This window comes from Arachis stenosperma, chromosome 9 (assembly GCF_014773155.1).
Source record: "Arachis stenosperma cultivar V10309 chromosome 9, arast.V10309.gnm1.PFL2, whole genome shotgun sequence".
Lineage (NCBI taxonomy): Eukaryota > Viridiplantae > Streptophyta > Magnoliopsida > Fabales > Fabaceae > Arachis > Arachis stenosperma.
In genome coordinates this window covers 35,979,959-36,052,047 of record NC_080385.1, presented here as the reverse complement: position 1 = coordinate 36,052,047, position 72,089 = coordinate 35,979,959, and the positions used below count along the sequence as shown (strand labels likewise).

The 72,089-nt window shown below is 39.2% G+C and overlaps 2 protein-coding genes and 1 non-coding gene across 7 annotated transcripts in view; 2 read left to right on the top strand and 1 right to left on the bottom strand.

The window, feature by feature from the left end:
- Window positions 1-23, bottom strand: part of LOC130952784 (small nucleolar RNA R71) — a 108-nt gene extending 85 nt beyond the window's left edge. Inside the window, exon 1 of the small nucleolar RNA XR_009074960.1 lies at window positions 1-23. This exon is cut by the window's left edge and continues 85 nt beyond it. This is a non-coding gene — a small nucleolar RNA (small nucleolar RNA R71).
- A 48,873-nt stretch (window positions 24-48,896) lies between these two features.
- LOC130951503 (uncharacterized) lies at window positions 48,897-55,171 on the top strand. 5 transcript variants are annotated; one of them, XM_057880167.1, is made up of 7 exons: window positions 48,897-49,295; window positions 49,822-49,932; window positions 50,808-51,263; window positions 52,365-52,675; window positions 52,770-52,823; window positions 53,333-53,808; window positions 54,693-55,171. In XM_057880167.1, exons 3-7 carry the CDS (start codon window positions 50,968-50,970, stop codon window positions 55,044-55,046), a joined length of 1,491 nt encoding a protein of 496 aa, XP_057736150.1. In that variant the 5' UTR covers window positions 48,897-49,295; window positions 49,822-49,932; window positions 50,808-50,967; the 3' UTR covers window positions 55,047-55,171. The 5 variants fall into 5 exon arrangements, with proteins under 5 accessions (XP_057736150.1, XP_057736151.1, XP_057736149.1 ...); XM_057880168.1 differs by having other exon boundaries at window positions 49,817-49,932; XM_057880166.1 differs by having other exon boundaries at window positions 49,771-49,932.
- A 737-nt stretch (window positions 55,172-55,908) lies between these two features.
- On the top strand, window positions 55,909-56,915 carry LOC130949388 (glycine-rich cell wall structural protein-like). The gene is made up of 3 exons (XM_057878125.1): window positions 55,909-55,953; window positions 56,119-56,515; window positions 56,827-56,915. Exons 1-3 carry the CDS (start codon window positions 55,909-55,911, stop codon window positions 56,913-56,915), a joined length of 531 nt encoding a protein of 176 aa, XP_057734108.1.
- Window positions 56,916-72,089: the final 15,174 nt, after the last annotated feature.

The following is a 72,089-nucleotide window of genomic DNA, read 5'->3' as shown; positions in this document are numbered from 1 at the left end:
AAAAGTGTCCTTCTGACATGCTTTCAGAATTGACCATCCTGGATATATTCTATGATAGTCTGTCTAAATTGTCTAAGATGTCATTGGACCATTCTGCAGGTGGATCTATTCACCTGAAGAGAACGCCTGCAGAAGCTCAGGAACTCATTGACATGGTTGCAAATAACTAGTTCATGTACACCTCTGAAAGGAATCTTGTGAGTAATGGGACGCCTCAGAGGAAGAAAGTTCTTGAAATTAATGCTCTGAATGCCATATTGGATCAGAACAAAATGTTGACTCAATAAGTCAATTTAATTTCTCAGAGTCTGAATGGATTGCAAAATACATCCAACAGTACAAAAGAAACATCTTTTGAAGAAGAAGCTTATGATCCTGAGAACCCTGCAATGGCAGAGGTGAATTACATGGGTGAAGCCTATGGAAACACCTATAATCCCTCATAGAGAAATCATCCAAATTTCTCATGGAAGGATCAACAAAAGCCTCAACAAGGCTTTAACAATAATGGTGGAAGAAACAGGTTTAGCAATGGCAAGTCTTTTCCATCATCCTCTCAGCAACAGACAGAGAATTCTGAGCAGAGGCCTTCTAGCTTAGCAAACATAGTCTCTGATCTATCTAAGGCCACTCTAAGTTTCATGAATGAAACAAGGTCCTCCATTAGAAATTTGGAGGCACAAGTAGGCCAGCTGAGTAAAAGAGTCACTAAAACTCCTCCTAGTACTCTCCCAAGCAATACAAAAGAGAATCCAAAAAGAGAGTGCAAGGTCATAACCTTACTTGGTGTGGCCGAACCTAGAGAGGAGGAAAGAGGACGTGAATCCCAGTGAGGAAGACCTCATGGGACGTCCTCTGGACAAAAAGGAGTTCCCATTTGAGGAACCTAAGGAATCTGAGGCTCATCTAGAGACCATAGAGATTCCATTGAACCTACTTCTGCCATTCATGAGCTTTGATGACTATTCCTCCTCTGAAAAGGATGAAAATATTACTGAAGAGTAAGTTGCTAAGTACCTTGGAGCAATCATGAAGCTGAATGCCAAGTTATTTGGTAATGAGACTTGGGTGGAGGAATCCCCCTTGCTCACCAATGAACTGAATGACTTGGTTAGGCAGACATTACCTCAAAAGAAACAGGATCCTGGTAAATTCTTAATTTCCTGTACCATAGGCACTATGACCTTTAAGAATGCTCTGTGTGACCTGGGATCAGGCATAAACTTAATGCCACTCTCTGTAATAGAGAAATTGGGAATTTTTGAGGTACAAGTTGCCAAATTCTCATTAGAGATGGTAGACAAATCCATGAAAAAGGCTTATAGACAGGTAGAGGACGTGCTAGTAAAGGTCAAAGACCTTTACATCCCTGTTGATTTCATAATCCTGGACACTGGGAAGGATGAGGATGAATCCATCATCCTTGAAAGACCCTTCCTAGCCACAGCAAAAGCTGTGATTGATGTGGACAGAAGAGAATTGATCCTTCAATTGAATGAGGACTACCTTGTGTTTAAAACTCAAGAATCTCCCTCTGTAACCATGGAGAGGAAGCAAGGAAAGCTTCTCTCAATGCAGAGTCAAACAAAGCCCCCACAGTCAAACTCTAAGTTTGGTGTTGGGAGGCCTCAACAATGCTCTGAACATCTGTGAAGCTCCATGAGAGCTCACTGTCAAGCTATTAACATTAAAGAAGCGCTTATTGGGAGGCAACCCAATTTTATTTATCTATGTTATTTTCTTTTTTTAGGTTGATGATCATATGGAGTCAGAAAAACAACTGCAAAAAAATTAAAGAAAAATAAAAAATAGCATAAAAAATAGCACACCCTGGAGGAGAAACTTACTGGCATTTAAGGGTAGCAGAATGGGCATTTAACGCCCAGTCTGGCACCATTCTGGGCGTTAAACACCAGAAAGAAGCAACAAACTGGCATTAAATGCCAGAAACAGGTTGCAGCTTGGCGTTTAACGCCAGGAGAGGAATAAAAGCTGGTGTTTAACGCCAAAAAGAAGCAGCAGTCTGGCGTTAAATGCCAGGATTTCACAATAAGGAAGTTTTGCACGCCTAAAAGGAGCAGGGATGAGAAATCCTTAACCCCTCAGGATCTGTGGATCCCACAGGATCCCCACCTACACCACCTCTCTCTCTCCCCCTCACACATCTCTATAACACTCCACCCAAAACACCACTCACCAATCACATCCTATCCTCTTCCCTATATTCTCTTCACCAATTACCTCCATATCTCTTCTCTAAAAACCCCACCTACCTCACTTTTAAATTCAAACACTTTTCCCTCCCAAACCCACCCAATTCTATTCGGCCATTCTCCCTCTCTTTCCCTATAAATACCCCTCTTTACGCCTTCATTTTTACACATTACCACCAATACTTCTACCCCTTGGCCGAACCACATACCACCCTCCATCTCCTCTATTTTCTTCTTCTTCCCCTTCTTTCTTTCTTTTTTTGCTCGAGGATGAGCAAACCTTTTAAGTTTGGTGTGGTAAAAGCATTGCCTTTTTTTGTTTTTCCATAACCATTTATGGCACCTAAGGCCGGAGAAACCTTTAGAAAGAGGAAAGGGAAGGCAAAAGCTTCCACCTCCGAGTCATGGAAGATGGAGAGATTCATCTCAAAGGTCCATCAAGACCACTTCTATGAAGTCATGGCCAAGAAAAAAGTGATCCCTGAGGTTCCTTTCATGCTCAAGAAGAATGAGTATCCGGAGATCCGACATGAGATCCGAAAAAGAGGTTGGAAAGTTCTCACCAACCCCATTCAATAAGTCAGAATCTTAATGGTTCAAGAGTTCTATGCTAATGCATGGATCACTAGGAACCATGATCAAAGTATGAACCCGAACCCAAAGAATTGGCTTACAATGGTTCGGGGGAAATACTTAGATTTCAGTCTAGAAAATGTAAGGTTGGCATTCCACTTGCCAATGATGCAAGAAAACACACGCCCTTACACTAAAAGGGTCAACTTTGATCAAAGGTTGGACCAAGTCCTCATGGACATATGTGTAGAAGGAGCTCAATGGAAAAGAGACTCAAGAGGCAATCCGGTTTAATTGAGAAGACCGGACCTTAAGCCTATGACTAGAGGATGGTTGGAGTTCATCCAACGCTCCATCATTCCTACTAGCAACCGATCTGAAGTGACTGTGGATCGGGCCATCATGATCCATAGTATCATGATTGGAGAGAAAGTGGAAGTTCATGAGATCATACCTCTAGAACTCTACAAGGTGGCTGACAAGTCATCCACCTTGACAAGGTTAGCCTTCCCTCATCTCATTTGTCACCTATGCAATTTGGCTGGGATTGACATAGAAGGAGACATCCTCATTGAAGAGGACAAGCCCATCACTAAGAAAAGGATGGAGCAAACAAGAGAGCTCACTCATGGACCTCAACAAGAGCATGAGAAAATTCCTCATGAAATTCCTGAGATGCCTCAAGGGATGTATTATCCTCCACACAACTATTGGGAGCAACTCAACACCTCTTTGGAAGGCTTGAGTTACAATATGGACCAACTAAGGGTGGAGCACCAAGAGCATTCTATTATTCTCCATGAGATTAGAGAAGATCAAAGAGCTATGAGGGAGGAGCAACAAAGGCAAGGAAGAGACATAGAGGAGCTTAGGCGTTCCATTGGATTTTCAAGAGGAAGAACTAGCTGCCATCACTAAGGTGGACTCGTTCTTTAATTTCCTTGTTCTTATTTTTTCTGTTTTTCGATTTTTATGCTTCATGTGCTATCTATGTTTGTGTCTTCATTACGTGATCATTAGTGTCTAGTTTCTATGTCTTAAAGCTATGAATAATTCCATGAATCCTTCACCTCTCTTAAATGAAAAATGTGCCTAATTACAAAAGAACAAAAAGTACTTAGATTTCAAATTTTATCTTGAAATTAGTTTAATTATTTTGATGTGGTGGCAATACTTTTTGTTTTCTGAATGAATGCTTGAACAGTGCATATTTTTTATAGTGAAGTTTATGAATGTTAAAATTGTTGGCTCTTGAAAGAATGATGAACAAAGAAAAATGTTATTGATGATCTGAAAAATCATGAAATTGATTCTTGAAGCAAGAAAAAGCAGTGAAAAAGAAAAAAAGTAGCGAAAAAAATTTGGCAAAAAAAAAGAAAAAAGGAAAAAGAAAAAGCAAGCAAAAAAAGCCAATAGCCCTTTAAACCAAAAGGCAAGGGTAAAGAGGATCCAAGGCTTTGAGCATTAATGGATAGAAGGGCCCAAGGAAATAAAATCCAGGCCTAAGCGGCTAAATCAAGCTGTCCCTAACCATGTGCTTATGTCATGAAGGTCCAAGTGAAAAGCTTGAGATTGAGTGGTTAAAGTCGTGATCCAGAGCAAAAAGAGTGTGCTTAAGAACTCTGGACACCTCTAACTAGGGACTCTAGCAAAGCTGAGTCACAATCTGAAAAGGTTCACCTAGTTATGTGTCTGTGGCATTTATGTATCTGATGGTAATACTGAAAAACAAAGTGTTTAGGGCCACAGCTGATAAACCACTATTTTATGGTTTACAATGTGTTTAATTGTGTGGTTTTATCATGGTCTTTACCCACTTATTCATATAATTAGCATGCATTTATATTTCCTTCCTAAAATTATTACATGATTGAAAACTTACTTCCTGGAGACCTTTAATTAGGTATTTTAATCCCCCTTTATTCCATTCGATGCCGTGATCTGTATGTTAAGTGTTTCAGGCTTTATAGGGCATGAATGAGTGGGAGATTGGGAAGGAAGCTTGCAAAAACGGAAGGAATACAAGAAATTGAGAAGATGACTAGCGAAAAGTGACGCGTACGCGTCAGGGACGCGACCACACGGAAGAGAAGAATTCGCAGTGACGCGGCCGCATGAGTTACGCGAACACGCGGATTGGAAAAGCAGAAGCGACGCGGAGGCATGGACGACGCGCCCGCATGGAAAAGCAAAATGCCGAAGGACGCGTCCGTGTGAATGACGCGTCCCCGTGACGTGCGCGATCTGCAGAATTTCAGAAGTCGCTGGCAGAGTTTCTAGGCCAGATTTCAACCCAGTTTTCGGCCCGGAATTACAGACTAGAGTCAGGAAACATGCAAAAACGGGGGACAATAATTCACTCTGCACAATTTTTAGATTTAGATCTGGATTTACTCCTCCCTAGGTTTTTCAATCACTTGACATTTTATAATTAGAATTTTTGGAAGACTTTGCTTTTTTAGCTTTTGAGAAGAGGCCACCTCCGGTACTAGTCATTATATTTCGCTATTTGCTTTTTACTTATTCTTTCATGTTCTTAATTCCCCTAGAGTTGACATTGGCTTATTTTTACAAGTTATTAATATAGACTATTTTTATTTTTAATTAATCCTTTTTATTATTATTTATCATGTCTCTTTTTAATTCCTTTTCCTATGTTATGAGTTCTACGTTTACAATGAGCAAGTAGTTCCCTTACTTGATGGGGAGTTGATTGAAAGGAACCCTTGAGTTGGGGTATTTAAAGGAGAAATTGTAATTGGGCTCATTGTTGGAATGCCCTCTAGCCACTGACACAAATCCTTTTCAATGAGCGGATTGGGACTTGTGAATAGAAATAGCAATCCAACTTGTTTGACTCTCCCTTACCTAGTAAGGGGTAACTAAACATAGCAATCTTCAATTATCAATTAATCTTGAAAGTACTTCAACAAGAATAGGGCTTCCAACTAATCTACTCCCAGTCAAGGCTTTTATTTAGAATTAATTAAATTCTCTATTTTAGTTTCCTGTTATTCAACTCAACCATTTTTGAAAACACCTGATTGATAAAATAGCACATCTCTCTGCAACTCGTTGAGAGACGACCTGGGACTCATACTCCCAGTATTTTAATTTAAATTTTGTGACAACCCTTCTAAATTGATAAGCGGATTTTCGGTTGGTTAAGGACTGTACTTGCAACGCATTTCTATTAATAATTTCTTAACCCGCCAATTTCTACCACGTCAATTTTTGGCGCCGTTGCCGGGACGTTGCAACAGTGTGCTAATTTATTGATTGGTATTTATTTTAATTGCAATTTTTCTTTTCATTCTGTCACTATAAACTGTACGTTTCTTTCGTTAAATGATGCGTTCACTTCCTGATCCAAGCTTGCCAGTATTTGACCCTGAGATTGAAAGAACTCTTTCACGTATAAGGCAAGCTCGGCATCGGCGACTCCTCTTTGAGGATGAACCTGAACCGTCATCTAAAGAAGAAACAAGCTCCCTCTCTACTGATCCAGTTCATTTACGTGCAGGTGACATGGCAGCACCCAGAAGAGTCACTATCCAGGAGGAAGGAGCCCCTGATTTTACGCTCTAACCATTCCAGGCACACCACCCAACAGTAGCTGTAGATTTTGAAATAAAGTCTTCACTACTTAACTTGATGCCCAAGTTTCACGGCTTACCTGCTCAAGAGCCTATCAAGCATCTTAGGGATTTCCAGACTGCTTGTTCTACTGTTAAGCGTGATGGCACTGATGAAATCTCCATTCTGTTGAAAGCCTTCCCGTTTTCTCTGGAGGGAAAGGCAAGAGAGTGGTACTACACTCAACCCAGAGCAACTGTTTCCAATTGGGATACACTTAGGAGAGAGTTTCTGGATAAATTCTTTCCAGCTGATAAGCTAAGGAAGGACATGTCTATGATCGTTCAGGATGAATCTGAGACCCTCTATGAATACTTGGAACGCTTCAATAATCTTCGAGAAGTATGCCTCCGTCATATGATTGACAAGATAGTGTTGCTCGGCTACTTTACATAGGGTTTGAAATCTCAAGATAGGACCACATTGAAAGGTACTAGCAATGGTTCTATGAAAAAGTACAAGACAACGGAAGAAGCATGGCAATTGATCAGCGACTTAGCTGACTCTACTAGGAATCACAGGCAGAGACAAAGTCAGTCAAGAGCTGTTGTAGAGGTATCCACTAGTAAAGAGACTGCTGCTATAGCTCAGAGCTTATGTGAAATGACCAACTTGCTGAAGCAGATGCAACTGAATCAACAACAGCCTCAGCAAGTTCAGCCTTCTCCACCACAGTACAGCCAGCAGTTAGTTCCACAAAGAGTATGCGGAATCTGTGCAGATTACAGTCACTATACCGATGAGTGTCCGCAACTCCAACCAGAAGACAACACTGTAGCAGCCACTCATAACTTTCATGACAGCCCCAATCAAGGGTACAATCAAGGTGGCAACTATAACCAAGGATGGCAGAATAATTCTAACCAGGGTTGGAGGGACAATTATAACAGAAGAGGCAGAGATAACAATGGAAATCAGAGGTGGAATAGCAATAACAACTTCAGGCAGCAGAATCAGAATCAGGCCTATAGAGCACCTCATTTAAGACAGCCTCAAGCATCTCAGCAGACCTCTCAGATCACTTACCCCTCTTCATCTTCTAATGATGAGTTACTACAATCTATTGATCGGAGACAACAGGCCATGGAAAACAACTTTACTTCTACTCTGAATGGTTTGAATTCTACTTTGCAAGCCCTTGTCTCACAGATTGGATCAATGAATAACTCCAACAACCAGTCCTCAAGCTCTGGTGGACTCCCCTCTTAACCATTACCCAACCCAAAGGGTGGTATTAATGCCATCACCCTAAGGTCCGGAACCACACCACAAGAGAGGAATCAGGAAGAGCCAAATCCACCTGAACACACCTCAGCTGAAGAGGTAGTGGAAATAGAAGATGTTGAAGAAGAAAAGAGCATACAGGACATGGCTGAAGATGAAGACGCCAAATCACAGAAAGAAGCACCAAAGGGCGCAGACACTATAGAGGACGCCGTTCCCATTCCATTTCCACAACTTGCAAGGAAGCCCAGGAAGCAGTTGGAACCTGATCCCAAAATGGTAGAAATTTTCAAAAAGGTTGAGGTAACTGTTCCCCTTTTTGATGTCATTCAACAAGTACCTAAATATGAAAAGTTTCTAAAAGATTTGTGCATACATAAAGACAAAATTAATGAATTAGAAACTATTCCTTTAGGAAGTTCTATATCTGCTTTAATGGGAAATATACCTCAAAAATGTAGTGATCCAGGTCCATGCATGGTTAACTGTACCATTGGAGTGTGATATTTTCTGACTGCATGTGAGATTTAGGAGCATGTGTTAGTATAATGCCTTTATCTGTATATGATGTTTTGAGGCTCCCTCCCTTAAAAAGGTCGGCAGCTCGTTTTGTGTTAGCAGATAAAAGTGTTATTACAGTGGCTGGAGTTGCTGAAGATGTATTGGTGGGCATTAAAGGTCTCACTTTCCCCATTGATTTTTACATCCTAGATATGCCCCAACATGACTCAGAGAAGCCATCATCAATCCTACTCGGAAGACCTTTCTTGAAGACCTCGAAGTTCAAATTAGATGCTTTTTCAGGAACATACTCTTTTGAAATAGACGACCGAGTAGTAAGCTTCAATCTGAATGGAGTTATGAAGTACCCTCCAGAAGATCACTCTATCCTCCGGTGTGACATCATAGATGAAACCGTAGCTGAAGTTCACCTAGAGGAGTTTGAAGAGAAGTACATAGGACAAGGTCCAAGTGTGGGGACATTCCCAGAGGACAATGAAAGTACTCTACCACTACCACCATCTCCAGATAATTCAGAGTCTGACCATGAACAGAAGTCAGAGTTGAAACCTCTCCCTCCACACCTCAAATATGCTTACCTCGAGGACAAACAAAAGTTTCCAGTTATCATTGCACGGGACCTCACTCCTGAACAGGAAGAGCAGTTACTTAGTGTGCTGAGGAAGTACAAGAAAGCAATTGGGTGGAGTTTAGCAGACATAGTAGGCATCAATCCTCAAGTCTGTGAGCACAGAATCTTTTTAGAAGAAGGAGCAAGACCCGTTCGTCAACCACAGAGAAGACTAAACCCCACTATCATAGAGGTTGTCAAGAAGGAAGTGACCAGACTACTAGAAACAGATATTATCTACCCCATTTCAGACAGTGAATGGGTGAGCCCAGTACAAGTGGTGCCCAAGAAGTCGGGAGTCACTACAGTAAAGAATGAGCATGGAGAGCTCATAGCTACCAGAGTTCAAAACGCCTGGAGGGTCTGCATTGATTATAGGCGTCTCAATCAAGCCAATCGTAAGGATCACTATCCTCTTCCATTCATTGATCAAATGCTGGATCGCCTGTCAGGTAAATCACATTATTGCTTTTTAGATGGTTATACAAGATATTTCCAGATTCATATAGCTCCTAAGGATCAAGAAAATACTACTTTTACCTGTCCCTTTTGGGACCTATGCTTACAAGAGAATGCCCTTTGGCTTGTGCAATGCACCAGCTACTTTCCAAAGGTGCATGATGAGTCTTTTCTCTGATCTTATTGAGGACTGTATGGAAGTTTTTATGGATGATTTCAGCATTTATGGTGATTCTTTTAGTCTTTGCTTGGATAGTCTATCTAGAGTATTAGATAGATGTGTCAGTACAAATCTTTGTATTAAATTTTGAAAAATGTCATTTTATGGTTAAAGAAGGTATTGTACTAGGACATGTTGTGTCTAATACTGGCATTTCTGTAGATCCAGCAAAGGTGGATGTTATTTCTGGTTTACCTTACCCCTCTTCTGTGAGGGAAGTCCGTTCGTTCCTTGGACATGCAGGTTTTTACCAAAGATTCATTAAGGACTTTAGTAAGGTAGCACTTCCCCTATCCAAGTTACTGCAGAAGGATATTGAGTTCGAGTTCAGTGGGGATTGCAAACAAGCGTTTGATAAGCTGAAAACCGCCCTGACTCAAGCTCCAATTGTGAGAGGACCGGACTGGAGCCAGCCATTTGAAATCATGTGCGATGCTTCCAACCATGCAGTGGGAGCAGCGCTGGCTCAGCGTGAAGGTAAGGACCCTTTTGTTATTGCTTATACGTCTAAAACTTTAGATGCTGCTCAGTCTAACTACACTACTACTGAAAAAGAGCTTCTTGCTATTATTTTTGCTCTGGATAAATTCCGAGCCTATTTACTTGGTACTAAGGTAGTAGTGTATTCAGACCACGCAGCTCTAAAGTATCTATTAGCTAAAAAGGAATCCAAACCAAGGCTTATACGTTGGATACTGCTGCTACAAGAATTTGATTTAGAAATAAAGGATAGGAGTGGTACCCAGAATCTAGTGGCAGACCACTTAAGTTGCCTTGAACACATTAAGGATGACTCCACTCCTATAGCTGATAATTTTCCATTTGATAACCTACAAGCAGTGTCTGAGGTAATCCCTTGGTATGCACATGTAGCTAATTATCTAGTTAACCGTACTTTTCCTCCACACTTTACTAAACACCAAAGAGACAAGCTGAAAAGCGAGTCTAAATATTATATATGGGATGACCCATATTTGTGGAGATGTGGCGCTGATCAGGTAATTAGAAGGTGTGTGCCTCAATCAGAATTCCAGTCCATTTTAGAGGCCTGTCACTCATCTGAGAGTGGAGGACATTTTGGCCCACAAAGAACAGCTAGAAAAATCTTAGATTGTGGATTCTAGTGGCCCACCCTTTTTAAAGACGTTACTGAATTTTGTAAATCTTGTCCCCCATGCCAAAGGTTCGGTAATATATCCCAGAGGGATGAAATGCCTCAACAAACTATGCTTTTCTGTGAAATTTTTTATGTTTGGGGCATTGACTTCATGGGTCCATTTCCTAATTCTAATGGCCACCTCTATATATTGTTAGCTGTAGACTATGTTTCTAAATGGGTGGAAGCAATTCTTACCCGTACTGATGATGCTAACACTGTTGTTTCCTTTGTTAGAAACCACATTATTTGTCGCTTTGGATCACCACGAGCAATCGTGAGCGATCAAGGCACCCATTTCTGTAACAGGAGACTAACAGGATTACTGAAGAAGCATGGGATCATTCATAAAGTTGCGACTGCCTACCACCCTCAGACTAATGGGCAAGCCGAGGTGTCAAACAGAGAGATAAAGCGTATCTTGCAGAAGATAGTCAAACCTCATAGAAGACACTGGAGCACCAGGCTACAGGATGCACTCTGGGCATACAGAACAGCGTACAAGACACCCATTGGGATGAGCCCTTTTCGCTTAGTTTATGGAAAATCTTGTCATCTTCTAGTTAAAATAGAGTACAAAGCTTTTTGGGTAGTAAAGGAGTGCAACATGGGAACCGAGCGAGCCGGAGCTGAACGGAAGTTGCAACTACTAGAACTGGAAAGCCTTCGCCTAGAAGCTTATGAGAACTCAAGACTATACAAGGAGAAGATGAAGGCTATACATGATCAGCACATCAAGAGAAAAGAATTCCAAACTGGAGATTTAGTCCTCCTTTACAAATCTCGACTGAGGCTCATGCCAGGCAAGTTGAGATCAAGATGGGAAGGTCCATACAGAGTAGAGAAAGCCGAACCGTACGGAGTTTATCACCTTAGTCACCCTTCCAGCTCCGAACTTATCAAGGTTAATGGACATTGCTTAAAGTTGTACCATGGCGAGAAGATGAAGAAAAACAAGGAGCTTGAGATCTTCTTCTTGGAAGATCCCCACATAGCCAAAGATTGAGCTAGTGGAGCGTCCAACTTACGGACGTTAAAGCAAAGTGCTAGGTGGGAGACAACCCACCATGGTATGATCGTTCTTTTTCTTGTTTTTATTTTCACATTCAATAACTCTTCTCTTTCTTAGTACATTTTCGTGCATCTACCTTTACATGCTAAAAAAAAAGCACGCACGCGACACGACAGCGTCGCTGACGCGTCTGCGTCACTAGTGCGTTTTGAAGAAAGGGGAATTGAACAGAGAGTCACGCGAGAGCGTGGCTGAAGGCGTGCCTTTGACACAAATCATCCCACACGACCGCGTCGTTGATGCGTCCGTGTCAAGTGCGAAAACTGGCCTCCCACGCGTCCGCGTCACTCACGTGGCCGCGTGCCATGAAATTCAATGTAACATGGGTGCACGACCGAAAGTTGTGCTAGAGTGGTGCTGGATCGGCACTGAACGCACAAATTCTTTCCACGCAGATGCATGGCTTGCACGTCCGTGTCATATCCCTCTACTGGCCACTCACGCGAGTGCATGACCCACGCGTTCGCGTCGCCCAAAATTTGGCAAAAATAAAAAATTTGAACAGAGAGTTGTGCGAGCGCGAGGCTGCCCTCGCGCCAGTAGCATAACATGTGTCACGCGTCCACGTGACCGACGCGTTCGCATCGATTCAATTAATGCGCATTCGCGCGAACGCGTCACTCACGCGTCCGCGTCGCTTGCGCCGCACAGCTTATCCTAAATTGCTAAATATCTTATCTTTCTCTTCCCCTAATCCTACTTTTTCTTTTCCCTCCCTTTCTTTCTTCCCCCCTTTTTCTTCCTTCTTCCCTCATTCTCAATTTCTACTTTCGCTCTCTCTTCTCACCATTATCAAGGTTCTTCTTTTCTTCCCCCCTCCTTACTTTTCTATTCTTCTTCTTTCTTTATGTTTACTTCTTCCTTTCTCTTTCTTTTTACTTTCATTGCATATGTTTTCTTTCTTTTTCCTTTTTATTGGTGTTGGAAATTTATTTGGTCATTGTGGATTGTTGCAAAATTGTTTGGCAATTATATTTTTAAAGGGGTTGCTTGCATGTTCAATTTATTATTTTCATTGGATTATTTACCATGCATGCTATGTGTTTGTGAACAAGCCCGTATGACATTATGCACTTTTCTACATTATCCTATTCTACTATTGAATGCATGCTTTTCACAAATTCCCTTTACTATTTTATTAATTGAATTTAATTGCTAATACAAACGTGATAGTTTATTACGAAGTGATGCTTGATCTATGCTACTCATGCCCTTACCAGCATGCCAATAATCATCTTGCATCTACTTCACCTCTAATGCACTTATTTTATTCCCTTTGATGAACTTTTCACATGTTATCATGACCATGTGTTCCCTTCATTCATCTTTACCGTGCATTGACTATCACTCACTCAACCCTCTCTCTTGCTTTATCTCTTTAAATTTAATTTACTTTCTCTTCCTTTTTCAGAATGGCCACCAAGAAAGGCAAAGAGAAAGCTACCACTAAACCCACAACGAGGAAAGGAACGAAGAGAGCATTAGTGGCAGAGCCTTCTTCAACTGCAGTCAAGCCCTCAACAAAAAGAATTAAAAGGATTATCAAGGTTGATGAAAAGGAGAGAGCCTTCCCAGCCAAGGACACTGCACGATTCCCAAATCGCTACTGTGAGCAGATGTTTCCTATTCTGGCAGCTCGAAATTACAACAATGAACACCTTCTTATCCTTCTGCCTCGTATTGCTGAATTTGTTGAGCCACAAATTGCACAAAGACAATGGGGATTCTTACAGAGACAGCCACGACAGGTTAATCTTTCTTGGGTTGTTGAGTTCTACTCCAACTTCCACCTGCCAACTCTGCAGTCCGTTTATTTACGCCAAAAGCAAGTCCCCATTACAGAAGAGGCCATTCAGCAAGCCTTAGATCTCCCCTCTGCTCCAAAAGGATTGGACGCTTTTCAGAAAGCCGCCATCAAATGCCAGGCGTACACCTTTGATTGGGACGCTATTCTCAAAGTTATTACTCGACCTGGCAGCAAATGGATCTTCGGATACCATCGTTCCCATCCTAAGGAAATCTCAGCTTCCGCACTTACCTTAGAGGCTCATGTATGGGCCCAGATTATGTCCCATTACGTCTTTCCGAGTACTCATGAGTCCTCCTTCACCGCAGGGATGGCCATTCTACTATGGTGCATCATCACAGACCAACCTCTTAATTTACCAAGACATATTCGGAATGCTATGGAACATGTGTAGATCACGGGCAACCTACCTTTCCCTGCATTGGTCTCTGATCTTATCTCAGCAGCCGGAGTATCCTACAGAGCTGGAGACACCAAAGCCATTCTTCCACGGAATGATCAGTATGTCCCTAACGGGAGATATCTCAGGCCACAACTTGCCATTACCAGCCAGTCCACAGAGGATGCTGCAGCTCCTCCACCATCTACTAGTCAGCTGCTGCACCAAATACTGAAGCGATTGGACCAACAAAAAAAGAAAGCAAAGCTCCAAGAGCGCCGCAACCACCGCCGTTTCAAACACCTCAAGGAGCTACTTACCGGTAATCACCGACCCGATGACGATCCAGGTACTCCGGACTCCACTTCTTTCACCAGCACAGGGAGTCACGACGGTCCCGACTGTGGAGACACTGCCACCAGCCCACTACTGTTCCTGACAGATGGCACCAAGGACGGTGCAAATCCTTAAGTGTGGGGAGGTTGGTCAGTACCTGACTTCCGGAGGTAATTTTTCTTCCCTAAACACCAATAAATTAGGATAGTTAGTTAGTTTTTCTTTCTTTTAGAATAGGATAAATTACATAGTAATAGATTAGTTGCATGTATGTTCTACTTGATTAAAAAGACAATAAATTTCTTCTAAAACTCTATCTTTGGAACAAAATTTCACTAATTTTAATTACAACTCTTATGTTAAAATTGCTTGAAGTTGTATTTGGAACATGATTTTTAAAGCTAAAGAACACACAACCTGTGAGAATTGAGCCTTTATGCATGGTTACATTATTTAACCATATTTGTTTTATTCTTGTGTGTTTACTTCTCTATGATTGTAACCTATATTTTGTCCCATCTTATATGTCTAATGTTTAATATATTTATATGCTGCATATGATTGAGGCCATTAATTGTTTAGCTCACTTATCCAAATTAAGCCTACCCTTTCAATTACCTTTGTTAGCCACTTTAAGCCTTTAAATCCCATTTGTTCTATAATCTACCACATTACTAGCCTTAAGCGGAAAAACAATTATATACCCCAATTTGAATCTTTGATTAGCTTGAGATAGAATTGTGTGTGCTAATTAAGTATGGGAAATTGTGGGAACAAAGGATATTAAGGGGATATGTTATGATAATATAATGGGAATTTGGACACCTACTCATGTGAAACTATAAGAATAAAAAAAATTCTATGTGCATTGATAAGCTATGTTGATTTTGAAAAAAAAATAATAATAATAAGGGGACAAAATTGTCCCAGTGTTGAGTTAAGAATTCAAAGGTCAATGCATGTATGATAGAATTAAAATAAACAGTTGATACATGAGTATGGAATGTGAAAGAGAATCCTGGGTAGCTAGCTACGTACTCCAAGGTTATATAAAATATATATAGGTTATGTTAAAGCTTGGGTTAATTAAAGATTCAATTTATAAGCTCACTTAACCATATATGTATCCTCACCTTTACCTTGGCCCCATTACAACCTTGAAAAGACCTCATGATGCTGCATTGGTATATTAAATATTGTTGATTGGTTAGGAGAAGAAAAAAATTTAGGGCCATGATTAGAGAAGGATAGAGTGATTACCCTATACACTGGAGAGATTAGAGTATACATACATCATCAGTGAGGGTTCAATGCTTGAAATTCTATGTTCCCCGCTTTCATGAGCTAACTTCTTGCATTTTTATCTATTCTTACTAAATGAGAATTGAATCAGTGAAACTTGGTTTGTCATTGTTTGAAGAGCTTATTTATTCTTGATCAAGTGGACAAGAATCATATAGTTGCATTCACATATATAGGTTGCATTGCATTGCATGAGTTTTTACATGTTCCTACTCGTTTATTCTATCTCCTTCAACTAAGCATGAGGACATGCTAATGTTTAAGTGTGGGGAGGTTGATAAACTACTATTTTATGGTTTACAATGTGTTTAATTGTGTGGTTTTATCATGGTCTTTACCCACTTATTCATATAATTAGCATGCATTTATATTTCCTTCCTAAAAATATTACATGATTGAAAACTTACTTCCTGGAGACCTTTAATTAGGTATTTTAATCCCCCTTTATTCCATTCGATGTCGTGATCTATGTGTTAAGTGTTTCAGGCTTTATAGGGCATGAATGAGTGGGAGATTGGGAAGGAAGCTTGCAAAAATGGAAGGAATACAAGAAATTGAGGAGATGACCAGCGAGAAGTGACGCGTACGCGTCAGCGATGCAACCGCGCGGAAAAGAGGAATTCGCAGTGACGCGGCCGCATGAGTGACGCGGACGCACGGATTGAAAAAGCAGAAGCGACGCGGAGGCATGGACGACGCGCCCGCATGGAAAAGCAAAACGCCGAAGGATGCGTCCGCGTGACGTGCGCGATTTGCAGAATTTCAGAAGTCGCTGGCAGAGTTTCTGGGTCGGATTTCAACCCAATTTTTGGCCCAAAATTACAAACTAGAGTCAGGAAACATGCAGAAACGGGGGACAACAATTCATTCTGCACAATTTTTAGTTTTAGATCTGGATTTACTCCTCCCCTAGGTTTTTCAATCACTTGACATTTTATAATTAGGATTTTTGAAAGACTTTGCTTTTTTAGCTTTTGAGAAGTGGCCACCTCCGGTACTAGTCATTATACTTTGCTATTTGCTTTTTACTTATTCTTCCATGTTCTTAATCCCCCTAGAGTTGACATTGGCTTATTTTTACAAGTTATTAATATAGACTATTTTTATTTTTAATTAATCCTTTTCATTATTATTTATCGTGTCTCTTTTTAATTCCCTTTCCTATGTTATGAGTTCTACGTTCACAATGAGCGAGTAGTTCCCTTACTTGATGGGGAGTTGATTGAAAAGAACCCTTGAGTTGGGGTACTTAAAGGAGAAATTGTAATTGGGCTCATTGTTGGAATGCCCTCTAGTCACTGACACAAATCCTTTTCAACGAGCGGATTGGGACTTGTGAATAGAAATAGCAATCCAACTTGTTTGACTCTCCCTTACCTAGTAAGGGGTAACTAAACAGAGCAATCTTCAATTATCAATTAATCTTGAGAGTACTTCAACAAGAATAGGGCTTCTAACTAATCTACTCACAGTCAAGGCTTTTATTTAGAATTAATTAAATTCTCTATTTTAGTTTTCTGTTATTCAACTCAACCATTTTTGAAAACACCTGATTGATAAAATAGCACATCTCTCTGCAACTCGTTGGGAGACGACCTGGGACTCATACTCCCAGTATTTTAATTTAAATTTTGTGACAACCCTTCTAAATTGATAAGCGAATTTTCGGTTGGTTAAGGATTGTACTTGCAACGCATTTCTATTAATAATTTCTTAACCCGCCAATTTCTGCCACGTCAACGGCCAAGACTCATAAAGTAGCTGTGTTCAAGAATCAACATACTGAACTAGGAGAATCAATAACACTATCCAAAATTCTGAGTTCCTATAGATGCCAATCATTCTGAATTTCAAAGGATAAAGTGAGATGTCAAAACTGTTCAGAGGCAAAAAGCTACAAGCCCCGCTCATCTAATTGGGACTAAGTTTCATTGATATTGTGAGATTTATTGTATATTCTCTTCTTTTTATCCTATTTTATTTTCAGTTACTTGGGGACAAGCAACAATTTAAGTTTGGTGTTGTGATGAGCGGATAATTTATACGCTTTTTGGCATTATTTTTAGATAGTTTTTAGTAAGATCTAGCTACTTTTTAGTATATTTTTATTAGTTTTTAAGAAAAATTCACATTTCTGGACTTTACTATGAGTTCATGTGTTTTTCTGTGATTTTAGGTATTTTCTGGCTGAAATTGAAGGACCTGAGCAAAAATCTTATTCAGAGGCTGATAAAGGACTGCTGATGCTGTTGGATTCTGACCTCCCTGCACTTGAAATGGAATTTTTAGAGCTACAGAAACCTAATGATGCGCTTTGAAAGTAGACATCCAGGGCTTTCCAGCAATATATAATAGTCCATACTTTGCCCGAGTTTAGACGACGCAAACTGGCGTTCAACGCTAGCTTTCTGCCCAATTTTGGCGTTAAACGCCAGAAATAAGTTGCAAGCTAGAGTCAAACGCCAGAAATAAGTTACAAATTGGCGTTTAACTCCAAAGAAGGCCTCTACACGTGAAAAATTCAATGCTCAGCCCAAGCACACACCAAGTGGGCCCAGAAGTGGATTTCTGCATCATTTACTTATTTCTATAACCCTAGGCAACTAGTTTAGTATAAATAGAACTTTTTACTATTGTACTAGGGGTCTTTTTCCCTATATTCAAAATTCATATGCCATTTGGGGAGGCTGGCTATTTGGCCATGCCTAGACCTTGTTCTTATGTATTTTCAACGGTGGAGTTTCTACACACCACAGATTAAGGTGTGGAGCTCTGCTATACCTCGAGTATTAATGCAAAGTACTATTGTTCTTCTATTCAATTCATGCTTATTCTTATTCTAAGATATCCATTCACACATAAGAACATGATGAATGTGATGATTATGTGACACTCATCACCATTCTCACTTATGAACGCGTGATTGACAACCACTTCCGTTCTACATAAAAACAAGCTTGAAGGTATATCTCTTGGGTTTCTAATCAACGATTCACATCAACTCTCCTCTGACAATGGGGCATCTGAATCCGAGATTAGAATCTTTGTGGTATAGGCTAGAATCCATTGGCAGCATTCCTGAGATCTGGAAAGTCTAAACCTTGTCTGTGGTATTCCGAGTAGGATCTGGGATGGGATGACTGTGACGAGCTTCAAACTCGCAACTGTAGGGCGTAGTGACAGACGCAAAAGGATAGTAAATCCTATTCCTACACGATCGAGAACCAACAGCCGATTAGCCATACGATATCTGTGCATGGTATTTTTTATCCGAGACGAGAAATCCAACAGTTGATTAGTCGTACAGAAATCGTAGAGGACCATTTTCACTGAGAGGACGGGAAGTAGCCATTGACAATGGTGACACCCAACATACAGCTTGCCATAGAAAGGAGTATGAAAGATTGGATGAAGGCAGTAGAAAAGCAGAGATTCAGAAGGAACAACACATCTCCATACGCTTATCTGAAATTCCCACCAATGAATTACATAAGTATCTTTATCTTTATTTTATGTTTTATTTTTCTTTTAATTATCAAAACTCTATAACCATTTGAATTCGTCTGACTGAGATTTACAAGATGACCATAGCTTGCTTCAAGCCGACAATCTCGGTGGGATCGACCCTTACTCACGTAAGGTTTATTACTTGGACGACCCAGTGCACTTGCTGGTTAGTTGTGCGAAGTTGTGCAAAAGAGTTGAGATTACAATTGTGCGTACCAAGTTGTTGGCGCCATTGAGATCACAATTTCGTGCACCAATTAGCTTGGGTGGAGTAGTATGTGTTACTCAAGTGTGGGGGAATTTGTTGGAAAACATTGGTGATGAAGTTACATGGGACATTCAATGTGAAAATTTCAAAAATGGGTCATTGCTCATGCATTCATTGTTCAAGACATATGCATCTCTTGTTGTTGACAAAAACAAGAAAATTTTGATTTGAAAAAAAATATCTAATCAAATCAAATTCTGTGCATAATAGCATATGAAATAAAAAGGTAAATAAAGGATGCATATGTTTGTATTTTGGAAAGAAAATGCATGAGTGGATGTGAGATAGGAGATAAATGGGTAGTTGGGTTATTTTGTTATATGTATATAGGATGATATAGGATTAGGTGGACACTTGAGCTAATCAAAGATCTAATTCACTAAGTCCACTTATTCATATTAATCTTACCTTAACCCTAGCCCCATTACAACCCCCAAAGACCTCATGATATTTGTTTTCATGCATCAAATATTAGTTGATTATTAGATGACTTGCAAATCTTTGAAACACATGATTAAAGGGAAAGTGAGTGATTAAGTCCTAAACACTGAGTGAATAAAGTGATTACACATCTGGTGATAGGTTCGATCGCTCAATTCTATGTTTTTATTTCTTATATTGTATCTTCTTGCAAGTTGCTTGTTGTTAGTTTTGAAAATCTCAATTCAATTCTTTGGACATTGATTATAGTGCATTGACTCTTTGCCTTGGCCCTAAGGCTTCCTTAGGATTGATTGAAACTTCATGGTTTGTTTTTACCAACTTTCAGTAGAATAGATATTAGTAGGTAATATCTAGGTTAGTTGCATGCATATAGGTAGTACATTAAATAAATTGTTTGCCCCTTCATTCATCTCCTTTGATTATGAATAGCATGAGGACATGCTAATGTTTAAGTATCGGGAAATTGATGAGTCCATATTTTACGATAACTTTTTGTTAGAATTAAGTGGATTTCATCATATAAACCTACACTTATTCCATTAAATAGCATGCTTTTGAGCTTTCCTCCTAAATTATGCTTGATTATGAAAACATGCTCTTTTGTGCCTAATTTAACCTTTTTTATTCCATTTGTCTTCCATTCGATACCTTGATGTTGTTTGTGAGTGATTTCAGATGTATAAGTTAGGAATGGCTTTGTGAGAATGGAAGAGGAGCATGCAAGAAGGAGGAAGCATGAAGAAACAAAGGAGAAGAGCAAAGTAATGCGTGCATGCACACAGCATCTCGTGCGTATGCACAGGTAGCAAAGTAGAGTCAAGTGTGCGAGCACACAGCATCTGGCGCATCGCACAAGCATCCAAAGTATTGAGAAGTGTGCGTGCGTGCAACCTTTTGTGCGTACGCACTACCTGAGATTTTGGCCAAGTGTGCGTACGCACACGTCTGTTCGTACGCACAGGTACCCGCACATGTGTTCATTAAAAATGCACGTAACTCACGTTTTTGATGGATTTGAGGCCCAATTCTGATAGCTGAAGCTCATATTGGATTAATTAGATAATTATTCTTCCCTCGTCTTTGTTATTATAATTTTTATAAGAGGGATAGGAGTTGTATATTTTATATGTATATTACATTATAAGCTATTGTGTAAGAAGTCTTGTATATGAATCTATGTTTGTTTGTTTTTTTTAAGGTAAAGTATTTATTTCTGGTTTTAAAAAAAAAAGATCAGCGATGTGGTGTCAAGTCAAAGGCTCCTATTTTAATATTAAGTATATAAAGTCATCGTAATACTTCTTACTATCAGAGTAGTGCAGCCGGAAGCATGACATTCTGGTAGTGAGGGTGTTATAATGGAAAGATGGATAAACAGAAAATGGTTTAGAAAGGAGGCTATCCTGGTGATGGATCTCGAAGAAGGATTTTTCCTGGTCCGATTCTCTTGTCAGGAGAACTATGGGTATGCCCTTTTCAAGGGACCATGGATGATTGTTGACCGTTATCTGTTAGTGTAAATATGGAGACCTTTGTTCATCCCACAAGAAACAGAGGTGGAGAAATTGGCCACTTGGGTGATAATTCTGAACCTTTCGGCAAAGCTCTATAACATGCATTTTCTTTGGAAAGCGGGAAAGTCTTTGGGAGTCATGCTTCGTGTCGATGAACTCTCTTCAATCCATTCCAGAGGAAAATTTGCACGTATATGTGTTGAAATAGATCTTAGACGAAAGCTTGTACCATTCTTTATTGCTCTTGGTAAAGACTTCAAATTGGAATATGAGGGACTCTACCAAAATTATTTTTCCTATGGAAGATATGGGCAAAAAATGGATAGGTGTGTTGAACTGGCAAAAAATACCAAACAGCGTACAGCAAAACATGGTGAATAATCTAACCAGAGGCACCATGGACGGGGTCACAACGTTGGAAACCTGAGCCAAGGGAAGTAGATTCAGTAAGAATAAAATGGGAAAGAAAATATGATAGCAAAAAATCAGGGAGTCAATTTGGGGAATCAAGCCGTTGAAGATATTCAGTAGAACCAAATCCCACAGACCAATCAGAATTTGAATTCTAAAGGTTTGACAAATAAGGAAAGTCCCTTTGGATCGTGGATGGTGGTAAAAAAAACTCCAAAGAAGGAATAAACAAAAGCCTAGTAATGTGTATGATAATAAGGAAAGAAATGCTTATGCAGGTAGGTTTGATGCATTAAAAGAGCAAGAGCTGGAAGGGGAAAATAGAGTGCATTCGGAAGAGAATATTATTTCCAAAAAGGAAAAGAAATATGATGCTAATGCAAAAGAAGTGCAAAACTATGCCATCATGAAAAATCAACAGAGGAACTATAATGCTGCAATAAAGAATTATACAACAAGTAAACCCAATAAAGACAAGAACTCTAACAACAGAAGAAGGAATAACCAGAATCAAGCAGAAAGTTCTAAACACAAGCAAGTCTATTTTCGAATCTAAAAAGCAAGTTGATATAGAAAAGCAAGAAAATACTCAAATCGTTAAAACAAATGACAGAAGTAAAGAAGGAAGCCACAATGAATACTGGAAGCAGTTCAGCAGGTTAGGGAAGGATATCTACAACCACCATAAAGAGGAAAACTTTATCCCTTTATTTGGAAATCTTGACCCTCACACAAAAAACCTTATAGCCACCACTATAGGGGGAGGAAGGGTAGGAGGTCAAACAGAAAATATTAAAAATAAACCACTTGAGAATGAACAGGATACTAGGGCAGAAAATTTTGAAGCGACAGATAGTCTCATGCAAGATGACAACTCTAGAGTCAAAGAGCAATCTAATGCCGAAGACGTTCGGCACATGGAGATATAATTCTCCTCTCCTCTGTCCAGGGAGTTTCTTTCCTTGTCTTCTTTTTATCTTTTCTAGCTTTTTCTTATTATGAATATTTTAATTTGAAATTGTAGAGGAGCCTCTACAAAGGGTTTCTATTTTATGTTAACTGACTTATATACTAACTATAAGGCAAATTTTTGCATCTTACTTGAGACCCATATTTCAGTAAAAAAAAAAGCAGAGATGATTATTAAAAAATTCGAGTTTGATAGCTGGTGTATCATCGAAGCTGAAGGCTTCTCAGGTGGTATCTAAGAAAGATTTTTGGAACATCAAACCCATTACTATACATAGATAATTTATCCACTTGGAGGTTCAATGGAATAGAGAATCTCCTTGGTTCTTCATAGCTGTTTATGGGAGCCCTCAAGTAGAAAATCGCAATACACTATGAAAAAATCTGGAGGATATTATTCACAACATACAAGCCCATGGTGTTTAGGAGGGGATTTTAACTCTATTCTTACGATAAAGGACACGGGGATCCTCCAATCCTTCTCTTGATATATATAAGTTTCAAAACTATTTAAATATTTGCGGGTTAAAATATTTGAGCTTCTCAGGACCCCCTTTCACATGGCAAAGAAGAAATATTAAGAGAAGGTTTGACCGCTTTCTCAGTAATATTTCTTGCTCTGGCCGTTTTCTTGATGTTGGTGTCAAGCATCTTCCTAAATTAAAATCTGACCACTTACCCATCCTTCATAAATTTCAGGTAGCTAATGATGAGGGGAGGGATAAACCTTTTTGGTTTCTTGTGCTTTGGATTCTTCATGAAGACTATAATAACATGGTAAAAGAAAGTTGGAATAAAAATCAAGGGCTTATTCAAAATGTCAAGAATTTTACGGCCTAAGCAAAGTCATAGAACAAGGACGTTTTTGGACATATCTTTAAAAAAAAGCAACGAATCCTGACTAGATTGGAGGGAATCAATAACAATCTGTCTTTTCATCCTAATCCTTTCTTAGAAAAGTTTCAAAAAGGTCTCAATAAGGAGTATGAGATCATTGCTATCCAGAAGAAAAGCTATTGGCAACAAATGTCTAGATGTAATAACATTAGATTTGGTGATAAAAAAACAACATACTTTCATCAGAAGGCCAATGAATGAAGGAGAAGAAATAAAGTTACTACCCTTAGAGATGAGGAAGGAAACTAGATTGAGGATGTTGTTGCCTTGAAGAGATGGGGAGAGAATTTCTTTAAGGCTCTCTACTCTTCAGACTAGAATCATAATCCTTACCCAATTAATAACCATTTTCCCAGGCTTTAGGATGAAGACTATGCTGACCTCGCGAAGGATGTCTCTAGAGAGGAAGTCAAAAAAGCTATTTTTATTATGGACAGTTGGAAGACACCGGACAGCGATGGAATCCTAGCTAAATTTTTCCATCCCTTCTGGGATATAGTAGTGGAATCCTTAACCAGCTGGGTCAAGGATATCTTCCAAGACCCGAGGAACATTAGGAAAGTCAATCAAACGTTGATTACTATTATACCCAAAAATTCAGTCCCTGAGAATTTTAGCCACTTCAGACCTATTAGCCTCTGTAATGTGTGTTATAAAGTGATTACTAAAATTGTGGCTTCTAAACTAAAATATTTTATGCCTATTTTTATTGCTAACACTCAATCTAGCTTTGTGCCTAACAAGGTTATTGAGGATAATATTCTTGTGGTACAAGAGGTGGTCCATAAAATGAAGAGAAAAAACCAAGGCAAAGGGTTAATAGCAATAAAAATTGATTTAGAAAAGGCCTATGATAGATTAAACTGGGCTTTTGTGGTGGATACTTTGAAGGATGTGGGGATTCCAAACAACATTATCAACGTTGTTGCCTATTGCATTTCATCCCCAACTATGAATCTCCTATGGAATGGGTCGCCATCTGAAACGTTCTCTCCTACTAGAGGAGTTAGACATGGAGACCCTCTTTTCCCCTACCTCTTTGTTTTATGTATTGAAAGACTATCACATATTATTGACAAAGTAGTAGAGATAGAAAGTTGGAACCTATAACCCTTTCTAGAAATGAACTTAATATTTCTCACCTCTGTTTTACAGATGACTTGGTGCTTTTTGCAAAGGCTATCTTAGAGCAAGTTTGAGTTATTAAGGAGAACCTACAAATGTTCTGTGACAGTTCAGGACAAAAGTTCAACATTAGCGAGTCGTGTGTCTTCTTCTCAAAGAACGTGAACCACAATATCAAGCAACAACTTAGCCAGTAACTTGGGGTGCCCCTCACATCTAATCTAGGAAGATATCTAGGAGTTTTTCTCATTCATGAGAAATGCAACCAGTAACACTTCCAGTTTGTGATTGATCGGATTCAAACCAAGCTTTTATCTTGGAATAAGAGGACTTTATCTCTCGTCGAGAGAACTACGCTCGTCCAATCCGTCCTATCCACTATCCCTAGCTACTGTATGCAAACTATAAAGCTTCCAAAGGTGATTTGTAATAAGATTGATAAGCTTTGTAGGTATTTTCTCTAGAGAAGTAATGAAGAAGACAGGAAGGTTCATCTTTTGAATTGGGACAAAGTTTGTAGGACCAAGGAAGAGGGTGGATTGGGTGTTCGAAAAGCTCACGAGACTAACTAGTTATTCCTTATGAAGCTGGCTTGGGGTCTCATTCATAATAAGGACACCCTGTGGGTAAAAGTCATGAAGGCTGAGTGATAAACCCCATTTTTGGGGTTTATCTTGTGTTGAATTTAGAGCATTCTGTTAACCTTTTCTCACATTTATTCAATAAAATAGCATAGTTTCATGATTGTCTCCTAATTTGTGTTTAAATGTGAAAACATACTTTTGGACCCATGATTTGATAATTTTAATCTTCCTTTGATTCCACTAGATGACTTGATATATTTGCTAGTGATTTCAGATTGAAAAGGGCTAGGAATGGATCAGAGGAGTGAAGAGAAAGTATGCAAAGTGGAGAAATCATGAAAAGCTAAAGATTTGGGATACGTCCATGGACGCGCACGCGCACTAGACGCATACGCGCGGATTGTAAAAATCCCATGGACGCGTATGCATGCTGTACATGTACGCATCGGTACTGGCACGTGATTTTTAAGTGAAATCGTGCCTAGCGAATTCACAAAGCTATGGGGCCCAGTTTGGAACCAACTTTGGCGCCAAAATGCTTAAAAGGACCAAGGATTGAAGGGAAAGGGGGGTTCCATTATTAGGATTTTAGATCTAGTTTTAGAGTTAGTTTTCTAGAGAGAGAAGCTCTTTCTTCTCTCTAGAATTAGGATTAGGTTTAGGTTAGAATTTCTTAGATCTAGGTTTTAATCTTTGCTTTTATTTATTTCTACCTTTCAATTCTTTGTTCCTACATCTTGTTCTTCTATTCTCTTGTTGCAATTTCCTCTATTTTATTTCTATACTTTGTTGTTGATCTACTCTTGTTCTTCTTATTTTCTTTTAATGCAATTTGAGGTAATTGATGTTAATTGTGTTTTTCTTGATTGTTGTTGTTAATTCTTTGCAATTAATTGTTGTTAGAATTCATTCTTGTTGCCAATTTACTATGCTTTCCTTTTATGCCTTCCAAGTGTTTGATAAAATGCTTGGAATGATGTTAGAGTAGAATTTTATATTCTTGGCTTGAGATGGTAACTTAGGAACTTTTGAGTTACTAATGTCCAAGTGATTGATGATTGGTAGCCATTGACTCTAGTTTTCACTAACTCAATTAGTGGATAGCTAGGACTTATAGACTTGGATTGATATAGCTCATTTGACCTTCCTTTACTACTAGTTAGAGGATGATTTAATGGGATTGATCCTTGCAATTATCATGTTGTGATTAGGGATAAGGATAAAGATCCTTGACCACTAAATCTTGCCAAGACCGCTTTATCATTTGATTTCCATTGCAATATATTTTTCTTAATTCTCATCCTAAAACTCCCAAAATATATAACTCATAACCAATAACAAGAACACTACCCTGCAATTCCATTGAGAGATGACCCAAGGTTTAAATACATTGGTTATTAGATTTATTAGGGGTTTGTACTTGTGACAAACAAATTTTTGTATGAAAAGATTATTGTTGGTTTAGAAACTATACTTGCAATGAGATTTCATTTGTGAAATTCTATACCATCAAAAACCCATTCATCACTGAGTACGGCTGTGGGAATAGCAAGATCCCTAAAGTTCACAAAAAAACTTAGTAGCTCGAATGCGTGGAAGGGAATCACTTCAACTTAAGACAAGTTTTGTAATCATCTTGTCTGGAGAATAGGAGATGGGAATGATATTTCATTTTGAAAAGATCATTGGTTTCCAGGGATCCTTAAACTAAGAGAAGCTGCTAATATCAACATGGACAAGAACAGAATAGCAGAGTATCTCAGAGATTATGCGAATGAGCATGGAATTAGGACTGGAAAAAAATCTCTCATGTTTTACTTGATGAGTTGATTGATCATCTACGTACCTTGAAAGCCCCTAATATCTCTATAGGGGAGGATTGTGTGAGCTAGGCTCCAATAACAAATGGAAGTTTTTCTATCAGAACGGCCTACAACGCTTTATTTAAGGATAATAATGAAAGCAGTAACATGTACAAGCAAATTTGGAGACTAAAGATTCCTCAGAGACTAAAGTTTTTCAGTTGGCTGCTAACTCATGAAACTCTTTTGACAAATAGCAAAAGAAAAAGTAGAAGATTAACTGAAGATAGTACCTGCCCCAGATGCCATGATGCAGATGCCATGATGTTCAAGAGACGATACTGCACGTTTTGCGGGATTGCCCTTTCATTCACAAAGTGTGAACCAATATCATTCACAGAGATTATCAAGAGACCTTTTTCACTCAATCCTTCCATGACTAGTTGTGGAAAAATCTTCTGGAAGCCTCTCCTTCGGTTAATGGGACTCCTTGATCCATAACTTTTATCACCGCCTGTAACTTAGCCTGGAGAAGTAGAAACAAGCTTATTTTCAGTGAAAAAAGTTTAACAAACATCCAATTTCATCGCGTTGCGATAAATCTTGCAGACCATTATCATTTTGCTCTTAACATGACAGAGGTCAGTACCAGAATTTTAAGGCATACCAGAAAGGAATCGATTGGATGGGAACCACTGGAACATGGATGGCTCAAACTGAATGTGGATGGCTCGGTGCTCCATCCTGGAAGTTGAGGGGCTGACGTTAGGATTTTTGCCAGTAAAGAAGTTCATAAAAACAGTCGCATTGTAGATATAGTCTCTAAACCGACAGAAATCCCTTCGTACAAACGTTTTGGTTGTCACAAGTAACAAACCCCTTTGAAATTGATAACCGAGTATTCAAACCTCGGGTAGTCTTCTCAAGGAATTGCATGGAGGTATGTTCTTAATATTGGCTATGAAAAAGATAAAATTGGGGTTTTGAGAATGAGGAATAAATATGGCAAATAATTTAAATGACAATTAAAATAAATAAATACTGTAAAACAAATCCTTTGGCAAGGTACGAGAAATTGAAAATCCAGACTTAGTTATTCTTATCAATAATAATGAAAGTTGAATCTTAATTCCACTTAGTCGACCTTTGCTAAAGCAAAGGAAAGTCAAGGGACTAATTAATTGGCCTTCGAATCCTATTTATTTCCTAAGAAAAGGTTGGGATTATTGAAGTTCAGTTCAATTAGCAAAGATAACAGTTATCAATTATGTTGAGCTAAGATAACTCCTGAGTTACTGATTTCTTAACCAAGACCAAAAGGAAAGGAAATTAAAGCTGCTGGAATAAAAATGCTTTTAGATGGGAAGCAATAATCATGTAAATAAAAGAAAGCAATATTAAACTGAAATACCTCAAATAACATTAATTTAAAAGAGTAATCTGTAACATGGAAGAGCTCATAAATTAAATTGGGATAAATAAAAATAAAGAACCTGTGATTGAGAGTCACTCCTAAAACTAAGAGAAGTCCTAAATCCTAATCCTAAGAGAGAGAGGGGAGAGAACCTCTCTCTCTAAAACTACATCTAAAACATGAAAAGGGAATTATTAGAGCCTCCCCATGAATGGATGCATTCCCCCACTTTATAGCCTCTAATCTGTGTTCTCTGGGCCGAAAACTGGGTCAGAAACAGCCCAGAAGTCACTTTCAACGCTTTCTGGTCCGTACAGGTCGCGGAAAAGTGACGCGGCCGCATGGCTCACGCGGCCGCGCGGGTTGCGTTCCTGCCAGGTCACGCGTCCGCGTGACTCACGCGTTTGCGTCACCTGGCGTCGAGGCAGCTTTGGCAAATTATACATCAAATCGAAGCCCCGGACGTTAGCTTTCCAACGCAACTAGAACCGCGTCGTTTGAACCTCTGTAGCTAAAGTTATAGCCGTTTGAGTGCGAAGAGGTCAGGCTGGACAACTTAGCAGTTTCTCCAACTTCTTGTATTCCTTCCACTTTTGCATGCTTCCTTTCCATCCTCTGAGCCATTCCTGCCCTGTAATCTCTGAAAACACTTAACACACATATCAAGGCATCTAATGGTGATAAGAGAGGATTAATAATAAGCAAATATAAGTCCAAAGAAGCATGATTTCAATCAAAGCATATAATTAGGAAGGGAAATGTAAAACATGCAAATAGTATGAATAAGTGGGTAAAGAGTTGATAAAATCCACTCAATTAAGCACAAGATAAACCATAAAATAGTGGTTTATCAACCTCCCCACACTTAAACAAAAGCATGTCCTCATGCTAAGCTCAAGAGAAACTATAAAGGAATGAAGAGGAATGGTAGTATGTGGTGCACGAAATTGCAATAACACTTTTGCAATCCCGCACAACTAACCAGCAAGTGCACTGGGTCGTCCAAGTAATACCTTGCGTGAGCAAGGGTCGATCCCACGGAGATTGTCGGCTTGAAGCAAGCTATGGTTATCTTGTAAATCTTAGTCAGGATATCAGAAATTATCAGGATTGATTGATTGTGAAAAGCAAAAGAGCATGAAATGGTTACTTGTTTTGCAGTAATGGAGAATAGGTTGGGGTTTTGGAGATGCTCCATCTTCTGAATCTCTGCTTTCCTACTGTCTTCTTCATCAAACACGCAAGTCTCCTTCCATGGCAAGCTCGTGTAGGGTCTCACCGTTGTCAATGGCTACCTCCCATCCTCGCAGTGAAAGCTAATGCACGCACTCTGTCACAGTACTGCCAATCACCGGTTTGGTTCCCTCCCCTACCGGAATAGAATCCCTCTTTTGCGTCTGTCACTAACACCCAGTAGGTTACAGGTTTGAAGCACATCACAGTCATTCAATCATTGAATCCTACTCAGAATACCACAGACAAGGTTTAGACCTTCCGGATTCTCTTGAATGCTGCCATCAGGTCCTGCCTATACCACGAAGATTCCGCTTAAAGAACCCAAGAGATAACTACTCAATCTAAGATAGAACAGAGGTGGTTGTCAGGCACATGTTCATGGTTGAGAATGATGATGATTGTCACGGATCATCACATTCATCCGGATTAAGAACAAGTATTATCTTAGAATGGAAGCAAGCATGATTGAATAAGAAACAGTAGTAATTGCATTAATCCATCAAGACACAGCAGAGCTCCTCACCCCCAACCATGGGGTTTAGAGGCTCATACTGTGGAAAGAAACGTGTACAAAATGTTATGAGGTCCTAAGGTACGGATACAATGTCAAAAGATCATATAAGTAGTAAACTAGTGTCCTAAGGTTTACAGAAATGAGTAAATGACAGAAAAATCCACTTCCGGGCCCACTTGGTGTGTGCTTGGGCTGAGCAATGAAGGAATTTCGTGTAGAGACCTTTTCTGGAGTTAAACGCCAGCTTTCATGCCAGTTTGGGCGTTTAACTCCAAATTTTATGCCAGTTCCGGCGTTTAACGCTGGAATTTCTGTAGGTGACTTTGAGCGCCGGTTTGGGCCATCAAATCTTGGGCAAAGTATAGACTATTATATATTGCTGGAAAGCCCAGGATGTCTACTTTCCAATGCCGTTGAGAGCGCGCCAATTGGGCTTCTGTAGCTCCAGAAAATCCACTTCGAGCGCAGGGAGGTCAGAATCCAACAGCATCTGCAGTCCTTTTCAGTCTCTGGATCAGATTTTTGCTCAGGACCCTCAATTTCAGTCAGAAAATACCTGAAATCACAGAAAAACACACAAACTCATAGTAAAGTCCAGAAAAGTGAATTTTAATTAAAAACTAATAAAAATATACTAAAAACTAACTAAAAGATACCAAAAACATACTAAAAACAATGCCAAAAAGCATACAAATTATCCGCTCATCACAACACCAAACTTAAATTGTTGCTTGTCCCCAAGCAACTGAAAATCAAAATAGGATAAAAAGAAGAGAATATACTATAGACTCCAAAATATCAAAGAAACATAGCTCCAATTAGATGAGCGGGACTAGTAGCTTTTTGCCTCCGAACAGTTTTGGCATCTCACCCTATCCTTTGAAGTTCAGAATGGTTGGCATCTATAAGAATTCAGAACTCAGATAGTGTTATTGATTCTCCTAGTTAAGTATATTGATTCTTGAACATAGCCAGTGTATGAGTCTTGGCTGTGGCCCAAAGCACTCTGTCTTCCAGTATTACCACCGGATACATACATGCCACAGACACATAATTGGGTGAACCTTCTTAGATTGTGACTCAGCTTTGCTAAAGTCCCCAATTAGAGGTGTCCAGGGTTCTTAAGCACACTCTTGTTGCCTTGGATCACAACTTTATTTCCTTCTCTTTTTTTTTTCTTTTCTTTTTCTTTTTCTTTCTTTTTTTTCGAAATTTTTTTTTTTTTTGCTTTTCTTGCTTCAAGAATCAATTTGATGATTTTTCAGATCCTCAATAACAGTTCTCTTTCTCCTCATTCTTTCAAGAGCCAACAATTTTAACATTCTTAAAACAGCAAATTCAAAAGACATATGCACTGTTCAAGCATTCATTCAGAAAACAAAAAGTATTGTCACCACATCAAACTAATTCAACTAGTTTCAGAGATAAATTTCGAAACCCTGTACTTCTTGTTCTTTTGTGATTAAAGCATTTTTCTTTTAAGAGAGGTGATGGATTCATAGGACATTCATAGCTTTAAGGCATAAACTTAAATTTTATTAATTATGAACTAAGAACAAGACTCAAATATAGATATAAGATAAAACTAAATAGAAATAGAAAACAAAGACAAGAAAAACGAAAAAGATAGGCTCCTAATGATAGAGGTTTTCACAGAGTTAGAACTCAACAACCTTGATTTTGAGAAGTAGATGCTCCCTCAGCTTGAGAGGAGAACTTTTGGCGTTTCATCTCTTGGATTTCACGCCCCTGCTTCTCTTGTTCCTTCAGCAATTTGCAGAGCATGCAGTTCTGATTCTGCTGTTCTTCCTTCAGTTGCTCCATAGTCTCTTGCAACTTGTTAATAGATGCTTCTAGGTTGGACCAGTAGTCAATTCTTGGAAATTCAGGGAGGAATTCCTGCGCCCTCCTCTTGATGGAGTTGTCTTGCACTTGTCCTTCCATTGACTTCTTGGTGATTGGGTGTTCAATGGGTATGAACTCATCTACTCCCATCTTCACCCCAGCCTCTTTACAGAGCAAGGAAATCAAGCTTGGATAAGCCAATTTGGCTTCAGTGGAATTCTTATTTGCAATTGTGTAGATCTCACAAGCAATCACATGATGCACCTCCACTTCTTTTCCAAGCATAATGCAATGGATCATCACTGCTCTCTTGATGGTGACCTCAGAACGGTTGCTAGTGGGCAATATGGAATGCCCAATAAAGTCTAGCCAACCTCTTGCAATTGGTTTGAGGTCTCCCCTCTTGAGTTGGTTTGGGACACCCTTAGAATTGGTTATCCACTTAGTTCCAGGGAGGCATATGTCCTCTAGAACTTGATCCAACCCCTTATCTACTCTCACCATCCTCCTATTAAAGGAATCAGGATCATCTTGCAGTTGAGGCAACTTGAAGATTTCTCTTATTTTGTCCAGATGGAAGTATATAACTTTCCCTCTGACCATAGTTCTATAGGTATGGTAAGCAGTTCCAGTCATTCTCTGCTTATCTGTTAGCCACAGATTTGAGTAGAATTCCTGAACCATGTTCCTTCCAACCTTTGTTTCAGGATTGGTTAGAACTTCCCATCCTCTGTTTCGAATTTGCTCTTGGATCCCCGGATATTCATCTTCTTTCAGATCAAATTTAACTTCCGGGATCACTGACCTCAGACCCATTATTTTATGATAATGGTCTTCATGTTCTTTGGTTAAGAACTTCTCTTCATTCCAAAGATTCTTTGGATTATTCTCTTTCTTGCCTCTTAAAATGGTTTGTTTTCCCTTAGGAGCCATGATATTGATGAGCTTTGGCTTAGTGATCACGGAAAAGCACACCAAACTTAGAGGTTTGCTTGTCCTCAAGCAAAAGAGAAGAGAGAAGAGAGGGGGAGGAAGAGAAAATTCGAATGGTGTGGTTGGAAGAGGGGAACAAACGTGTATTTATAAGGTGGGGAGGGGAGTTTTCGAAAAAAAAGGAATTTGAAAGGAGATTGGAGAAGATATGAAAAGAAATTGGGAAAAGGGTGAAATTTTTGAACAATGTTTGTAATTGATTTGAAATAAATTTGAAAAAAAAAATTTGATTTTTGAAGATTTGAAAGTGAATGATGAGTGATTGAAGTGTGATTTTGTAGAAAAGTATGGGTGAGAAAAGGAAAGTTTGAAAAAATCTGATTTGAAAACAAAATTGTGGTCCCCCCACCAAGCTGGCGTTAAACGCCCAGAATGGCACTCATTCTGGCGTTTAACGCCCATCTGTTGCCCCACTTGGGCGTTTAACGCCCAGCCAGGTACCCTGGCTGGCGTTAAACGCCCTGGCTGGCGTTAAACGCCAGAAATTCTTCCTCACTGGCGTTTTTCTAAAACGCCCAGGATGCTGCACACCTGGCGTTAAACGCCCAGAATGGTGCCCATTCTGGCGTTTAACGCCCAAAATGGCACCATTCCTGGCATTAAACGCCCAGAATGGTACCCATTCTGGCGTTTAACGCCCAAAATGCCCCTTACTGGCGTTTTTTCGCCAGTAAGCTCTTTTTCTCTGCTTTTTGAGCTGAATCCTTCTGTAACTCTGTGAATTCCTTCATTTTTGATACTTGCCTCTGTAAGAACAATTCATACAACTTTCTAATGACTAGGTTGCCTCCCAGCAAGCGCTTCTTTACTGTCTTTAGCTGGACTTTCATTGAGAGTCACTCAAGTCTCAATTTTGAGCATTCCTGCTCAAAATTTCCTTCAAGATAGTGCTTGATTCTCTGTCCATTAACAATGAACTTCTTGTCAGAATCAATATCCTGAAGCTCAACATATCCATATGGTGATACTCCTGTAATCACATACGGACCCCTCCACCGGGATTTGAGCTTTCCTGGGAACAGTTTGAGCCTGGAGTTGAAGAGCAGAACTTTTTGTCCTGGCTCAAAGACTCTGGTTGACAATCTCTTGTCATGCCATTTCTTTGCCTTTTCCTTATAAATTTTTGCATTTTCAAAGGCATTGAGTCTGAACTCCTCTAGCTCATTTAGCTGGAGCAGTCTTTTCTCACCAGCTAACTGTGCATCCATGTTTAGGAATCTGGTTGCCCAGTAGGCTTTGTGTTCCAGTTCCACAGGCAAATGACAGGCCTTCCCATACACCAGTTGGTATGGAGAGGTGCCTATAGGAGTCTTGAATGCTGTTCTGTATGCCCACAGAGCATCATCCAAGCTCTTTGCCCAATCCTTTCTTCGGGCTATCACAGTCCGTTCTAGGATTCTTTTTAGTTCTCTGTTAGAGACTTCAGCTTGCCCATTTGTCTGTGGATGATACGGAGTTGCCACTTTATGACTGATTCCATATCTAACCATAGCAGAGTATAGCTGTTTATTGCAGAAATGAGTGCCCCCATCACTGATTAGCACTCTGGGGACGCCAAACCTGCTGAAAATGTTTTTCTGGAGGAATTTCAGCACGGTCTTGGTATCATTAGTGGGTGTAGCAATTGCTTCTACCCACTTAGATACATAGTCCACTGCCACCAGAATGTAAGTGTTTGAGTATGATGGTGGGAATGGCCCCATGAAGTCAATTCCCCATACATCAAACAGTTCTATCTCTAATATCTCTTGTTGAGGCATGGCATATCCGTGAGGCAGGTTACCAGCTCTTTGGCAACTGTCACAGTTACGCACAAACTCTCGGGAATCTTTATAGAGAGTAGGCCAGTAGAATCCGCACTGAAGAACTTTAGTGGCTGTTCGCTCACTTCCAAAATGTCCTCCATAATGTGATCCATGGCAGTGCCATAGGATCCTTTGTGCTTCTTCTCTGGGTATACACCTGCGGATCACTCCGTCAGCACATCTCTTAAAGAGATATGGTTCATCCCAAAGGTAGTACTTGGCGTCTGAAATTAGTTTCTTTCTCTGCACATAACTGTACTCTTTGGGTATGAACCTCACAGCTTTATAGTTTGCAACATCTGCAAACCATGGAGCTTCCTGGATGGCAAAGAGTTGCTCATCTGGGAAAGTCTCAGAGATCTCAGTAGAAGGGAGGGACGCCCCAGCTACTGGTTCTATTCTGGACAGATGATCAGCTACTTGATTCTCTGTCCCTTTTCTGTCTCTTATTTCTATATCAAACTCTTGCAGAAGCAATACCCATCTGATAAGCCTGGGTTTTGAATCCTGCTTTGTGAGTAAGTATTTAAGAGCAGCATGGTCAGTGTACACAATCACCTTTGATCCCACTAAGTAGGATCTAAACTTGTCAATGGCATAGACCACTGCAAGCAACTCTTTTTCTGTGGTTGTGTAATTCTTCTGTGCATCATTTAGAACACGGCTAGCATAATAAATGACATGCAGAAGTTTGTTATGCCTCTGTCCCAACACTGCACCAATGGCATGATCACTGGCATCACACATTAATTCAAATGGTAATGTCCAATCTGGTGCAGAGATGACTGGTGCTGTGACCAGTTTAGCTTTCAGGGTCTCAAATGCCTGCAAACACTGTGTGTCAAACACAAATGGCGTGTCAGCAGCTAACAGGTTACTCAAAGGTTTAGCAATTTTCGAAAAATCCTTGATAAACCTTCTATAGAATCCTGCATGCCCCAGAAAGCTTCTGATTGCCTTAACATTGGCAGGTGGTGGTAATTTTTCAATTACCTCTACCTTTGCCTTATCCACCTCTATCCCCCTGCTTGAAATTTTGTGCCCAAGGACAATTCCTTCAGTCACCATAAAGTGACATTTCTCCCAGTTTAAAACTAGGTTAGTCTCTTGGCATCTTTTCAGGACAAGTGATAGGTGGTTAAGACAGGAGCTGAATGAGTCTCCATATACTGAGAAGTCATCCATGAAGACTTCCAGAAATTTCTCTACCATATCTGAGAAGATAGAGAGCATGCACCTCTGAAAGGTTGCAGGTGCATTGCACAGACCAAAAGGCATCCTCCTATAGGCAAACACGCCAGAAGGGCAAGTGAATGCTGTCTTCTCTTGGTCCTGGGGATCTACTGCAATTTGGTTGTAGCCTGAGTAGCCATCCAAAAGCAGTAGTAATCATGACCAGCCAGTCTTTCTAGCATTTGGTCTATGAATGGTAAAGGAAAATGATCCTTTCTGGTGGCTGTATTGAGTCTTCTGTAGTCAATACACATGCGCCACCCTGTGACTGTCCTTGTAGGAACCAGTTCATTTTTTTCATTATGAACCACTGTCATGCCTCCCTTTTTGGGAACAACTTGGACAGGGCTCACCCAGGGGCTATCTGAAATAGGATAAATAATCCCAGCCTCTAGTAATTTAGTGACCTCTTTCTGCACCACCTCCTTCATAGCAGGATTTAGCCTCCTCTGTGGTTGGACCACTGGTTTGGCATTATCCTCCAACAGGATCTTGTGCATGCATCTAGCTGGACTAATGCCCTTGAGATCACTTATGGACCACCCAAGAGCTGTCTTGTGTGTCCTTAGCACTTTAATCAGTGCTTCCTCTTCCTGTGGATTTAAAGCAGAGCTTATAATCACTGGAAAAGTGTCACCCTCTCCCAGAAATGCATATTTCAGGGATGATGGTAGTGGTTTGAGTTCAGGCTTAGGAGGCTTATCCTCCTCCTGAGGAATTTTCGAAAATTCCTTTGCCTCCTCTGGCTCTTCCTGATCAGTTTGAGCATCTTTGAAGATGTCCTCAAGCTCTGATTCTAGGCTTTCAGCCATATTGATCTCTTCTACCAGAGAGTCAATAATGTCAGCGTCCATGCAGTCCTCTGGTGTGTCTGGATGCTGCATAGCTTTTACAGCATTCAACTTGAACTCATCCTCATTGACTCTCAGGGTTACTTCCCCTTTTTGTACATCAATGAGAGTTCGTCCAGTTGCTAGGAAAGGTCTTCCTAGAATGAGAGTTGCACTCTTGTGCTCCTCCATTTCCAGCACCACAAAGTCAGTTGGAAAGGCAAATGGCCCAACCTTTACAATCATGTCCTCTATTATGCCTGATGGGTGTTTAATGGAGCCATCAGCAAGTTGGAGGCATATCCTGGTTGGTTTGACTTCTCCAATCAACCCAAGCTTTCTGATAGTGGATGCAGGTATTAGATTGATGCTTGCTCCAAGATCACATAAAGCTACCTTGGTGCAAGTGCCTTCTAATGTGCATGGTATCAGAAAGCTTCCAGGATCTTGAAGCTTTTCTGGTAAGCTTTTTAGAATGACTGCACTGCATTCTTCAGTGAGAAACACTTTTTCAGTTTCTCTCCAGTCCTTCTTATGACTTAAGATCTCTTTCATGAACTTAGCATAAGAAGGTATTTGCTCAAGTGCCTCTGCAAATGGAATCTTTATTTCAAGAGTCCTCAAATAGTCTGCAAAGCGGGCAAATTGCTTATCCTGTTCCGCCTTGCGGAGTTTCTGAGGATAAGGCATCTTGGCTTGATATTCTTCAACCTTAGATGCTGCAGGTTTATTCCTTACAGAAGTGGTTGAAGAAGCCTTGTTAGAGGGATTACTGTCAGCACTCTCAGGTGTCTGATTTTCCCTTAGCGTTTGGACGCCAGGAATGGGTGGAAAATGGGCGTTTAACGCCAACTTTTCCCCCTTTTCTAGCGTTTGAACGCCAGAACTGGGCAAGGAATGGGCGTTTAACGCCAGCTTTCCTTCCCTTTCTGGCGTTTGAACGCCAATATTCCTCTCTGGGCTCTTACTGTCCTCAGAGGGATTTTGAACAGTGGGTTGGTTATCCTCTGTCATTTGTTCCTTATTTGGCTTTTTGCTCTTTTGAACAGTGTTATTCAAGGTCTTTCCACTCCTCAATTGAACTGCTTGGCACTCCTCTGTTATCTGTTTAGATATTTGCTGTTTTGCTTGATTCAACTGTAGTTCTATGCTCTTATTAGCAACTTTAGTTTCATGGAGCATCTCTTTAAATTCTGCTAACTGTTCTGTCATCAGGAGCAGTTGTTGATTAAGCTCCATTATCTGTTCTTGAGGATTAGAGTCATTGACTACTGTCATGACTTCCTCTTCTGGAGGGAACTCATTGCTAGAGTACAGATATTGGTTTCTAGCAACAGTGTCTATAAGCTCTTGAGCTTCTTCAATTGTCTTCCTCATGTGTATAGATCCACCAGCTGAGTGGTCTAAAGACATCTGAGCTTTTTCTGTAAGCCCATAGTAGAAAATGTCTAACTGTACCCACTCTGAAAACATTTTAGAGGGACATTTTCTTAGCATACCTCTATACCTCTCCCAGGCATTATAAAGAGATTCATTATCCTCTTGTTTAAAGCCTTGGATGTCCAGCCTTAGCTGTGTCATCCTTTTTGGAGGGTAAAAATGATTCAGGAATTTGTCTGATAACTGTTTCCATGTCTTTATGCTTGCTGTAGGTTGGTTATTTAACCACCTTTTAGCTTGATCTTTTACAGCAAATGGAAACAGTAATAGTCTGTAGACATCCTGATCTACCTCTTTATCATGTACTGTGTCAGCAATTTGTAAAAACTGTGCCAGAAACTCAGTAGGTTCTTCCTGTGGAAGACCGAAATACTGGCAATTTTGCTGCACTATGATAATGAGTTGAGGATTTAGCTCAAAGCTGCTTGCTTTGATGGGAGGTATACAGATGCTACTCCCATATGCAGCTGTAATGGGGTTAGCATATGACCCCAGAGTCCTTTTGGACTGATTGATTCCACTTAAGTCCATGATGGACAAAAGGGAAATGATAATAATTGCAAAGAGATAAATTTTGTTTATATTTTTTTTTTTGAAATAACGAAAAATTAAAATAAAATAAAATAAAACAAAAGGAAAATAAAATAAAAAATTCGAAAATCAAAGGGAAAATGAGATCAAAGCAAATTGAGAACTGAATCAATTAGTAAAAAAAAAGATTTTGAAAACAGCGATTAAAAAGATATGATTGAAAAATTTTTATGAAAAAAAAAAGATTTGATTTTTAAAAAGAGGAAAGAGAAAAACACAAAAAGACACCAAACTTAAAATTTTTAGAAATCAAACACTAAATTTTCGAAAATTTTAAGAGAAAAACACAAGGAGGACACCAAACTTAGAATTTTTATGAATCAAAAAGGGACTAAGACTATGCAAAAACGAAAATTTTAAAAGAAAAACAAAAGCATGCAATTGACACCAAACTTAGAATATAAAACTAGACTCAACTAAAAGACTCTAAACCAACAAGAAGAAAACAGTCCTAATCTAAGCAACAAGATAAGCCGTCAGTTGTCCAAACTCGAACAATCCCCGGCAACGGCGCCAAAAACTTGGTGCACGAAATTGCAATAACACTTTTGCAATCCCGCACAACTAACCAGCAAGTGCACTGGGTCGTCCAAGTAATACCTTGCGTGAGCAAGGGTCGATCCCACGGAGATTGTCGGCTTGAAGCAAGCTATGGTTATCTTGTAAATCTTAGTCAGGATATCAGAAATTATCAGGATTGATTGATTGTGAAAAGCAAAAGAGCATGAAATGGTTACTTGTTTTGCAGTAATGGAGAATAGGTTGGGGTTTTGGAGATGCTCCATCTTCTGAATCTCTGCTTTCCTACTGTCTTCTTCATCAAACACGCAAGTCTCCTTCCATGGCAAGCTCGTGTAGGGTCTCACCGTTGTCAATGGCTACCTCCCATCCTCGCAGTGAAAGCTAATGCACGCACTCTGTCACAGTACTGCCAATCACCAGTTTGGTTCCCTCCCCTACCGGAATAGAATCCCTCTTTTGCGTCTGTCACTAACGCCCAGTAGGTTACAGGTTTGAAGCACATCACAGTCATTCAATCATTGAATCCTACTCAGAATACCACAGACAAGGTTTAGACCTTCCGGATTCTCTTGAATGCTGCCATCAGGTCCTGCCTATACCACGAAGATTCCGCTTAAAGAACCCAAGAGATAACTACTCAATCTAAGATAGAACAGAGGTGGTTGTCAGGCACATGTTCATGGTTGAGAATGATGATGATTGTCACGGATCATCACATTCATCCGGATTAAGAACAAGTATTATCTTAGAATGGAAGCAAGCATGATTGAATAAGAAACAGTAGTAATTGCATTAATCCATCAAGACACAGCAGAGCTCCTCACCCCCAACCATGGGGTTTAGAGGCTCATACTGTGGAAAGAAACGTGTACAAAATGTTATGAGGTCCTAAGGTACGGATACAATGTCAAAAGATCATATAAGTAGTAAACTAGTGTCCTAAGGTTTACAGAAATGAGTAAATGACAGAAAAATCCACTTCCGGGCCCACTTGGTGTGTGCTTGGGCTGAGCAATGAAGGAATTTCGTGTAGAGACCTTTTCTGGAGTTAAACGCCAGCTTTCATGCCAGTTTGGGCGTTTAACTCCAAATTTTATGCCAGTTCCGGCGTTTAACGCTGGAATTTCTGTAGGTGACTTTGAGCGCCGGTTTGGGCCATCAAATCTTGGGCAAAGTATGGACTATTATATATTGCTGGAAAGCCCAGAATGTCTACTTTCCAATGCCGTTGAGAGCGCGCCAATTGGGCTTCTGTAGCTCCAGAAAATCCACTTCGAGTGCAGGGATGTCAGAATCCAACAGCATCTGCAGTCCTTTTCAGTCTCTGGATCAGATTTTTGCTCAGGACCCTCAATTTCAGTCAGAAAATACCTGAAATCACAGAAAAACACACAAACTCATAGTAAAGTCCAGAAAAGTGAATTTTAATTAAAAACTAATAAAAATATACTAAAAACTAACTAAAAGATACCAAAAACATACTAAAAACAATGCCAAAAAGCATACAAATTATCCGCTCATCAGTATGCATGAAATGCAACCTATGAATGCAACTACATGCGAAATGTGTCTACCTACTTGGTTAAAAGTAAATAAATCTCCAAGAATAAATATGAACTGGATTTCACTAATTCAAATAAAAAGAATGAAGTACAAATAGACTTGTAGAAAAAAATAGCTCATGAAAGCCGGGAACAAAGAATCGAGCATCGAACCCTCACTTAGTAGTGTATATCACTCTAATCACTCAAGTGTTTTAGGTTTGATTCTCTCAATTCTCTACTAACCTTGCTTTCTAAGGCTTGCTCTTCATCTAACAATCAACATAAATTTAATGCACAGATACACATATCAAGAGGTCTTTTAAGGGTTGTAATGGGGTTAGGGTCAAGGTAGGATTGTATTTGGCCAAGTGGACTAAAATCTGAATCCTTAATTAACTTAAAATTTCCCACCTAACTTAAACAATCCATGTAATCATAATACAACATCTAACCATCCACTAACCATGTTTTCCACATATTCATGCATTCTAATTTCAAGTATAACTCATATGCATTGCTTTCACCACTTACTTTGGGGCATTTTGTCCCCTTTCACTTATTTTGCTCTTTCTTTTTTTTTATGTATATATTTATTTATTTATTTATTTTTTCAATGCATATGATTAATTTATTGAATGCATGAACATGTCCTAAACATTTCTTTCAGAAATTTCTAACATACTCAATTCTCAAACCAGATGTTTCCAAACCCACTTTTTCCCATACTTAATTCATAAGCATTCTCACTAGTCTAAGCTAACCAAGGATTCAAATTAAGGACATTATTGTTTTTCGCTTAGAGTTAATGATGTGCTAAAATAAAAAACAAAGGGGTACAATAGGCTCAACATTGGTTTGCAAGGGATAATGAAAGGTAAGGCCATATGGGTATGTAAGATCAGTGAAACAAAGGCCTCAATCATGTAAGTGCATGCATACATCAAATAAATGGAAATATAGAATTAAGCAAGACAAAGATCACAGTTTTAGAGAGAAAAACACACACCAAAAATAAAATATTGGTTGATAAAATGCAACCAATCAAATAGGCTCAAAATCTCACTGGTTTTGTGTGTTCGAGCTTTAAACCATGTTCCAAAATAATATTTCTTTCATACAAGTTTTTCAAAAAGTTTTATTCAAATTAGTGAAATACTATCAAAATTTCTTGAAAAAGAAAATATTACTTTAACCAAGTGGTAAAATATGCAAAAATCAAATAAATGTGCAAATGCAACAGCTAATCTATAAAGAAAATTTAAACATTAGTGTTGAGACAAGAAAGTACTAACCCATGGAGATCGGTATCGACCTCCCCATACTTAAAGATTGCACCGTCCTCGGTGCATGCTGAGATGTGCAGGTGGACGGGTTGTTCCAACTGATGCCTTTCTTCAATGATTATGCAGATGGACTTGTTTGTCTCCCCATGTAAACTTCTTCCGGTTCCCCTCCGGGTGGCCATCCTGAAAGAAAAAGGGAAGAAAAGTAACCCAGAAATAAAGATAAGAAAATAAATAAAGTATGGGTGGGTTAATACCAAATGATAAGGGTCTCATTTACATGGAAGCTTCAACATGTACGTGAGAAAATAATAGAAGCCATGGCATACCAGTGGTATAAAATTTGTAACATAGGGGAGGAGAGTGGGTAACGGAAGTATCAATACAAGTTCATGCCAATGCAAATGGAGTGCAAGTATCATAAAAGATTGGCATTGGCAGATAATTAATATCATCCCACAGTGTAAAACAAGTTACCAAAATAAATTCAAGAAAAGATGCAACAGTAGAATAAGAAATTTTTTTTAACACGAATGGAAAAATAAAAAATTCAGAAAAGAAAATAAAAACAATATGCACAAAATTAAGATGCGATGAATGAGATATGCAAATAAATTAAGTAAAATAAAATAAAAGATAAGAAGAATGAGAAGGGAAAGAAGTAAAGTAAGAAAGAAAGAAGAAAGAAGAAAAGATAGAAGAAATTAGGATTGGGGAAGAAAAGATAAGATATTTGGCAAATTAGGATAAGCTGTGCGGCGCAAGCGACGCGGACGTGTGGGGCACGCGGTCGTGCGACTTGCGCTGTAAGTTAATCGACGCGGTCGCATGACTCAATTTATGCTACTGGCGCGATGGCAGCCTCGCGCTTGCACAACTCTCTGTTCAAAATCTTATTTTGCCAAATTTTAAGTGACGCGATCGCATGGGGCATGCGATCGCGTGAGTGGGCTCTAGAAGAATGTGACGCGGTCGCGTGGGTCACGCAACCGCGTGGGAAGGATTATGCGTTCAGCACCAATCCCGCACCACTCTCGCACAACTTTCGGGTGTGCACCACTTTGACGTCGAAATCTTGGTCACACGGCCGCGTGGGTCACGCGGTCGCGTGGGAGGCCATTATTCCCATATGACGCGGTTGCATCAGCGACGCGGTCGCGTGGGGTGATTTATGCCATTGGCACGTCTCCTGCCACGCTCCAGCGTGACTCTCTGTTCGTTTTTATTTTCTCCCCTCTCCTTGCGACGCGGACGCGTCGCTGATGCGATCGCGTCGTGTGCCATTTTTTTTTAAAATGCAGAGTGCAGTATGTAGAATGCAATGCTTAATGTGAATGCTATGCATGATTCCAGGTTCAATAAAATAAAATAAAACTAAAAAATAAACAAAACGAAATAAAATAAATTGAAAAAGAACGATCATACCATGGTGGGTTGTCTCCCACCTGGCACTTTTAGTTAAAGTCCTTAAGTTGGACATTTGATGAGCTTCCTGTCATGGTGGCTTATGCTTGTACTGATCCAGGAATCCCCACCAATTTTTGTATCTCCAGTAACCTCCGGGGTCCCAGACTAAACACGTAAAGCCCTTACGAAGCTTCAAACAGATTCTTAGGCTTCCGGGGTGACAAATGTCAGAACAGATTCCAGGATCCCAAACCTTACCTTTACACCCGTTTTTGTCTTGATCTGCATTTTTCCAGCCGGGTGAAAGGTGATATGAATTCTCGCTGCAGCGACCAAACAGCTTCCTAGACCCATTCCGTTGAGCTTTATACCAACCTTTGCGTTTGAACTTAAAGCTTCCAACCATGATGAACCTTGCAGGACAATTTTTACCACTGGCCATCTTTCTCTTACTCTTAATGTCACAAAGAGCTTTAAGTTGACCATCCGTCTCCAGTAGCCCATATTCAAGTGGAATTAGAAAGCTAAGGGATATGAATTTTATCCACTTGAATGTTGTGAAGGATGATGGCAACTTAGGGGGAGGTATTTTTAATGAAATTGCAAGCTCCACTCCCTTGTGCTCTTTTCTGATAATTACCACCTCTTTGCAAGCTTCTTTAATTTTAACCTCTTCCTCTTGGTAGCTTTCTTCCAATTCAATCTCCTCTTCATTGCTTTCCAAGGGCATGGGAGGTTGTGCTTCTCCTTCTTGAATCTCCATCACTTGATCAACCTCTTCCAAGTCTTCAACTGTGATATGCATTGGAGGTTGTACACCTTTCTCAGCATCAATTTCAACCGTCTTGGAAGGAGGCTCGATGTCTTGACTTTCCCATGGAGGTTCTGCATCTCCTAAGTCTTCAACCACTTCTTCTTCTTCTTGAACAATGACAGCTTCTTCTACTTGTTCTAGTACAAATTCATTCTCTGTCTTGTTCACTGGGGTTTCTGGTATCTCCTTCATGCTACGCTCTTCACTAGACTGTCCACATGGAGTTGTGGCTGATCCTTGTATATTTGAGCGCCGGGAAGCTAATTGATTCATTATTGCTTGCCCCAATTGATGCATGGTTGCCTAACATCGATCCACTATTTCCTTGAGACGATCCTTTGTCTCTTGACGAACTCGGCTTTCATAAATAGAATCATAGTGCTCTTGGATTGATGGATATGGAGATGGTAAATATGGAGGTGGTGGTTTTTGTGAGTAATTGGGTTGGAATTGGGGTTGTTCTATATATGGTTCATATGGCTTATAAGGTGGTTGGTATGGTGGTCGAGGGTTAGGGTCATATGGAGGTGAATGGCGGCAAGGGGCTTGTGAGTTTGGTGGTCCAAAGTTATGTTGAGGAGGGGGTTCATAGGCGTATGGTGGTGGTTGTTGATAATCAAAAGAGTGTTCACCATAGCTATTGCCTTGATATGCATCACAGGATGGTTGTTGGTAGTCCATTAGAGGCGGTTGTTGCCATGAGGGTTGAGTAAATCCTTGTGGCTCCTCCCATCTTTGATTCTTCCAACCTTGATGCCTGTTCTCATTATAGTTTCCATTCCTAACAACAACATTGGAATCAAACTTGAAACCAGAGGGGTGAGAATTCATAGTAATTAATAAAAATTAAAAACAAAAATAAATAAACAAGCAAAAGAAAATTTTTTTTTTTTAATATTTACAATAACCAATAATAAGGCACACGTTTGCGATTCCCCGGCAACGGCGCCATTTTGACGTTAGAATTTTTGCCAGTAAAGAAGTTCATAAAAACAGTCGCGTTGTAGATATAGTCTCTAAACCGACAGAAATCCCTTCGTACAAACGTTTTGGTTGTCACAAGTAACAAACCCCTTTGAAATTGATAACCGAGTATTCAAACCTCGGGTCGTCTTCTCAAGAAATTGCAGGGAGGTATGTTCTTAATATTGGCTATGAAAAAGATAAAATTGGGGTTTTGAGAATGAGGAATAAATATGGCAAATAATTTAAATGACAATTAAAATAAATAAATACTGTAAAACAAATCCTTTGGTAAGGTACGAGAAATTGGAAATCCAGACTTAGTTATTCTTATCAATAATAATGAAAGTTGAATCTTAATTCCACTTAGTCGACCTTTGCTAAAGCAAAGGAAAGTCAAGGGACTAATTAATTGGCCTTCGAATCCTATTTATTTCCTAAGAAAAGGTTGGGATTATTGAAGTTCAGTTCAATTAGCAAAGATAACAGTTATCAATTATGTTGAGCTAAGATAACTCCTGAGTTACTGATTTCTTAACCAAGACCAAAAGGAAAGGAAATTAAAGCTGCTGGAATAAAAATGCTTTTAGATGGGAAGCAATAATCATGTAAATAAAAGAAAGCAATATTAAACTGAAATACCTCAAATAACATTAATTTAAAAGAGTAATCTGTAACATGGAAGTGCTCATAAATTAAATTGGGATAAATAAAAATAAAGAACCTGTGATTGAGAGTCACTCCTAAAACTAAGAGAAGTCTTAAATCCTAATCCTAAGAGAGAGAGAGGAGAGAACTTCTCTCTCTAAAACTACATCTAAAACATGAAAAGGGAATTATTAGAGCCTCCCTATGAATGGATGCATTCCCCCACTTTATAGCCTCTAATCTGTGTTCTCTGGGCTGAAAACTGGGTCAAAAACAGCCCAGAAGTCACTTCCAACGCTTTCTGGTCCGTACAGGTCACGGAAAAGTGACGCGGCCGCATGGCTTACACGGCCGCGCGGGTTGCGTTCCTGCCAGGTCACGGGTCCGCGTAACTCACGCGTTCGCGTCGCCTGGCGTCGGGGCAGCTATGGCAAATTATACATCAAATCGAAGCCCCGGACGTTAGCTTTCCAACGCAACTGGAACCGCATCGTTTGGACCTTTGTAGCTAAAGTTATAGGCGTTTGAGTGCGAAGAGGTCAGGCTGGACAGTTTAGCAGTTTCTCCAACTTCTTGTATTCCTTCCACTTTTGCATGCTTCCTTTCCATCCTCTGAGCCATTCCTGCCCTGTAATCTCTGAAAACACTTAACACACATATCAAGGCATCTAATGGTGATAAGAGAGGATTAATAATAAGCAAATATAAGTCCAAAGAAGCATGTTTTCAATCAAAGCATATAATTAGGAAGGGAAATGTAAAACATGCAAATAGTATGAATAAGTGGGTAAAGAGTTGATAAAATCCACTCAATTGAGCACAAGATAAACCATAAAATAGTGGTTTATCAGGGGCATGTGGCGGCGTTATCCGGAACTAGGAAGGCCGTATGGTAGCGGGTTTCAGCATGAAGATTGGGACGTATACCATCACTACGGTGGAGATTTGGGGTTTTTATGTTGACATCAAGCTAGCAATGGAGATGAGAATCCCTAAACTTGTGGTTGAGTCTGACTCTAGACGTACGGTGGAGCTAGTTCAAAAGTCATAAGTGGAGAAGCACTCTCAATCTGCTCTGATTCGGTCTATTAAAGAGCTTCTAGTTGGCTTGGAGTGCGTCGTCGTCCGACATATTTACCGGGAAGCAAATTTCTACGCAGATACTTTTACTAAAGCAAGGCAAGAACAAGAAGCTGGAGTCTATTGCTTCGAGCTTCCCCCTACCATGCTCGTACAATACCTGCTTGCCGATAGATGTGGAGTCAAATTCCCAAGAGACGTTCTGATGTGATTTTTTGTGTTTACCCGGCCCTTGGGCTCCACTATATATATATATATATATATATATATATATATAAATACTTTTTTCCACAATTCTATAATTATTCATTAGATAATAATATTCAATTTTGCATTCAACAATGTAATTCACTATAAATAAAATTGAGAAAAATGCTAGAAATGATTATAATTTATTATTTTTGGCCATCATTTAATTATCAATTCAATTTTTTTAGTCTAATTTTTTAGTTTAATAATTCAGCAATATATTTTATCTCATATTTTTAAATATTGATGACTAACTAATAGTCGAAAACAATAAATTATAATAATCCTGATATCTCTTTAAAATTAAAGAAACTATTCGCATCAAGATGAATTTTTATTAAACTACTTTTTTAATTATGGCATAGTATCTCTCATGAATATAAGTGATATTTGTATTATTTTTTTTTATAAATCTCTAATTTCTTTTTTGATGGTACAAAAATTTATCTTTTCATAAAAAAAAAACAAATATACAAGAGCAATGTGTACACAAAACTTGATGTCAATAATTTTTATGGAATTATTTTATACGAATATCTAATCAATTGATAAGTGCTATTATATAAATATTAAAATATCATTTCTTATTTTATTTTTTTAAAAAACAGGGGAATGGAAGTAAATTGCTTTTCTTGAAAAGTTATGACACACTTGATATAAGATGTCATTATAAAAGCATTAATATATTGGAATTACAATCCGCAATTTAATTAGAGAATAGTTAAGAAATTATATTTTTATTAATATTAGTCGATATTTTAATTAATATTTTATTTTTATATTATTAATAGTTAGAATTTAATATTTAAAATTTAGAATTTAATATTTAAAATATAAAATATTAGTTAAAAAATAATAAATTTTATTGGTGGTGTAGCATTTTTTCTCTAAGACCAGTTTGAGTAAACAGTTTAATTAAACTTTTTTTGAAAAAATAACTTAAACAATAAATATTTATATTAAAAGTAACTTATAAATAAGTTATTTTGTATTTGATATTTTAGTTTTAAAAATGTTTATTTTAAAAGAAATGTGATAAAAAAATTATTATGAAAAAAATAATTTTTTTAATTTATCTATAAGTAGTTAAATAATTTTTTAAAAAATTAAAATTTAATTTTAAAAATTATACCAAATATTAATACAAATAATTTTTATAAGTCAAAAACTTAAAAAAATAACTTTTGAAACTTTTTAGACGGGGCTTTAACTGTAACCATATTGTGATGGTGAGCTAGGGATGCATGGTCGGGTCCCATTCGAAGATCCCATTCGAACCCAAATTATTTTTGAACATTTTGGCTCGGTCCAAAATGACATGGGGATGACCCAAAAAAAAATCACCCGAAAGACCAACTAAACCGGGTCTGGGCTATAACGGGTCATTCATTCCCGACCCGGTGTAAATTTTAAAAAATTTATGATTTACGATGATGTTGCAGCCCCCACAATTAGGGTACGCAGAGACCCGCAAGCTCCCAAGTCCCAATCTCCCATTCTCAGACTCTCTGTGAATGCTCGTTCAGACACCGACCGGCCACCGTCATTGGCCTCACGGTGTTCTTCCTCGGAACCAGCGCTGCTCTGCTTCTGCTCGACTGCTTCTCAGAACCGGCTGCTTTGCTTCCGCGCTGCACAGTTTCTCCGCGCCGCACTGCTCGCCGGAGAACCTTAGTCACGACGCCACCAACAGCGGCGGCGAAGTGTGAAGGTCACTGCTCTGCTCATGCTCCGCTTCTTCTCCTGCTCCTCTTCTCGGCACTGCTCATCTTCTTCTCGGCGCTGGTGCTCTTTTGGTGAGGAAGGTCACAAGCCCCTGCTCAGCCGCTCCTCTTCTTCTCGGCGCTGGTTCTGGTAATGCTTCTGAACTACTTTTTTTTTTTCTTTCTAAAATAGGATTAAGGTCTGAGCTTTGTTATTATAATTTATAATGCTGGATTTTTCCAGAACTTGTTATTATAATTTATAAGGTTGATTTGTTGCTCTGAACTTCTGATCATTGTTGATTTGTTCTCTTTGTTTGGTTCTGATCTGTTTTGATTTTAATTACATATAATGTTGATTTGTTCTCCATGACTCCATATTTGGGTCTGATTTGTTCTATGTTCTGATTCTTGTTGCTTTGTTCTCCTTGTTTGATCCTGATTTATTCTGATTTTAATTAAAACATGTTCTGATTATTTTTTATTTGTTATCCTTTTTTGGTTCTGATTTGTTTTGATTCTAATGAAAACATGTTTTGATTATTGTTGATTTGTTCTGATTTTAATCAAAATATGTTGGTGATTTGTTGCTGAATACCATCTTATTAGATTTTCTTTTTTATCAGCACTGTGTTCTTCTAATGTCTGTGCATTGCTATTGATGAATTCAAGGGCAGCATGGGAGAATGAAGGTAGAGACAAAAAGTCTCAAAGATTTTAAATGCAATGATGGAAAAGAAAAAGAGAAGGTTCACTTTCTGTGCTGATAAAGTGATTCTGCTGGTCTTGTAAGTTGACATAGTTACACAAGTATTCACAGATACATGTACACATATATTATTATAGATTCTTTGTTCCTTCCTCATTCATCCTCAAGTGTGTTTAGATAAAAGTTAGGTAAAGGTTGAGATGAGTGAGAGAAAGAAAGGCCTAGAGAATTCAATAAGTTTTGGACTTGATATTACTGGCATTAGCATTTACATTTTGTGTCTCCCAGCATCTGGAATTGTGATTTATGGAGAGATTTAAGTTTAACTTTGGCTACCAACATCTTCGTAACAAATTGTTAGTAAAGGCCCAGTTTTCACCCGGTATAACTGTGGCTCGAAAGTATGTAGGTTTCATCGGGTATAGGGCCGGTTAAGGTCTATAAAAAGGGTTCGGTACATATTTAGGGCCAAGTCTTGGTTAGGACAAACCCGGTTTTACCCGGACCATGTACACCCCTAGTGTTAGTTGAATCACGCACGCACACGTTTTTTTTTGTTTTGTTACTTTCAAGTACACTTTCTGTGCTTCAATTAACTTAGCTGTTGCCTTGGTTTTCTTCTAATTCCAGACCTGGATTCTAACTTGTTTAGTGAACTTTCTTGTAATAATGAAGAATCTTAGCAACTGTACTACTCTTTTTTTTTGTAAATGTCTTTGACAACTGTGGAGTTTAATTTCCTTTTGGAATCAGAATTTGAAATTTTAATTCTTGAGTGATTGGCTGCTAGCTACTTGTTATTTTCAAATGAAAAATGTTTTGCTATGTACTTCTTGACTTTGTGATTTTTGTGTTCTTTGAACTGAAATCAATATCTATATTGTGTGCTCAATGAATTGATTTGGAGTTGGTTGAATTTGTTGATGAAGTTGGAACAATTCTCAATTTAACCAGGTAATGTTTGAACGGATCTATGTTTGTCAAGAATTGCCCTCCCTGTCTATTTGTAGATAATGACGAAAAAGAGACTGAACCAAGATTCACTCTAAGTCTCTAAGAGTTAGAGTGACATTAATTTGAGGAGAAGGTGGAATAGAAAGTGTTTGAGATTAACATGGATGAGAAGAAGCCTATCATCAAGGTCGAGCCGGTTCTGGACGAACAAATTAACAGTTCAAAAGTAATCGAGGATGCGGATATTGATATTGTAAGTTGGACAAACAAGGGTGATTTGGCATCGAATAAAAACGAAGACCCTGATGCAACTGAGTATTCAAGTTCATTCGCTGACACTACGTCTGATGCTGAAAATGGTTCTAGACTTAGTGATGCTGAGGTAGAGTCAGAATTCTTAGGTGATAGTGGCTTGGCATGCAACATTGATGCTTTTTCCTCCACATTCCATATGAGGTGATTCTTGTTCCATAGCAAATAATTTTGAATTATCTTCATCAGTTGTTTCAATATGTAAGCAAAGAACCCTAGTCTTGTGAATTTGTTGACAATTGATAATAGTTTGTTATTGAAGCCAAATTATGTATTTAAATCTTCAAATTAGATAGTTTATTTGGAACTTCTTTTTGATGACTTGTTAAACATATTTACATAGTTAATGTATTGATCTCTAATAACACACAAGGTGTTTAATACACGTAAGAACGAGCAGGGTGACTTCTCTCTATATATTTGCTGATGATTATGATAATTATACGTATCTAGCAAGTAAATGAACTGCATCACAAGTAAAATAGACTACAGTAATGATGATTGTTAGGAGAGGATAAGAGTAGAGTGAGTTGGTGAAGTCTAGAACAGAGTTAGTTATAAGAGGGAGCTAGCTAAGACATGACAGCTGTAATGTTACAACTGTCATCACTAACGTAAGTATGAAAGGACTATTCTGCCTGTTGGACTAGCTTACACAACAAGCTTTCCTTCTTTGTACATAAGCACATATCAGTGTTAAAGTCACTAATAATATACATTATACATTTCCAAGCTTTCTTTTTGTTTCTCTGAGTTCTCTCTTCTCTCCAAACTCTAGTAAGAGGTGTGAAATTTAGTTATATGGTTATATGGTATGTCAGTGTCTTGGGTTTGATGTTCCAATAATAGATTAGGTTCTTTTTCCAAATTTTCCTCTTACTGTTCACTTCCTTAGATGTTGGATGTATTTGAATTATATTATTATCTAGATAATTGTTCTGTTTATATAGTTCTAGTTGTAACTTCTGTTAGAACACTTTTGCATTTTCGTCAAGTAAACATTGATGATTTGGTATTGGAAAACCTGCCATTATACTCTGTGTTGTCTGCTATCATTAGTATCATCTCAAACACCATTGATCTCTATTTTCCTTGAGCTAATAATGATCCACATTTAATTTTATGCCACTATACTAACTTTTCATATTTTGTGGTGAACCACTGTTCTAAGCACATTCTATGTGTATTGCATGTTAAGCTATTTGAGTTATTATTTATGCATATCAATTTCCTATGCAATTGTAGGAAGAAGAAATTGACATATCACTGGAGGAACTTTATACGACCTCTAATGTGGCGCTGCAAATGGGCAGAACTAAGAATCAAGGAAATTGAGTCGCAAGCATTAAAATACAGTAAAGAGCTTGCGGAATATGATAAGATAAAACACATGGAGCCCGATCGTTTTACACTAGAAGAGTTTGGCTCGAAATCATTGCCGTTTACGAGTCATCAGTATAGATGTAACGCCAGGAAAAGGAGGAAAAGAAAGAAAGTTGAGGAGACAACTGACCTCGTGTCATATACATCGAATCATTATCTTTTCTCCTATCTCGGTAGAAACTACTTTGCTCTCCTTTATCATGACGCTAGATTTGCTTGCCTTTCCCTGCCTCAGAAATGTTGACTTTTCCCTTTACGTATATGTAGAGAATAAGAAGTCTGATCTTGATGGCTGTTTGGTTGAGGATTTTGGTAATCCAGGTTAGAAACTATGCTTTTTAATGGTTACTTGATGCTCCTTACTTGCATAACATGTTAATTTGCCAGTGATATTAATGCTTTTTGTACAATTTTGTACTATAAGAAAATGATTGCTTGCTTCTTCATGTTAGTGCGTGCTTAATGTATTTTGGTTCGTTTTCTATTTTATCGTGTTTTTCACTTTTTAGGTTTACGTGTAAATAGTCTCACTATAGACACGATACACAATACACAATAGAGTTCAATGACGTCATTTGATTCATGTAGCTGGCCCCACATAGTGGGATAAAGCTTTGTTGTTGTACTTGTGATCTGCCTTTGGTTGCGCCTCATATCACATTTTGATTTAATATGCGCTTAATGACGTCATTTGATTCATGTAGCTGGCCCCACATAGTGGGATAAAGCTTTGTTGTTGTACTTGTGATCTGCCTTTGGTTGCGCCTCATATCACATTTTGATTTAATATGCGCTTAATGACTAATTGTTTTTATGCTCTCTTGGTACAGTTATCACAGAGTTGCATGCTGATTCAAGTGATAGATTTGGAATCGGTGATGATCAATCTTTCTTTGAGTATAGTGAGAGTGATAGTTGCATGGAGCAGCTTCTTTGGACAATTGACAACCTAAATTCTAGAGTCCAGAAGCTGAAGGGTCAAGTCGATGTTGTCATGTCCAAAAACACTAAGTTATCATCGTCGGAGAATTTGAGCCTGCTTCCTCATGGTGATGTACAGACTAGCTCTGCTCCTAGTCCTACAACCTCTGCAGCGAATGGAGACTCAATATCCGTGAGGGCTATTTATAATTCAGCTCGGCATATTCCCGAGTTTGATTTAGGCAATTTGGTTATGCCGGACAGTGCTGTTTCGAGCTATGGAGAAGTTACAATTATCCCTGACATAATCGAGAGCACCGTGGGATTATTGTCTGCTGCTGATGTTACTCTCCGTCCAGCCTTGGTTGGGGACTCTTGTGATGATGTAAGTTTTCTCAAACTGGTCTACATTATTTATTTAGCTTCTTATCAGATGCTGACCAGAAAAGTGTTTATGCAATTAAACTCATTCATGGGTAAAACCTACACGAAGATTGTTGCATAACATATAGGGTTAATTGCATTAAATTATGTGCACTTTACCTACCGAATTTAAAAATATGCAAATTGCTCATGTTGGTAATTTTTCGCCAATTGTTACACATTGAACAAAGTTTAGCAAATAAAAGTTACATATTTAGGAGAATTTAGTGGGAGATTTGCGAGTTAAGCCCAATGTGGTACCTAAGATAGGTTGCGTGCACTAAAATAGTCTCCGAGATTCCAATTGTACCCGTTACATCCCTGATATTGTTAAAAGTGCACCATGTTAGTCCCTCAGTCCTTTTCCATCAAGTGACTTATCACGTTGTAAGTGACTAATATGGTGCACTTTTGTCACTCTTAGGGACATAATTCGTGCAATTGGAATCTCGGGGGCAATTTTAGCGGATGCAACCAATCTCGGCCACTTTGGGACTTTACACAACAAGAACTTCGCCGTGGGGTTGGGGGTGTATGCATAATGCATTTATTTTAGGTAAAGTGTACATTTAGCAAAATTTATCAGCCGATTTGTACATTTTCTTGAATTTTTAGGGGATAAAGTGCGATTAACCCTAAACTATAATATATGGCAAACATTTTATTGTCATTTTATTGTATGTACAACTCTGTATTCACCATTTGCTACATTACCAATTTCCTATGTTTTTTTTTTCTTTTGAATTTTGCATGTGCAGTCCATCATATAAAAATCTGTGCACTTATGCTTTACGTTTCTTGAGATAACGGTAATGCTAACTTCTAAATTTTCTTTGATGATTGCAGATGATGGACAGTGTCTTGATACATGAGGTAGCTGAAACAGAAGACCACGCATTTAAAAGCGCGAGTCATCACCCCATTGAGAAGCTTCAGAAGTCTGCTGCGAAATGTGAAGGGGAAGAAAAAATTCTACAGCACGGGGAAGAGGAAATTCTACAGCACATTGATTCTGTTCCGGCATCGGATCTTAACAATGTAGTGGTGAATAGTTCTGCAGGGTCTCAAGAACAACCAGTTCTCAAGCAAAGCTTGCATGGTGATGTGAGTGTCCCCAAGAACAAGAGAAAGAGAGGCGAGCGCAAAGCTGGTTCGGTTGGTTGGAGCAAGAAATGCTCTACTGAACCAGATAGCCAGTGAGCGAATGAATCAGAATTTTTGTAACTCATTTTTGTTTTTTCCATCCTTCGTTCATAATTTTGACAGAAGTTGTTTCACAATTGAGATTGCAATGAAATAAGATATTTTAGACAATTAGACTCTTATTTTCAGCATGATTTGTATTATTCTTAATTTGTGAGGGCCATGATTTTGAGAAACGGACCAAACTGCATGGTTTGACCTGATTAATGGAGAATTAGCCACCAAACTAATACGGTTAAGGATTAAATCGGTTGTTAGCTAACTAGTCGAAAGTCGGTAAATCAGTCAAATCAATTTGGTTTTTTAGCAGTTATATAGTTTGAAATAATGAAACACAAATTATTTTTTAAAGGGGTAAGTATGGTATTGGTCCCTAAAGTTTAACGCCAGAATTGAAACCGTTCCTCATCTAATTTTCGTATCCCTCATCTAATTTTCGTATTAAAATTGTCCTTAACGGTTTTTTTCGCATTAAAATTGTCCTTTTTAATAAATTTTTTTTATATTATTCCTAAACTACCTCTATTTTAATAAAAAAGATAAAATTAAAAAAAATAAAAAAAAACGTGTTGTGGGGCCTCACCCAGCGCCTTACCGCCAGGTCCAGCCCTCACCGCCGCGCCCAGCCCCTCACTGCCAGCTGCGCCCAGAGAGGGCCTCACCGCCCAGCCCTCATCTCTTTGCCGAACCCTCACCGTCGCGCCAGCCACCCACGCCAGAGGAGAGAGATCAGACAGAGAGAGACGCGAAGAGGGAGAAGGACTCGCGTTGCTGCTTCTTGCCGCCTAGCCACTGAGGGAAGCTAGCGCCACCGTCGCCACTGCTCCTCGCCGCCTCGCCACTTCAGCTTCTTGCGGTTATGGGTTCTGATGATGAGTTTGCCGGTGGTCCTGCTTGGCCTTCTGCATCTGCTTCTTTGTGCTTTGAATTTCTGATTTGGCTTTGTGCTTCTCTGTTGAATTTGTTGATTTGGCTGTGTTGATTTGTTGATTTGTTGCTTTCTGTTTCTGCATTTGTTAAATTTGTACTTGAATTTGTTGATTTTCTGTTTCTGCTTCTCTGTGTGGAGGTAGAAGTGGAGGTGGGGGGTGGGGGTGGAGGTGGGGGGAAGGGAAGACGGGGAGGGGGTGGGGACGTGGGGGTGGGGGGAAGGGAACGGGGCGGGGGAGGGGACGCGGGGGTGGGGGTGGAGGTTGGGGGAAGGGAAGACGGGGAGGGAGAGGGGACGCGGGGTGGGGATGGGGGTTGGGAAGGGGGAGGGGACGCGGGGGTGGGGGTGGAGGTTGGGGGAAGGGAAGACGGGGAGGGGAAAAGGGCGGAGGGGGACGGCAGCGGCGGCATTGGTGGTGGTGTTGGTGGTGGTGGTGGTGCTGGTGCTGGTGTTGGTGGTGCTGTGGGTGGAGGCTGTGGCGGTGGTGTTGGTGTTGGTGGTGGTGGTGGTAGAGCATGTAATTGTGTTGGTAGTGGTGAGGATAATTTTGTCAAAAAAAAAAATAAAAAAGACGATTTTAATATAAAGAAAAACGTTAAGGACGATTTTAATACGAAAATTAGATGAGGGACGGTTTCGATTCTGGCGTTAAACATTAGGGACCAAAACCATACTTACCCTTTTTTAAATTATTTTACATATAAATATATTATTTATTATGTCTAGGTCAATTCCGATTGTACTATAGTTAAATTCTTAAACTCTTGAACTTTTAACTCTATCGATTGATCGTTTCGTTCTTCAAATCTTGATACATGTAACATTCATTTTTCAATTATTGGATAGAGTGGAACTGGTACCATAAGATCCCTTATTCCTTGGTTCATTCAAAGACATCGTTTAAGAGAAACAAGATATTGAACTATCTGAATTAATTAAAAAAGGATCATGACTAATTTCTTTTTCTTTTAAAATAAGATAAATTTGGAGTTGATTTCCTTAATTGTCTCTATCTTTTATCTTTAAGGAGATCAAAATATTCTTCAAGTGGGGCTAACTAAATGTATGACTTGGGAGAATAATTAGGAGGAAGAATTAGTACCCCAATCATTTTTTATTAGAAAATATAATAGTGTAGTTCTTTAAGTTATATGTTACACATACTTTTTGTTATGTTAATTCGGCCACCAATTTAATTTGGACGTTTAAAATAGGTTATTGACGAATTTCTTACGGCAAAAAAAAAAAAAAAGACTTGATTTTTTTTACACTCGTAAAATCAAGTCTTATACCATTTATATTTTATAAAATGATACTTTCTATTCTTTTTTTTACGCATAAAAAAAGTGTTGAGATGGAGAACATAAAAATTGTGAAATTTGTAAATGGATTTTTATGTTTATGTTTTGTCAAATTCATAACTCCGTCTATGTTACGCTTGCAGTACATAGCCGGTCCCAAGTCCGGATAAAGGAGGAGGGTTGTGTTAGGTTTTCGGCAACTAACATAAAAATATAGCCGAACCCCCATGACATGAATCAAAGACATTATTACGCTAAAGCTAGGTCGTTGTCCGGAAGCAACGCGCCGTATGACTCGAGTACGGTGTCAAAGCAAGAGCCGCTGCATTGGTGCTCGGATGTAGTGTTAAATGAGCAAGGGTTCTCGCGTTTTCGTGAACGGACGTGGGTAAATAAGTTAGTTCACAAAGTAAAAGGTAAAGGTCGAAGCGACAGAAGGTTGAGATTTGGGACATGGAACATAGGCACTCTAACAGAAAAGTCCATAGAGGTGGTGGGCACCATGACAAGGAGGAAGATTAACATTATGTGCCTACAAAAAACGAAATGGGTTGGTGTAAAGGCAAGGGAGTTGGATACTTCTGGTTTCAAACTTTGGTATACAGGAAAGGTGAAGAATAGGAATGGGATTGGAATAATTGTGGATAAGCAGTGGAAGAAGGACGTAGTGGATGTCAAGAGGGTGGGAGATCAGACCATCTCTATCAAACTTGTGGTGGAGGGAGGTGCTTTCCATGTGATTAGCGCTTATGCACCGCAAGTGGGTTCAGACGAACAACACAAGATAAGGTTTTGGGAGGATCTAGAAAGTTTGGTTCAAGGCATACCTTTGGGAGATAAGATTTTCTTAGGAGGAGATTTAAATGGCCATGTTGGGAGAGAAGTGACTGGATATGGAAGTATTCACGGAGGCCATGGTTTCGGGGTGATCAATGCCGAGGGTAAAACTATTTTGGACTTTTCCTCAACCCTTGATCTTCTTATCGCAAATACATGTTTTAAAAAGAGAGACGAACATCTTATAACCTATAAGAGTGGCATGACAAGCTCTCAAATCGACTTCTTCTTGTTGAGGAGAGTCGACCCGAAATTTTGCATTAACTGTAAAATTATCCCGGGAGAGAGTTTGACAACACAACATAGGGTGCTCGTTATGGATTTTCGCGTTGAGCAAAAGTTGAGAAAAAGATATCATACGAAGAACCCAAGGACGAGGTGGTGGCGGATGAAAGGTGAGGAATAAAGAAGCTTCCTAAGATGGGTAGGAGAAGAGGCAAAGTGGGATGGCAATGGAAGCGCGGAAGAGATGTGGAGGGAGATGGCAGAAGTTATTAGAAGAACAGCAAAAGAAAGTTTTGGTGAATCTAAAGGAATAGGACCAAGAGACAAGGAGTCCTGGTGGTGGAATGCGAGTATACAAGAAAAGATAAAGAAAAAAAGGAATGCTTTAAAGAGTGGTCTTTAGACCGCAATGCAGATAACTAGGAAAAATATAAGGCGGTTAAGAAAGAGACAAAAGTGGCTATAAGTGAAGCAAAAACAAGAGCATATGAGGGTCTCTACCAGTCTTTGGGCACGAAAGAAGGAGAAAAAGGTATATATAGAATCGCAAAGAGTCGGGAAAGAAGAACGAGAGATTTGGATCAGGTTAAGTGCATAAAGGATAAGGATGGAGAGGTGTTGGCTCAAGAGGAGAAGATTAATGAAAGGTGGAAGAGCTACTTCTACGAGTTATTTAATAAGGGACAGAAGACTCTTCCGAGCCTTGGTCGATTATGCACAAGGGAAGAAGATCAAAACTTTGACTACTATCGAAGGATTCGAGACTTCAAGGTAAAAGAGGCTCTAAAGCAGATGAAAAATGGCAGGGCAGTAGGACCTGATAATATTCCGATTGAGGTTTGGAAGGGTCTTGGAGAAAAAGACATCAACCGGTTAACCAAGCTTTTTAATGAGATTTTAAGGTCAAAGAAGATGCCTGATGAGTGGAGAAAGAGCACCTTGGTACCTATCTACAAGAATAAGGGTGATATACAAAGTTGGAAAACTATAGAGGAATTAAACTTATAAGTCATACTATGAAGTTATGGGAAAGGGTGATAGAACGGAGATTGAGAAAAGAGACACAAGTAACAGAAAATCAATTTGGATTTATGCTAGGAAGATCTACCACTGAAACGATATACCTATTAAGAAGGATGATGGAGATGTATCGTAGTAATAAAAGGGATCTACATATGGTGTTTATTGATTTGGAAAAAGCGTATGATAGGGTACCAAGGGAGGTCTTATGGAAGGTTTTAGAAAAGAGGAGAGTAAGGATCGCATATATTCGGGCAATTAAAGACATGTATGATGGGGCCACAACTAGTGTGAAGACTCAAGGTGGTATGACGGAGGAATTCCCTATTGGTATAGGATTACACTAGGGATCATCCTTAAGTCCATACATTTTCACATTAGTCTTGGAAGTACTCACAGAGGACATCCAAGAGCCTGTGCCATGGTGCATACTTTTTACCGATGATATCGTCCTTATGGGAGAGTCAAGGGAAGACCTAAATAAGAAGTTGGAGTTATGGAGAGAAGCTTTAGAAGTGTATGATTTGCGCATAAGCCGTAGCAAGACGGAATATATGGAATGTAAGTTCAGTCTGAGAAGGGAAAACCCCAATATAGAGGTGAAGATTGGAGAAAATATCCTAGAAAAAGTTAAAAGTTTTAAGTATCTTGGGTGCATCATACAGGATAATGGAGAGATTGAACATGATGTAAATCATAGGATCCAAGCAGGTTGGTCAAAATGGCGGAGTGCATCTGGTTTTATATGCGACAAAAAGTACCTTTAAAACTTAAAGGTAAATTCTATCGCACCGCTATAAGACCGGCTATGCTGTATGGTACGGAGTGTTGGGCAGCTAAAGGGAAGCACGAACATAAGCTGAGTGTGGCAGAGATGAAGATGTTGAGATGGATGAGTGGTCATACGCGATTGGATAAAATAAGGAATGAAGATATAAGGGAGAGAGTTGGAGTAGTACCCATTGTGGAAAAGATGGTTGAATCGCGTCTCAGGTGGTTTGGACATGTGAGAAGAAGACCGATAGAACATCCAGTCAGAAGGGTGGATGAGATGGAAGACGGACAAAGGGCGAAAGGTAGAGGAAGACCTAAGAAGACCATCCATGAGGTGGTCAAACGAGATCTACATGTAAACGGTCTCTCTGTAGACATGATACATGACAGAGCACAATGGCATCATTTGATTCATGTAGCCGACCCCACTTAGTGGGACAAGGCTTTGTTATCGTTGTTGTTTGTTGTTGTTTGTTTTGTCAAATTCATCTCCTATTTATAGACACTAAATTCATGTATCAATGAAAATGTATAATCATGAAGAAAAACATCCTTTTAAAAAGATAAAACTCTTTATTGTATCACAATCTTATAAACAGATACAACCTTTTGAATATACATAACTTTTTATATATTATAAAAATATATCTCATAATAACTAAGTAAAAAAATAAAGAGTAATAATTTATCCTCTTAATTATCTTTTTAATTTTTAAATAAAGAAAATTTTGAAATTTTTATTTTTCTCATGTTTTCAAAAACTAACATATATATTTGAATTTTTAATTACTTAATTATAGAGAATGAATTGAAACTCTCAATCATTATTTGACAACTAACAATTATACTAAAAAAACAAAAATCCAAAGCTAACTTATTTAATTTAATATTCATAATTTCATGCATATAATATTTATAATTATATAATTATTACATCACTTATTACTTCTAGTATTAAACAAAATGCACAAACCAAGTGAGTAAGTAACCATAAGTGTTTTTGACTATTTGATAATACTTAAATTACATTTATTAGTGCAAAAATATTCTACAAAATTAAATTGAATATTATTTCTTTATTTTTAATCTATAAATTTTGGTCCATCTATAATTACCTTAATGTTTTTATGTAAGTGAACACTGAACAATGAGGTAAGAGAGCTTGTTAATAGTAGGCAAATGAACAAAGTTTGGTTTATTTTTCAGCCAATAATGTTTCTTTCATAAAGGCAGGCCAAGCATGTCTTGTACCAATAAGTGACCTAAGTGATTATATCCTCTTCTTCATGGAAATTATAAATAATTAAGATTAGGAGGGGGTCCAAATTAGGATTAAGGCTCCAGAAAGTAATGAATTTAAATTATTCTTTCTCCAGGATTTTGCAGACGCATAGGTTGAGAAAGTCGTTCTATTGTGTGTGTACGCACACTATAGTGTGTATGTATACTTTATTAAAATTGTATTGTGCATGTACACGCATATATGATGCGTAGGCACAACATCCTGTTTTACACAAAAATTTTGTTTTTCACTGTTTGATATTTCTGACAAGCCTGTAAACTTTCGAAAACACTATTTTAATGGAAATTTACCATTTTTGAACTATCAACTATATCTCTAATTTTTCAAATCTCTGAAAACTCTATGAAAGATCCGATGGCTAGGTTTTAGGTGACAGAATAGGAGTAAATATGCTAATAAAGCTAGTTTCAGTGTTGAAAGAGATTTGTAATTGAATATTATTGAGACATTCCTTGACCACTGTACATAAGATGTGATCGGACACTTTAACTCCTCAGGTTTTCCCATAGGTATATATATATATATATATATATAATTTGAGCTTAGGGTTTTGTCTCCCCCATGTCAGCTTGAGATTCTTCTCATGGATATTTATGAGCTTGGGGATACACGTATAGAGAGATTGTCCACGGTTAGCTACCAAGACATATCGGGCTGGCTGTGTAACCGACAGATAATATCATCAGCCATAGGATATGCATGCATCATGTGCATTTGAATGATTTGCTTGAGTGTGCATTATCTTGGTTTGCCTAATTGCTTGACTATGTTCATCTATTAATTGCCTATTTGCTGTATTTTCATTTACTTGTGTTTTTCTTGCTTGAATTGTATGTCTGTGCAACTGAGAGACCCCTCGTATGGTGAAGGTGTGACTAGGGTAGTTCCACTGGTGTTTCAAAGGATTGGAGGAGGTAAAAGTGAAGTGTTGAGTTAGGATTAGTGATGAGCGGATAATTTGTATGCTTTTTGGCATTATTTTTAGTATGTTTTTGGTATCTTTTAGTTAGTTTTTAGTATATTTTTATTAGTTTTTAATTAAAATTCACTTTTCTGGACTTTACTATGAGTTTGTGTGTTTTTCTGTGATTTCAGGTATTTTCTGACTGAAATTGAGGGTCCTGAGCAAAAATCTGATCCAGAGACTGAAAAGGACTGCAGATGCTGTTGGATTCTGACCTCCCTGCACTCGAAGTGGATTTTCTGGAGCTACAGAAGCCCAATTTGCGCGCTCTCAATGGCATTGGAAAGTAGACATCCTGGGCTTTCCAGCAATATATAATAGTCCATACTTTGCCCAAGATTTGATGGCCCAAACCGGCGCTCAAAGTCACCTACAGAAATTCCAGCGTTAAACGCCGGAACTGGCATAAAAATTGGAGTTAAACGCCCAAACTGGCATGAAAGCTGGCGTTTAACTCCAGAAAAGGTCTCTACACGAAATTCCTTCATTGCTCAGCCCAAGCACACACCAAGTGGGCCCGGAAGTGGATTTTTCTGTCATTTACTCATTTCTGTAAACCTTAGGACACTAGTTTACTACTTATATGATCTTTTGACATTGTATCCGTACCTTATGACCTCATAACATTTTGTACACGTTTCTTTCCACAGTATGAGCCTCTAAACCCCATGGTTGGGGGTGAGGAGCTCTGCTGTGTCTTGATGAATTAATGCAATTACTACTGTTTCTTATTCAATCATGCTTGCTTCCATTCTAAGATAATACTTGTTCTTAATCCGGATGAATGTGATGATCCGTGACAATCATCATCATTCTCAACCATGAACATGTGCCTGACAACCACCTCTGTTCTATCTTAGATTGAGTAGTTATCTCTTGGGTTCTTTAAGCGGAATCTTCGTGGTATAGGCAGGACCTGATGGCAGCATTCAAGAGAATCCGGAAGGTCTAAACCTTGTCTGTGGTATTCTGAGTAGGATTCAATGATTGAATGACTGTGATGTGCTTCAAACCTGTAACCTACTAGGCGTTAGTGACAGACGCAAAAGAGGGATTCTATTCCGGTAGGGGAGGGAACCAAACCGGTGATTGGCAGCACTGTGACAGAGTGCGTGCATTAGCTTTCACTGCAAGGATGGGAGGTAGCCATTGACAACGGTGAGACCCTACACGAGCTTGCCATGGAAGGAGACTTGCGTGTTTGATGAAGAAGACAGTAGGAAAGCAGAGATTCAGAAGATGGAGCATCTCCAAAACCCCAACCTATTCTCCATTACTGCAAAACAAGTAACCATTTCATGCTCTTTTGCTTTTCACAATCAATCAATCCTGATAATTTCTGATATCCTGACTAAGATTTACAAGATAACCATAGCTTGCTTCAAGCCGACAATCTCCGTGGGATCGACCCTTGCTCACGCAAGGTATTACTTGGACGACCCAGTGCACTTGCTGGTTAGTTGTGCGGGATTGCAAAAGTGTTATTGCAATTTCGTGCACCAAGTTTTTGGCGCCGTTGCCGGGGATTGTTCGAGTTTGGACAACTGACGGCTTATCTTGTTGCTTAGATTAGGACTGTTTCTTCTTGTTGGTTTAGAGTCTTTTAGTTGAGTCTAGTTTTATATTCTAAGTTTGGTGTCAATTGCATGCTTTTGTTTTTCTTTTAAAATTTTCGTTTTTGCATAGTCTTAGTCCCTTTTTGATTCATAAAAATTCTAAGTTTGGTGTCCTCTTTGTGTTTTTCTCTTAAAATTTTCGAAAATTTAGTGTTTGATTTCTAAAAATTTTAAGTTTGGTGTCTTTTGTGTTTTTCCCTTTCCTCTTTTTAAAAAATCAAATCTTTTTTTCATAAAAATTTTTCAATCATATCTTTTTAATTGCTGTTTTCAAAATCTTTTTTTTACTAATTGATTCAGTTCTCAATTTGCTTTGATCTCATTTTCCCTTTGATTTTCGAATTTTTTTATTTTATTTTCCTTTTGTTTTATTTTATTTTATTTTAATTTTTCGTTATTTCAAAAAAAAAATAAACAAAATTTATCTCTTTGCAATTATTATCATTTCCCTTTTGTCCATCATGGACTTAAGTGGAATCAATCAGTCCAAAAGGACTCTGGGGTCATATGCTAACCCCATTACAGCTGCATATGGGAGTAGCATCTGTATACCTCCCATCAAAGCAAGCAGCTTTGAGCTAAATCCTCAACTCATTATCATAGTGCAGCAAAATTGCCAGTATTCCGGTCTTCCACAGGAAGAACCTACTGAGTTTCTGGCACAGTTTTTACAAATTGCTGACACAGTACATGATAAAGAGGTAGATCAGGATGTCTACAGACTATTACTGTTTTCATTTGCTGTAAAAGATCAAGCTAAAAGGTGGTTAAATAACCAACCTACAGCAAGCATAAAGACATGGAAACAGTTATCAGACAAATTCCTGAATCATTTTTACCCTCCAAAAAGGATGACACAGCTAAGGCTGGACATCCAAGGCTTTAAACAAGAGGATAATGAATCCCTTTATAATGCCTGGGAGAGGTATAGAGGTATGCTAAGAAAATGTCCCTCTGAAATGTTTTCAGAGTGGGTACAATTAGACATTTTCTACTATGGGCTTACAGAAAAAGCTCAGATGTCTTTAGACCACTCAGCTGGTGGATCTATACACATGAGGAAGACAATTGAAGAAGCTCAAGAGCTTATAGACACTGTTGCTAGAAACCAATATCTGTACTCTAGCAATGAGTTCCCTCCAGAAGAGGAAGTCATGACAGTAGTCATTGACTCTAATCCTCAAGAACAGATAATGGAGCTTAATCAACAACTGCTCCTGATGACAGAACAGTTAGCAGAATTTAAAGAGATGCTCCATGAAACTAAAGTTGCTAATAAGAGCATAGAACTACAGTTGAATCAAGCAAAACAGCAAATATCTAAACAGATAACAGAGGAGTGCCAAGCAGTTCAATTGAGGAGTGGAAAGACCTTGAATAACACTGTTCAAAAGAGCAAAAAGCCAAATAAGGAACAAATGACAGAGGACAACCAACCCACTGTTCAAAATCCCTCTGAGGACAGTAAGAGCCCAGAGAGGAATATTGGCGTTCAAACGCCAGAAAGGGAAGGAAAGCTGGCGTTAAACGCCCATTCCTTGCCCAGTTCTGGCGTTCAAACGCTAGAAAAGGGGGAAAAGTTGGCGTTAAACGCCCATTTTCCACCCATTCCTGGCGTCCAAACGCTAAGGGAAAATCAGACACCTGAGAGTGCTGACAGTAATCCCTCTAACAAGGCTTCTTCAACCACTTCTGTAAGGAATAAACCTGCAGCATCTAAGGTTGAAGAATATCAAGCCAAGATGCCTTATCCTCAGAAACTCCGCAAGGCGGAACAGGATAAGCAATTTGCCCGCTTTGCAGACTATTTGAGGACTCTTGAAATAAAGATTCCATTTGCAGAGGCACTTGAGCAAATACCTTCTTATGCTAAGTTCATGAAAGAGATCTTAAGTCATAAGAAGGACTGGAGAGAAACTGAAAAAGTGTTTCTCACTGAAGAATGCAGTGCAGTCATTCTAAAAAGCTTACCAGAAAAGCTTCAAGATCCTGGAAGCTTTCTGATACCATGCACATTAGAAGGCACTTGCACCAAGGTAGCTTTATGTGATCTTGGAGCAAGCATCAATCTAATACCTGCATCCACTATCAGAAAGCTTGGGTTGATTGGAGAAGTCAAACCAACCAGGATATGCCTCCAACTTGCTGATGGCTCCATTAAACACCCATCAGGCATAATAGAGGACATGATTGTAAAGGTTGGGCCATTTGCCTTTCCAACTGACTTTGTGGTGCTGGAAATGGAGGAGCACAAGAGTGCAACTCTCATTCTAGGAAGACCTTTCCTAGCAACTGGACGAACTCTCATTGATGTACAAAAAGGGGAAGTAACCCTGAGAGTCAATGAGGATGAGTTCAAGTTGAATGCTGTAAAAGCTATGCAGCATCCAGACACACCAGAGGACTGCATGGACGCTGACATTATTGACTCTCTGGTAGAAGAGATCAATATGGCTGAAAGCCTAGAATCAGAGCTTGAGGACATCTTCAAAGATGCTCAAACTGATCAGGAAGAGCCAGAGGAGGCAAAGGAATTTTCGAAAATTCCTCAGGAGGAGGATAAGCCTCCTAAGCCTGAACTCAAACCACTACCATCATCCCTGAAATATGCATTTCTGGGAGAGGGTGACACTTTTCCAGTGATTATAAGCTCTGCTTTAAATCCACAGGAAGAGGAAGCACTGATTAAAGTGCTAAGGACACACAAGACAGCTCTTGGGTGGTCCATAAGTGATCTCAAGGGCATTAGTCCAGCTAGATGCATGCACAAGATCCTGTTGGAGGATAATGCCAAACCAGTGGTCCAACCACAGAGGAGGCTAAATCCTGCTATGAAGGAGGTGGTGCAGAAAGAGGTCACTAAATTACTAGAGGCTGGGATTATTTATCCTATTTCAGATAGCCCCTGGGTGAGCCCTGTCCAAGTTGTTCCCAAAAAGGGAGGCATGACAGTGGTTCATAATGAAAAAAATGAACTGGTTCCTACAAGGACAGTCACAGGGTGGCGCATGTGTATTGACTACAGAAGACTCAATACAGCCACCAGAAAGGATCATTTTCCTTTACCATTCATAGACCAAATGCTAGAAAGACTGGCTGGTCATGATTACTACTGCTTTTTGGATGGCTACTCAGGCTACAACCAAATTGCAGTAGATCCCCAGGACCAAGAGAAGACAGCATTCACTTGCCCTTCTGGCGTGTTTGCCTATAGGAGGATGCCTTTTGGTCTGTGCAATGCACCTGCAACCTTTCAGAGGTGCATGCTCTCTATCTTCTCAGATATGGTAGAGAAATTTCTGGAAGTCTTCATGGATGACTTCTCAGTATATGGAGACTCATTCAGCTCCTGTCTTAACCACCTATCACTTGTCCTGAAAAGATGCCAAGAGACTAACCTAGTTTTAAACTGGGAGAAATGTCACTTTATGGTGACTGAAGGAATTGTCCTTGGGCACAAAATTTCAAGCAGGGGGATAGAGGTGGATAAGGCAAAGGTAGAGGTAATTGAAAAATTACCACCACCTGCCAATGTTAAGGCAATCAGAAGCTTTCTGGGGCATGCAGGATTCTATAGAAGGTTTATCAAGGATTTTTCGAAAATTGCTAAACCTTTGAGTAACCTGTTAGCTGCTGACACGCCATTTGTGTTTGACACACAGTGTTTGCAGGCATTTGAGACCCTGAAAGCTAAACTGGTCACAGCACCAGTCATCTCTGCACCAGATTGGACATTACCATTTGAATTAATGTGTGATGCCAGTGATCATGCCATTGGTGCAGTGTTGGGACAGAGGCATAACAAACTTCTGCATGTCATTTATTATGCTAGCCGTGTTCTAAATGATGCACAGAAGAATTACACAACCACAGAAAAAGAGTTGCTTGCAGTGGTCTATGCCATTGACAAGTTTAGATCCTACTTAGTGGGATCAAAGGTGATTGTGTACACTGACCATGCTGCTCTTAAATACTTACTCACAAAGCAGGATTCAAAACCCAGGCTTATCAGATGGGTATTGCTTCTGCAAGAGTTTGATATAGAAATAAGAGACAGAAAAGGGACAGAGAATCAAGTAGCTGATCATCTGTCCAGAATAGAACCAGTAGCTGGGGCGTCCCTCCCTTCTACTGAGATCTCTGAGACTTTCCCAGATGAGCAACTCTTTGCCATCCAGGAAGCTCCATGGTTTGCAGATGTTGCAAACTATAAAGCTGTGAGGTTCATACCCAAAGAGTACAGTTATGTGCAGAGAAAGAAACTAATTTCAGACGCCAAGTACTACCTTTGGGATGAACCATATCTCTTTAAGAGATGTGCTGACGGAGTGATCCGCAGGTGTATACCCAGAGAAGAAGCACAAAGGATCCTATGGCACTGCCATGGATCACATTATGGAGGACATTTTGGAAGTGAGCGAACAGCCACTAAAGTTCTCCAGTGCGGATTCTACTGGCCTACTCTCTATAAAGATTCCCGAGAGTTTGTGCGTAACTGTGACAGTTGCCAAAGAGCTGGTAACCTGCCTCACGGATATGCCATGCCTCAACAAGGGATATTAGAGATAGAACTGTTTGATGTATGGGGAATTGACTTCATGGGGCCATTCCCACCATCATACTCAAACACTTACATTCTGGTGGCAGTGGACTATGTATCTAAGTGGGTAGAAGCAATTGCTACACCCACTAATGATACCAAGACCGTGCTGAAATTCCTCCAGAAAAATATTTTCAGCAGGTTTAGCGTCCCCAGAGTGCTAATCAGTGATGGGGGCACTCATTTCTGCAATAAACAGCTATACTCTGCTATGGTTAGATATGGAATCAGCCATAAAGTGGCAACTCCGTATCATCCACAGACAAATGGGCAAGCTGAAGTCTCTAACAGAGAACTAAAAAGAATCCTAGAACGGACTGTGATAGCCCGAAGAAAGGATTGGGCAAAGAGCTTGGATGATGCTCTGTGGGCATACAGAACAGCATTCAAGACTCCTATAGGCACCTCTCCATACCAACTGGTGTATGGGAAGGCCTGTCATTTGCCTGTGGAACTGGAACACAAAGCCTACTGGGCAACCAGATTCCTAAACATGGATGCACAGTTAGCTGGTGAGAAAAGACTGCTCCAGCTAAATGAGCTAGAGGAGTTCAGACTCAATGCCTTTGAAAATGCAAAAATTTATAAGGAAAAGGCAAAGAAATGGCATGACAAGAGATTGTCAACCAGAGTCTTTGAGCCAGGACAAAAAGTTCTGCTCTTCAACTCCAGGCTCAAACTGTTCCCAGGAAAGCTCAAATCCCGATGGAGGGGTCCGTATGTGATTACAGGAGTATCACCATATGGATATGTTGAGCTTCAGGATATTGATTCTGACAAGAAGTTCATTGTTAATGGACAGAGAATCAAGCACTATCTTGAAGGAAATTTTGAGCAGGAATGCTCAAAATTGAGACTTGAGTGACTCTCAATGAAAGTCCAGCTAAAGACAGTAAAGAAGCGCTTGCTGGGAGGCAACCCAGTCATTAGAAAGTTGTATGAATTGTTCTTACAGAGGCAAGTATCAAAAATGAAGGAATTCACAGAGTTACAGAAGGATTCAGCTCAAAAAGCAGAGAAAAAGAGCTTACTGGCGAAAAAACGCCAGTAAGGGGCATTTTGGGCGTTAAACGCCAGAATGGGTACCATTCTGGGCGTTTAACGCCAGGAATGGTGCCATTTTGGGCGTTAAACGCCAGAATGGGCACCATTCTGGGCGTTTAACGCCAGGTGTGCAGCATCCTGGGCGTTTTAGAAAAACGCCCAGTGAGGAAGAATTTCTGGCGTTTAACGCCAGCCAGGGTACCTGGCTGGGCGTTAAACGCCCAAGTGGGGCAACAGATGGGCGTTAAACGCCAGAATGAGTGCCATTCTGGGCGTTTAACGCCAGCTTGGTGGGGGGACCACAATTTTGTTTTCAAATCAGATTTTTTCAAACTTTCCTTTTCTCACCCATACTTTTCTACAAAATCACACTTCAATCACTCATCATTCACTTTCAAATCTTCAAAAATCAAAATTTTTTTTTTCAAATTTATTTCAAATCAATTACAAACATTGTTCAAAAATTTCACCCTTTTCCCAATTTCTTTTCATATCTTCTCCAATCTCCTTTCAAATTCCTTTTTTTTCGAAAACTCCCCCCCCACCTTATAAATACACGTTTGTTCCCCTCTTCCAACCACACCATTCGAATTTTCTCTTCCTCCCCCTCTCTTCTCTCTTCTCTTTTGCTTGAGGACAAGCAAACCTCTAAGTTTGGTGTGCTTTTCCGTGATCACTAAGCCAAAGCTCATCAATATCATGGCTCCTAAGGGAAAACAAACCAATTTAAGAGGCAAGAAAGAGAATAATCCAAAGAATCTTTGGAATGAAGAGAAGTTCTTAACCAAAGAACATGAAGACCATTATCATAAAATAATGGGTCTGAGGTCAGTGATCCCGGAAGTTAAATTTGATCTGAAAGAAGATGAATATCCGGGGATCCAAGAGCAAATTCGAAACAGAGGATGGGAAGTTCTAACCAATCCTGAAACAAAGGTTGGAAGGAACATGGTTCAGGAATTCTACTCAAATCTGTGGCTAACAGATAAGCAGAGAATGACTGGAACTGCTTACCATACCTATAGAACTATGGTCAGAGGGAAAGTTATATACTTCCATCTGGACAAAATAAGAGAAATCTTCAAGTTGCCTCAACTGCAAGATGATCCTGATTCCTTTAATAGGAGGATGGTGAGAGTAGATAAGGGGTTGGATCAAGTTCTAGAGGACATATGCCTCCCTGGAACTAAGTGGATAACCAATTCTAAGGGTGTCCCAAACCAACTCAAGAGGGGAGACCTCAAACCAATTGCAAGAGGTTGGCTAGACTTTATTGGGCGTTCCATATTGCCCACTAGCAACCGTTCTGAGGTCACCATCAAGAGAGCAGTGATGATCCATTGCATTATGCTTGGAAAAGAAGTGGAGGTGCATCATCTGATTGCCTGTGAGATCTACACAATTGCAAATAGGAATTCCACTGTAACCAAATTGGCTTACCCAAGCTTGATCTCCTTGCTCTGTAAAGAGGCTGGGGTGAAGATAGAAGAAGATGAACTCATACCCATAGAACATCCAATCACCAAGAAGACAATGGAAGGAACAAGAGAAGCAAGGGCGTGAAATTCAAGAGATGAAACGCCAAAAGCTCTCCTCTCAAGCTGAGGGAGCATCCACTTCTCAAAATCAAGGTTGTTGAGTCCTAACTCTGTGAACACCTCTATCATCAGGAGCCTATTTTTTTGTTTTTGTTCTTGTTCTTGTTTTTTTAGTCTCATCTTATATCCATATTTGAGTCTTGTTCTTAATTAAAAAAATTAATAAAGTTTATGCCTTAAAGCTATGAATGTCCTATGAATCGATCACCTCTCTTAAAAGAAAAATGCTTTAATCACAAAAGAACAAGAAGTACAGGGTTTCGAAATTTATCTCTGAAACTAGTTGAATTAGTTTGATGTGGTGACAATACTTTTTGTTTTCTGAATGAATGCTTGAACAGTGCATATGTCTTTTGAATTTGCTGTTTTAAGAATGTTAAAATTGTTGGCTCTTGAAAGAATGAGGAGAAAGAGAACTGTTATTGAGGATCTGAAAAATCATCAAATTGATTCTTGAAGCAAGAAAAGCAAAAAAAAAAAAAAATTTCGAAAAAAAAGAAAGAAAAAGAAAAAGAAAAGAAAAAAAAAGAGAAGGAAATAAAGTTGTGATCCAAGGCAACAAGAGTGTGCTTAAGAACCCTGGACACCTCTAATTGGGGACTTTAGCAAAGCTGAGTCACAATCTAAGAAGGTTCACCCAATTATGTGTCTGTGGCATGTATGTATCCGGTGGTAATACTGGAAGACAGAGTGCTTTGGGCCACAGCCAAGACTCATACACTGGCTATGTTCAAGAATCAATATACTTAACTAGGAGAATCAATAACACTATCTGAGTTCTGAATTCTTATAGATGCCAACCATTCTGAACTTCAAAGGATAGGGTG

Excerpts from the sequence above, each read along its gene's own strand:
- LOC130951503 (XM_057880169.1), top strand. The coding sequence starts at position 50,968 with ATGGATGAGAAGAAGCCTATCATCAAGGTCGAGCCGGTTCTGGACGAA. Across the intron at positions 51,264-52,364 it reads TCCTCCACATTCCATATGAG|GAAGAAGAAATTGACATATC; the intron begins GTGATTCTTGTT and ends ATGCAATTGTAG. Across the intron at positions 53,809-54,692 it reads TTGGGGACTCTTGTGATGAT|ATGATGGACAGTGTCTTGAT; the intron begins GTAAGTTTTCTC and ends TGATGATTGCAG.
- LOC130949388 (XM_057878125.1), top strand. The coding sequence starts at position 55,909 with ATGGGTTCTGATGATGAGTTTGCCGGTGGTCCTGCTTGGCCTTCT. Across the intron at positions 55,954-56,118 it reads GTGGTCCTGCTTGGCCTTCT|GTAGAAGTGGAGGTGGGGGG; the intron begins GCATCTGCTTCT and ends CTCTGTGTGGAG. Across the intron at positions 56,516-56,826 it reads ATGTAATTGTGTTGGTAGTG|AGTGGAACTGGTACCATAAG; the intron begins GTGAGGATAATT and ends ATTATTGGATAG.